Genomic DNA, 67,855 nt, shown 5'->3' on the forward strand with positions numbered 1-67,855 from the left:
ATTGGGGGAATTGCTTGCTTAGAGGAATAATCACTCAGCGATAAAGAAGAAATGGCTATGAATACATTTCAAGGATGACAATCTTTGAGGAGTAATAGTATAATTTGTCACTTGTGACAGTCTATTTGATTGTTCTGGATATTTCAGCTCGGTGGAATATTGGACAGAATCACTCCAGTTTGTGAGATTTGGGCTAAGATGTGTGTGAATTTGTCGAGAGGTGCTTTAATACGGTAATAAGGGAGTCAGAAGAACACGCTTAGACTTCCTAAGGTGGCAGCGGCTTTATCACGCATCGCCTCATAAAGTCCCATCATATCTGTTCGCCACTATTATCAAATGGGTGTTTAGTGTGCTTTTGTGTGCCTGTGTGTGGGTGTGTGAAAGAGAGAACACCAGAATGAGTGAACGGCCTCAATTGTGTCCGCGAGCTGTGGGTGATGACATTAAAACACAAAAGGATCGGCACAAAACGTGAGTTGATCCCAGCTCAAGGCGAAAATACTGTAGGATCACAAAGATTTTTGAGGTTTTGTAAGAAAAATAAGCCCATCCTCCCCACTGAACTGAAACATTTCTCTTTTTGTTCATATTCTCTCCTGCAGCCCAGGCAGCTATGGTCAAACTTGGGTCAATAAAGTGTCTGTCTGTCCATTGAGTTGCCACATCTATCATAAGATGAAAGTTTGTCTTTAAAGGAGAGATAGAATTCAGTGAGGAGAAAGTGGGACCTTTCTGTGAGGCATGCAGGAAATTAATCAAGGAAATGGGGTTTTTGGTGTGCCTATATCAAATCTAATCTATCCTTTGTCCACATGTAGCTAGCTCCAAGCCTCACCAATCAAGAGCGACACGCTGGTTTTATGAAAAGCCACTTGTTCCCTGCATAATTGGGGGGTCTCACTGCTGAGTTAAATGGGCGGTGGAGGTGGAGGGAGAGGCAGTCTTGTTTGCCCATGTAAAGTGTGATCCAGATAATAGCATTCTCATCAAAGGCGGCAATTACATTCATTACAACAGCGCAAGGCGCGCCTGCAAGGAAATTAAGTGGTGAGAGGAAAGAAAAGCTTAATATATACCTCCTTTATCCTATCCCCCACCTCTTAGTTCTTTTTCAAATGCTCCACGTGGAGCGGGAGACCTCAAGAAAGAAACAGTCTCAGTAGAAGAAGAATAAATCTCGTCAAAGTCCCCCTTCACCTTTCTCCCTCCAAGAGGCTCCCGTCTACCGTTACTATGGCTGCACTTGTCTAGGATTAAAAAGCTTTTCCAGAAGGGTGATCTCTAATGCAGCTCTTACACAAGCCCAACAAATGACACCAAGTCTTAAAAAACTGGTCAAGGCCTTCTCTAAATTAAATTCCAATTTCTTTCAGGAGAGGAAGAGCAAATTAATTGTCCCGTGTGGCATTAAACCACAAACAGCCTGTAAATCAAGCGGTTAAGAGGAGAAGGGAACCTTTTCATTCAGGCCTTTTAAATGTGAATCAGAGTAAGTGGATAACACTGTAGCCTTCTCAAAGGCAGGTGTTATCCCGGCGCAAATTTTACATGTGGCAGACTGTGTATATTCAAACTCACTCATATAAATTAGATTAGTCATGTAAAGGCTTTGAGTTCAAGTCAGACCTTTAGAAAATGTTAAGTATATGAGTGATTGTGATTCAAATAGACCAAAATTTTGATGTAGAATCCATGTGTCTGTTTGTACAATGTTTGACAGTAAGCTTCAACACATCCTTTTACATAGGAAAGTCATATAAAATCACATACCATGTGTAAATGTAAGTCCAAATAAACTCTATTAGAGTAGCACCTGCTGTCAGTCTTATAATACATTGCTCACTGTTGAGCATTGCATTAATGCAAAATTAAGTTTGAACCTTAAGTATTTTTAGACTTAATAAATTACACCTTCAAAGTGAAAGGCCTCATTGGTTCTAACTTTAGGAAATGTTTAGCAGGAAGTACAACACAAGATTATTGCTTCACTAATTGATATGGCAGGAATTAAAAACAAAACTACTGAAACAAATGAGAGCACAGAGAAGTGCGCACTTTGTCTTTTGGTGGCGACAAATCATTGTGGCTGCGTGTAAATTATTCAACAGGATCAGGCCCCAGAGGAAACCTGAGCATAATTAAATTGCAATAAAATAACATTAGTGTGGACAGGCTGTTAGAAGGTGATGTAATTGGCTGCTCCGGTGGTCATGGTTCAACTGATGAGGTCGACTGTCATGTCTTCCGCTGGTCCTGTTCGTGCTGTCCCTGGGACTGGGAGCTGACGCACACTGTAGGGTACTGTACACTGAGCTTCCCGTGCCTGGGCACAGCTTTGAGCTGTAATCTGCGTAAACATGGCGAATAAAATGAACTCTGGACTTGTGAAGATTACTGTGTTTGCTTTGTATGTTGCGTCACGTGGAGTACTTTTGTTTAAAAACTGCATGCGGTTAAATGAGAATGGAAAGAACTTAATTCACCACTGAGGCATGTGCACCACCTAGTGTCCAAATTGTTAAACTGTATTTACATGTTTCCAGGCAATAGCACATGCAACCAAATGCACATCAAAAACCATTATATTATCGTGTTTAAATACTCTTACTTCTCTAAAGTGACTCACAGACACACCATACTCCTTATAAAGAATACAGTACTGAGTAACTCATGTTACAAAGGGTTCACCAGCAACAGGTTTACATTACTGCTGCAGTACTAATGGCCTGACAGTAGTTTCAACATGGTAAAAGGATACAGTGGTCTCACTCTACTTTGGTCATTTATTATCTTCTCTTCAGTGGTTCTTCTACAACTTTGACACAAATGGGGGAATGTGATCTTCATTAGGCGCGTACTAGTAAATTATTGATTGTGATGAAACATGAATGAGTTGATAGCTTTTGACAGTATTGCAGTTGCTGTGCCTCATTTGCCTCTTGCGCATAACTGCAAGATGTACATGTGAAAATATGCTTTGACATGGATTTGAATGGACAGGCTATCTTTTAACTTTTTTTTAGCTTATGGCAAGAGATGGGTGATTCATATCAACATGACAGTGTGCTTGAATAACAACTGTACTGGGAAATAACAACACAATTATAGGATTTCTTTTTTTTTTTAAATCCTAAGCATTTTTAAGTAGCTATCAAGATATCTAAAACAAGATTTTATAGTACTGTGCAAAAGCCTTCAGCTACCTCCAGTTTCTTTGTATTTGTCTTCCAAGTTTCCAGACTTGAATGAGTAATACTTTTTTTTTGTTTAAGCCACCTAACTGACCTATGAGTCATTCATAAAAATCCATTTACCTCAAGGGATAATACAGTATTGGGTCTTCACATAACAGACAACTTAGTAATGACCCAGTTTTAAATTTTATCTTTAGGTACTTACTACCAGCACAGTGTTAAAAACATATCATTTGTTTCTATTTTTTTAGTTGAATCAATCAAAATGCCAAAGATAACACAGTTTGAAAAGCATAAGGCCATTTCCTGGCATATCTTAACATGGTGTGTGTCCTTCAAAAGCAAGGGTCTCCAGCCATCTGTAAAATATGCTAGAGGTTCTGTCATGGTTTGGGGCTGCATTTAAGCCAGTGGTCTGGAGCATCTTCTCAAAATTGATGGAATTATGAATACAGTGGCATCAAATTTTAATCCAGCTTTCAATGTAATTTAGAAAAAGTATGATTGGCAATGGATTAATTTCTTGGCATAACAATAATTCAAAACACGCTGATAGTGCAGTAAAAGAATACACTGAGAAGCAACATTTCCAGCTTACTTCGTTTTTCTAAGTTAAATGACTCAAATAAATTGAGTTGATCAGCTTTTTGAATAAAAAGTACTGGTAACTTACTTAAATTGAGTTCTAATAACAAATTGTTAAAATTTGAGTTCAGTCTACTTAATATTTTTAATTAAACTCAATATTAGATTTTACAGTGTATCTACATAGAAAAAACACACACATGCACAAAAGAACACTTTCAGTCATGGTTTGGCCTCCCCAGAGCCTGAACCTCAATATTACTGAAGCAGTGTAGGATGATCTTGATAGAGAATGGAACAAAAGGCAAGCAAGCTCGAAAGAAAGACTTTTAATGTCTTTTAAGAAGTCTGGAGAACTATTCCTGGAGACTACTTAAAGAAACTACAAGAGAGCTGGTCTAAGAAAGTTCAAGCTATGGTGAAGAAAGAAGTTAGTCATACCAAATATTGACTTTCAAGATCGTTAGAATTGTACAAACTCTGTTTTTTCCTTATATACTCAAATTCCGTCTATGTTTGCTCTTAATTCAGTAAATTGCTGAACATATTTCACATTTTCCTAGGAATTCTCAGAGAGCCAGAATCATACTGCCTGCACGTCACGTCAAACCGTAAGCTGTTTTCTCCTAAAAAAAAAAAAAAAAAAAGTACAACTAGCTCGACAAGAAGCTACGGTGGCCTCTTGTATCTGTAACTAACATATCACGCGTTCCTGGGTTTGTTAGAGCTTTATTCGTAGGAACTCTCGTTTTACACCGTAGCTGTGGCAGGAGGGTTTTTGCGGACGAACACAGAGTGAACTTTAACCCTGGTAAAATGGGCTATTGTTTTGATTTAGTAGGCTTCTTTTTCGTGTGAATAATTACTAGTTTGTCGACAGAGGGAAACATTTAATCGCTCCGGTATTATTGAGGATCTAGTTAAGCGTAAATGATGACCAGAAATCCGGGGTAGCTCTTTAACAGAGATGCTTTCTTCAAGATAAGCTAAAGTTAGCTTTTCGGCTAATGTAGCGTAGCGTAGCTTTGGTAACAACATCGCGAAGATGAGGAGCACCGTGTAGGACAGACGGAGCAGACGTCGGAAAGCGGCGATTTCCTGCTTGTCAATCATATTATCCCAGGGTTATCCTGTCTGTGTGTCTGGATTACCACAAAACAGAATTTCAGATCAAACCCATCGAAACATTTAAGTCGTTGTTTTAGCTTTGAAGAGGTGGGTGTGCTTCTTTTAAAATCCGCTAGCTGATGATGGTCATGCTTTGACTTGTTCAAATCCGGTTGTTTTCCTGTAATCTTTTACTTAAACAGTTCAGAAAATTGTTCTTCCGACCTCGCGTGTCTTCGTCTTTGCTGGTCAGTAACACGTGTCTGAACGTCTTTTTAGTGTTGGACCTTTGCATTACTCGCACATTCTTTCGATGGGGGAGGAAAAACCGGACACGCTGGACTTTGTGAAGGATTTTCAGGAGTATCTGAGCCAGCAGACTCAACATGTCAACATGATATCAGGCTCTGTCAGCGGCGTCAAGGAGGCGGATGAGCTGCCAGCAGGTAACAAGAAGCTGTGTTTGTAACGCTCTATTAATTTTGTGTGCTTTGTGGTGAAGTTTGAATCAGGATGAGTCCATCTCAAATCCCCGTAGGCCTTCTGCTCGACCATCTCAGATATGCCTAAAAACCTTATGGTTCAAGGATTGGACATATACAATTATTGCTGTGAAATTTTAGCTTCATTTATTAAATAGTTTTGAAGATTTTTTTTTATATGGCCGACTGACAAGAAAATCACAAAGATTAAAAAAATTAAATTAAATTTTTACTTCTAGTTTGAGCAAATATGACAGGTACTACAAAAGATTTAAAAAAAAATACCAGTAGATGTTTCTGTCCATGTAGAACAAAATCTTTGCATTTCCAGATGGTGCTGTATAACTGACAAGGTAATTTTGTTGAATTATTTTGATATTAATTTTTTTTTTCAAGACCTACCGCACAAGGACAAGTCCTTCCATTCAGGTGAAGTTTAAATTGTATCAACTCAGCAAGTACCAGTGTAAAATCTGTAAAACAACTATGAGGGATTAGTAATTGATTTCACGTAAGTAGTGCAAAGCCAAGATGCTGTTGACACTGGAAGTCCAATACAAGACCCTAACCCCCTACCCCATCCCAAACCCTAAAACTGCCACAACTGCTGCAGGCAAGCAGGGGTCAGGAAGTTATTGTTATTTTGTATGTATGTATTTATTTATTTTTGGTCTATGTAAAAAATCATTTTAATTTTCCTATAAGCAGACTGCAGTCAGAATGGACTGGATCACCCCTCAGTGGACATGTCATTGGAGGACAACTCAGGGATCCTGGTAGATGGTTTCGAGAGGACCTATGATGGCAAGCTCAAGTGCCGCTACTGCAACTATGCTACCAGAGGCACAGCACGGCTCATTGAACACATTCGAATTCACACAGGTAAGATTAAAACGGCTAATCTCCAGGAGGTAACACTGATGAGATTTTGGTGCTCAGCTTGTTTTCTTTTGAACAGGAGAGAAACCTCACCGCTGCCACCTCTGCCCATTTGCTTCGGCCTACGAGCGTCACCTGGAGGCCCACATGAGATCGCACACTGGCGAGAAGCCTTACAAGTGTGAGCTGTGCTCATTCCGCTGCAGCGATCGTAGCAACTTGTCACACCATCGCCGGAGACGTCACAAACTCCTGCCAATGAAAGGCGCCCGCTCACTGTCCCATAAGAAGATGCTGAGTGTTTTACAGAAAAAAGCCAGTTCATTGGGCTATGGCCGCAGGCTCCTTATCAATTTCAGCCCCCCTTCTATGGTGGTGCACAAGGCTGACAATGTGAACGACTTCTCCCATGAGTTGCCCCACTTACGTCAGGAAACCTATGATAATCAAAGTCGAGCAGGCGAGGACGCTCTCTCCGCAAACCAAAATCACCATCACCATGATATGGTCGTGGATAACCCCCTGAACCAGTTGTCTACTCTGGCAGGCCAGTTGGCCAGTCTCCCCTCAGAGTCCCAGCCCCAGACTCAGCCTTCGATGTCTCCAGGAGCAGAGTCTATCATTGATGAGAAGCCATTCCTCATCCAGCAGCCACACCCTGCCACGGCTCCTGTTGCTGTGACAGCCAATATGGCCCATGCTTCTTCCTCATCCCCAATCCCCCCAGAACCCCGGGCTCCTCCCCACAGTAATTGCAGTCCTGGAGCGGGACCGTGCAGCGAGCACAGTGGGCGCACCAGCACCCCTAGTATCTCCAACAGCCAGCCCAGTACGCCAGCTCCCGGCCTGTCCGCCCCACTTCAGGACCCCCACATGCTGCATCACTGCCAGCACTGTGATATCTACTTCCCTGACAACATCCTCTACACCATTCACATGGGCTGCCATGGCTACGAGAACCCATTCCAGTGCAACATCTGCGGCCACAAGTGCAAGAGCAAGTACGACTTTGCCTGCCACTTTGCACGCGGGCAACACAAGTAATGGATGAATGAGGAAAACTTTAAAAGAACTTTTAATGGACCCCTATGTTTTATTATTTCTATAGTAATATTATTTATTTATCTTTCATTTGGCCTTTATGTAGCCTTGTCTTTGAAAGTTGTACTTAAACAGGAAAATAGCAACATTCAGATGAATTTTGTATAGTTAAAGGTGCCCATTCAAGTGTATTACAAAGGGATGGTCAGTGTTTTTAACAGGTTGAGAATTTATTTGTGACAGCAGTTGCAGTGACATTCACCTATTGATCAGGAAAAAGCTTGACTATGTAGTGAAATGTAAGACACTTTATTCAAGGCTACTAAATTTACCATGTTGGTTTCAATCTTCTTTTTCCTTTGGTATAAAAAAGAAAAAGAACTTTGCTCAAAGTGGACCTTTCCCCCACAGGCAAACGGATCAGATTTTTTCTACAAGGTAAAACCAGTGACTGCTGAATGAATAACTTTCAGCTATTTGGCAGTTTCTTGTAGATGATCTTTTAATGTTGCATTTGGAAATGGAACAGGTGAAACGCTGCAAGAATGAGGCAACATAGGATTTTGAAATTGATACCCTGGGTGTATCCTGCAAAAAATCCCAGCTCCCATCCCAGTGACGTTGACCTTAAGTTCAAGGTCAGACGTCAAGTTTCAAAACTTGAAATTGATGCCATAGAGGCATCTTACAGGATGAGGGGTAACACTGACAGCGCCCAGTGTTCAGTGTTGTATTCACTGAAATCTCTGTAAACAGTACTGCATAATATTTGCTTGCTTGCCAAGAGAGTGAAAGAGGGAAGGTCTACTAGAATATCAAATTTGCATTAACAACATGTCCCTTTCCCAAAATTAGAAAGTTGTAAAAAAAAAAAAAAAAAGAAACTCCACACAAATAAATTCTCAATACTCCTGGAGCTTTAACCAAGTATTGCTCTAATATTACTAACTCAGGAGTGACACTGTTGGCCTTGAGGTATCTTTGTTAAGCCGCCTTGTAGAAATTATTTCAGTGCTTGGTGCATTTTTACAATTTCTTTGCAGTGCCTGATATAGTCACTTTCTTGAGTAGATAGAAAGGACTGTTACTTTGAAGATGAATAGATTTATTGTTACACTAGCCTCTTCTTATTGTAACCAACAGACCCAGAACCTTAGGAAAAAAAGTTTGGCCATTGTAGTTTTCTATGGTAGCCATGATTTATTTTTGATTTTTTGCCAAAATTCTGCTACATGAATGCTGCTAACTAACGTAAGAATCAGTGCCAGCTGTACTATAAAGATGGCATTGAGAGTAAAATCTGGCCAAACTGTGTATCACTGGTTTTTGGTCAGCCAGCTAAGTTGTCAACCTAGACCATATTTGAAGTTGTTGTTTTGTAGTTCCTCCAGAGAGTGCCGTTTCCCGAAATCCATCCTAGTAGCTCCACTTACTTTGTCAGAAGGGTTTTGTGGACCCTTTTAACTGCATCATGTCACTTTCTGACCTTTCGATATTGTATGAAGTCACTTTAATATCCAGTATCTCCATGTTTAGGACAGAATTACAAAGTCTTGTGTGTCATGTGAACACATTCAGAATGGCCACGTAGCACTGGGTTGCCACGTTTTAGCCTCTGTGTTTACACACGCTGAGATTTCCAATTCATCATATTGATCCCAGTGATTTTTCTGAATATTTACTGAGTATTGTATTCTGAATGGTTGGATAGATGTTCAGTGTCGAGCAAAACCGTGCCGCAGTTAAGACTGCTCCTTTAGCGAGATTGTCCTGTGTCTTGGGTACTGTTGTCTGTTGCTTAGCAACATGTGTGAAGAACATAGTTATCTGTTTTTAGGACCACCTTGTTACCTTACTTACCAGTAATGGGGGCATCCAGTAATGACTGCCTTATGTTCTCTCATTGTGTCGTAGGTTCGTAGGTAATCGTGAATGTTTAAGCCTTCTGGCGGTGACATCCCTCTGGGATGGTGAATCATTGTGAGATGGATTAATCTAACTAATTTATAAGTAAAGTGTTTTCTAACTGAGTTGTGGTATGTCTTCTTGTTTTTGTTTCGTTTTTTGTTTGTTTTGTTTTCAAGAACAAAAATCAACCACTGTCCTTTTATTACAGGATGATGACAGTTGACATAATGAACAAAAACACATATTGTCTTTTGATGATGCCTTTATTCATGTAATGCAAGAAAAGGGAAAAAAAGAAAGGGTGGATAATATTCAGTGTTAGAGTGAAGGTGTGAAGAAGAGGGAGAGAAGTGGAGAAGATTTAAGTTTCTTTCTGCTCATCATTCGCATCTTCCTTTTTCTCAGGGTCTAGAAATAAAAAAAAAAAAGTAAGTAATAGTCAGATACTTTGTTCACTTTTTGTTCTTCTAGCACAAGAATTCAAAACAAAGTACAAAGTCGCACTTACCTAAAAGGTGAATGGGACCCACAACCAGAGTTTCACTCTCATGTTCAGACCCCACGTCTCTGGCCACTCGTTTGGTGCATCCGCGGCGGCAGCGGGAGTTGTAGTCGGAGGCTGGACATATTAGGACCTTGCACTGGAGGTACACGTCTTCTGTGGCCCGCAAGAACTGGAAGGCCTTAAAAGTGAAACGAGCAAACGGGCTGGTGCCAGTAGTGTAGGCATAGTAGGTGTTATCTATTGGACAACTGAGAATGATAAAGAAAGAGATGTTACTGGAAAATACACGCATTACTGGTTTGTTTTTTGCTTACAAAAAGAGACCATTATTTAGAAAAAGTGGTGGAACAATTAATTTATTATAAAATAATGTCCTTTTATGAGATCATTGTATCTTTTAAATTGTATCTGTGAAATCCTAATATTTAAAGTAACCATAGCTGGAGTATAAGCTACAGATATCTCAAAAGCATACTAAATTATAGTGCTTATTAAATATTGTACTTTTTTTCAGTTATTTTCACTGGGAGTTTTAGTATTTACAACACAAATCCCTTTGTTCTTATTGTGGACAAAAACCAGTGTAGTTAGCGAATTAAACTGACCCGTGGAGGGCACTCATTATCTTACCCATTGCGAACCAAGTAGTAGGGTCTTGACTGGAAATCAAAGGCTGATGGTGATGCTATACAGGTGTCAATAAAGAGGACCACACTGCTGTCACCTCTCCTCATATCGATTTCAATATACAAGTTCTGGTTTAGTGTTATCTCATATGGAAATTGAGTCACCTGAGCGTGAAAGAAAATTATCAGCATCATATAACTATAACGATAGGAGTTTTCTCTCTAGTCAAACCTTCACTGCCCAAACACACCTGATAGTAGAAGCTGCTGGATTGGTAGAAAACCATGCTGGTATTGTATCTGCCTGTGCCCGTTATGGTGGTGTTCTCTAGTTCACGGACCTCGTATAAAATCTGAGATACCGAGTCTTCCTCCATTCGGCAGTTGACGTTTAGCTTAAAGTTAGACTGGCGTGTGATCTCGCCGTAGTTGGAGTTGTAGGCACGAAGACTGTTTGTGTACACAATTTTGCCATTCTCAAACTGTTCAGGGAAGAAGATCAGTTGTTTTGAAAATTATAAAATACTGCTGTTAATGGGGGGTTTTTTTTGTTGTTTTTAGAAAGTTTTGGGGTTCCTACCTCTCTTGTGTTGCCACAAGTGTTGAGAGGAAAACTGAAGACCACATTGTAATAGGAAATCTGGGGTCTGCAGTGTGGGTCGTTCAGGTACAGGCTGTGACCATCATAACCCAAACTGTTCAAGTAAGACTTCTCAATCACGATGTTCATGTTGTCTGAGGAGCAGTCCACTCGACCTGACAGCATGTTGTTAACAAGATTGGTACAGCAGCTTGAATTTTTTTCAGGGTTTGTCGGTCCTACATTTTGGTTCTTATTGAATTATTATTCAGCCATTTTTTACAGTATGAAAAATGGTACAGATATGCATGATGTTTTAAAAAAGAAAAACGATATAATCAAAGAAGCAGAGGCCAAAATAGCCCGACTTTTACTTCCTAATAAGCGTACCTGAGCTTGGTGTCAAAGAGCTCGTGAACTCTGCGTTGAAACCTCGACCAACCATAGAACCGTCAGTCCGGAAGACCACAGTCATATAGTTGGAAGTGGAGAAGAAAGTGCTCAGACTGTTGTTGCAGACTTTGCCCAAAAATGGTGAATAAACATATGGCCCATCATAGATTTCAATGTAGTCGCAGGAACAGCAGTTTTCCAGCCTGTGTTTTTTTTAAACACAATAAAAGCCATAAATTAGAAATTAGCTTAAAAGTTGAAACATAGATCTAGATTTTAAAAAAAGAAGATCTGCATGTAACTTCTGTCTTCACATGATTGATCCATCTGTGCCTCACATAACAATGCTGCTCATTTTTCTATTTACTTACTGTAGGAATGTGAATTGCAGGAAGATTCTTTGGTCGTATGCAGCTCTTAGTTGCCACATGCAGTAGGCATTGTCATGATAGTAGCTGGGATAGTTAGGGCTAGAGAAGGTGCCAGAGCCAAACAGATTGCCTCCACATGACCCTGTTGAATGTTAATAAAATAGCAAAAAGTGTCACTGCAATGACCAAAACTGCTCCAGACTAATTCTGCACATCGAGGACCCTACCTGTTGGCTCCCTAGTTGAGACTAAGCAGTAGGCTGTTTAAAGGGAGAAATGAAGGTTTTAGATACTTTCTTTTTAAGTAATATTGCAATAAATGTATGTTGAGATTGCTTGACCAGATACCCACAGTAGTAGTCGTAACAACAGTTCCCATAGTATTCACATGAGCTTGAGCAGGAACAGCTTCCCATGTAACTGCCACAGTTGTATCGACATGAGGGTTGAGCTGAGGGACACAGAAATCATTTCAGTAAGCTTTCTCGCCAGAGGCATTAACAGTTTCTGGTTTTACTCGAGGTCACTGAGGTTTTCATACCTGTGGTAAAGTCAGGAGACTGGCAGTAATCTAGAAGAAGTGAAGAAAATAATTACAACATTAGATCAAGTTACTTACTGTCAGGAATTTACTTATTTTATGGGCATCATCGTAAGTTGATTTAAATAATACAGCAAATACAGTGAATTTTATAGCCATACACTATACTGTTGAGCAGGAACTGTGATCACCATTTGCAGTGACGTTCTCGTCTGAGCTTTACTTACAGTAGTAGTCATTGCAGCAATTTCCATAGTATTCACAAGAGCTTGAGCAGGAGCAGTTTCCGATGTTCCAGCCACAGTTGTATTGACATGAAGGCTGTTCTGTGGGGAGTAAAAGTGTGTTTGAATAATTGGTGTGTTTAATTTTTTTTTTGTCATTCAGTCTGTTGAGAGATTGTCATACCTGTAACAGGCATGGTAGTGGGCATGTCAGTAGACCATTGGCAGTATGCTACATGACAGAGGAAAGAAAATATTTTGACTTTTTGCCAGTTTAACCTTTTCTTACTTATTTAATGTGCTTGTTTAACAAACCGCTTATTCACATTATGTTAATATGAGCACTAATGAATTCGATGGGCTGAACACTTACAGTAGTAGTCATAACAGCAATTTCCATAGTATTCACAAGAGCTTGAGCAGGAGCAGCTTCCCATGCTCCAGCCACAGTTGTATCGACACGAAGGCTGAGCTAGAAAACACATGGGGACATAAGACTACAGGCAAATCATTAAATATCAAACTATTGATTTTTTTAAAAATTAAGTAAGGGTTTGCACCTGTAACATCAGGCCACGTAGTGGTTGATGAGCAGTAATCTATTTGACAGAAAGAAGAAAAGGTTTTCTAAATAAAACATAGTATTTAAATAATTGGGCATTATTGTGGATGTGGGAATTAGATACATAATTCCCACACTCTCCAAAAAATATAACAAAAATTGTTGCTTTGCAGTCTGATGGGGGCAGCTTTAAAATTACAAACACTAATTTTCCCTCCAGCCTGGAGTGCCATTTATTTATCTGGATTGTTCAGTTTTGGAGACGTCCGCTGTGCAGATGTCTCCCTTCTCTTATACAGTATATAATGGAACTAAATGGTAATTGTGTTGTGGTGTGTAAAGCACTAAAATATTTTTGAAAACTCAACAGGAATGTCTCTGTTCAGAAATCAGGACCAGGTTTGTCAAAGAAATATTGTAAAACCTTGTTTTGAGCAGTTTCATGCAGGGACTTTCTTTTCCCCAACATGTCAAAAGGAGCCTGTTGAGGTGATTCTGATCTGGTTTGGATCACTCCTAGTTGCCTATCTTCAGAGGTGTTCTGGGCACGCTGAACTTGGAGGAGACCCCAGGGAATGTGTTGCAAAGATTACATTTCTAATAAGGCCTGGATTCAGGATCCCCCAGGAGGAATTGGAAATTGAGGCTGGGGAGAAGGATGTCTGGAATATCTTGCATTAGCTGCATTAGCTTGTTGCCACTGCAACCCAAGTTCAGATGAGCACAAACAAGTAAGCAGTTGGTTGTTGTTGTTGTTGGGTTTTTTTGTTTGTTTGTTTGTCTTCTACCAAATTGCAACTACCAAGTATATCATTCTGCAGAAGGAAAAGCAGATCTACCAGGATGCACACACAGACACAAGCAAGTATGGGTCAGTGGATAAAGCTGCTCATAACAAGGTTTGTGCATTATAACCCATTATGCAAGGGTCATAATTTCTGAAAAGAGACATTACGGCTGATCTTTTCCTTTTTTTTTAAACTATGTTTATTACTCATTTATTTGTCTTTCTTAGCATGACAAGGGAGTTTCATTATATTCAAAACATGACAGACATATCTCCAAAACTGAGCAACCTAAACAATCTAGATGCATACAGTATATCCCACTGAAGGCCAAAGAAAATTGTCTCTTTAAACACAAAGTCACAATGTCATGTGTCATTTTCAGAAAACCATTACACTGGAATCTGACAGACTGTTTGCTCCTGCAAGAGATGGCTGCAGAGACGGTTAACAACGTTGATCTGTAAGACTTGCCACTTACCATAGTAGTCATAGCAACAGTCACCATTGTATTGACAAGAGCTTCTGCATGAACAGCTTCCCAGGTGCATGCCACAGTTGTAACGACATGATGGCTGATCTTGAAAACAGAGAGAGATACAGTATTTAAAAAAATCTATGAGATGGCTTTTACTGAGCTGCTGCTTTAAAAATGTTTCCCCATACAGACTTTTATACCTGTGACTGGATCTCCTGTGCTTGGGCAGTAAGCTGAAACAAAGGAGCAAACCATACAGATTAAAACTCAACAGTTTATCTTTGGCTCCCCCCCACCCCACCCCTTTGTTTTTGAATAAACGTGACTGTTTAATAGGCTGGGTAAGTGTGAGACCGTTGGAAGTGTGGCAGCACACCTGTAGTGCAAGAAAAAATTATTTTCATTGTAAAGTGTGATCATAGTGAGCAGGGCCTCCTTCTGCTGAGCTTTGAAGGACAGAATACTTACAGTAGTAGTCATGACAACAGTTGCCGTAGTATTCACAAGAGCTAGTACAGGAACAGCTTCCCAGGTGTGAGCCACAGTTGTAAAGACATGAGTACAGATCTGGAAGACAACATTTACTTTATAGCTTTTAATCTAATTTTTTTTTAAACAGCATCTTTACTTAATTCTTTTTATTTACCTGTTGTTGCATCTGTTTCTGGCATATCTGTTACTGTTGTGGATCCGCAGTGATCTGTGGGATAAAGATTTTAAGATCTAGTTTCTTTTATGTTTGTGTGTATCATAACAGGCACGTTGGGTCAGGAAAGAAGAAAAAGAAACATACTCTGATCATGCTGTTTTCAAATATTTGGGTACTATATTTTCTTATTCATGAATTATTTATCGTATTTTGTTTGTATACCTCGTTCCACAAAATAAAGTACAAGTTGCGCAAATTGTCATTAAATACAGGCCCTGAATAAATGCGTTTTGGCACTTTTCAGCATTGCTTACCTTCGTAGTCATAACAACAGTCCCCTCTGTATACACAGCTCGAAGAGCAAGAGCAATATCCAACCTGGTAACCACAGTTGTGAATGCAGGAACCTCCAGCTTCAAGGAGGATAGACAAAAAAGACAAAAAAAATTCCCATTAATTAAAATCTCAAGATTATGATTTTTACTTCTTTTTTGCTTGTTTGTTTTCTTTCACTGACAATAAAATCCACAAATAAACTGTAGACATGGTACCTAACTTTATTTATAAAGGTATCATAACAGGTGTGACTTACACACAACTCTGTAAGAAGCATGAAATCCTGTGTTTCTTACACTGCCATCACTCCTGAAGCGCACAGTCAAATAATAACTGGTGGAATAGAAAGTGTTGTTTTTGGTGTTGTTACATGTCTTTCCCAGAAGCCGGTTTCCAGTACTGGAGCCATCATAGACGTAAACATCATCATATCCACACTCAGTGCTGTGATTAACACAAACCAAGAACACAACTTTGAATTAAAAGTCACCATAATACAACCAAAGTAAAGAGTGATCACACTCATCCTAGGTATGGAAAAATACTTGCTTACTTTACATCTGACAGCTCCAGCTGAATAATTTGATTGCCTGGTCTGATGTACCATATACAGTCAGAATTGTCTGGGTACAGGTTTGGATAGTTGGGGCTGTAAAAACTGCCACTGCTGCCATACAGGTAACCACCACATCCTGAAATAACACAGAGTCATTAAAAAAAATCTATTAAATAAATGTTAAAAAGCTAATCAATTAACAATAAGTTTTGTGGACAGTGAGTTTAACATTTTAGTTGTTTGAATGTATAAGATTGTAACTGCTACAGCATAAACAGATATCCAGAACTATAATATTATTTATAAACTTTATATGCATGTGTCATATATATAAATTCTAAAGAAAACAAATTGGCCCAGAATCATGAATGTATTGCACAATTTGCATTTGTTGCATCAGCAACGGGTGCATTGAAAAAAAAATTGTATGTAGGTGTTGTCTCATTACCTTTAGCAGTAAGTGGCTCTTAGCTGTTTAGCTAGCTGCTCTGACACAGGGAAATCTAGCTGTTAGCCGTAATGTTCGGGTTTCTAAAGCACTTCATAAAAGAGACCAGTGTGGAGGAGAACCTGTTTGAGTCAGGTGACAGGTGGTTCACTGGACCTACTAGCTGGAGTCAGAATCAGCCGATGCCATCAGTGGTTTTTATTCAATAAAATAATCTTTCTCTTCCCAAGTACATCCAACCAGTTTACAACAAAAGAGATTTTTAGCTGGTTCTGTTATTAGTTAGCTATATGAACTAATGTAAGTCAGTTGATTGCAACCAACCAACTCAGGTTCTGTACTGAAAAAGATGGCGCTAAACATGTTTTAAAAACTTTAACTTGTAGCACTTATTTCTTAATTCCAGCTACATTGTTACATTTATGTCAGTTTGTGTAAATTAACTGTTTCAGTGTGTAAATTAGCCTTTATACATTTAGCTTTCATGTCCATTTTAAAAAATCTCTCTAATACTCTGTTTTGTTCATGACTGTTATTTGATGTAAACTGTTGACCACAGCGATTAAATGAACAATATTAAGATAGACAAAGACAGTACCATATATCTTTCCTTTTACCTGAATAACCTGGTGTAGTTTCCCAATAATCTCCTGAAGTTTCCCAATAATCTGCTGTAGTCCACCAATAACGAGCAGCGTCGCCACGATCTACACCTGATGGATAATGACATAAAGATAACATCAATTTCAGACTACAAATGCAGCACCGACAAGCCATCAACTTGCAAATGTTGTTGAAAATATCAAATGACAAAATAACAAATTTGCTTGAAAATCCAAAAAGAAAAAAAGCATGATAAGAAACGAATGGAAAGTACCTTGCACCTGATGTGTGATGAGCACACCACAAAGGAACAAGAGAGTCCACATGTTTGTATTCGTTCACCTTCCAATTTGTCAGAGGTACTGAGCATTGCAGCTTATATACTCAGCAGCCGACTCAGACACTTTGTTTTAGCACCTACAAAATTACTGATATCACCAAATGTTTAGTGAGATTACCCATTAATCCTTTCCATGAGAACCACACACTTGTTTAATTATAATAAAAGGTGTGCAAATATTTTTCAGTCTAGTTTTAGGATATGTTTTAATGTATTTGCTTAAGATATACATGAGAGTTTCAGGAACTTGATAATAAAGCTGAGTTTTTTTCTAATATCAACTTCAATAACATCAGTGTTTGCTGAATAACTGTTATAAAGGTGTAACTATTTTCAAATTTGGATTCTAGGGAAGGAGCTGAGTAAATCTGGAGGGGTTTTCACTGAGAATTTTAAAATGAATTGAAAAATGAGAATTTTAAACAGGGTTTAAGAGATTAAAGTTAAATTGCATTTTTTTTTTTTTTTTGGTTCTTTTGCCATCAGAATTCTTGTCTAAAGGCAAAGAAAGATGCCCAACAAATTTACTTTACCGAATGGACCATCCCGGCCTTGCCATATTGGTCTATTTGATTCACCTTTGTTGTTATTGTTGTTGTTTTATTTTATTTTCACTTACTACACATGGGATAGACATGACTGGGGGAAAGAAAAGGGAGAAAGAAAGAGGTAGGGAAAAAAACAGCAGGGAAGAGGAACAGTGATAAAGGGCAAAAAACAAAAACTAACAAAACAAACAGACAAAAAATACACAGGGAGTGCAGAATTATTAGGCAAGTTGTATTTTTGAGGAATAATTTTATTATTGAACAACAACCATGTTCTCAATGAACCCAAAAAACTCATTAATATCAAAGCTGAATGTTTTTGGAAGTAGTTTTTAGTTTGTTTTTAGTTTTAGCTATTTTAGGGGGATATCTGTGTGTGCAGGTGACTATTACTGTGCATAATTATTAGGCAACTTAACAAAAGACAAATATATACCCATTACAATTATTTATTTTTACCAGTGAAACCAATATAACATCTCCACATTCACAAATATACATTTCTGACATTCAAAAACAAAACAAAAACAAATCAGCGACCAATATAGCCACCTTTCTTTGCAAGGACACTCAAAAGCCTGCCATCCATGGATTCTGTCGGTGTTTTGATCTGTTCACCATCAACATTGCGTGCAGCAGCAACCACAGCCTCCCAGACACTGTTCAGAGAGGTGTACTGTTTTCCCTCCTTGTAAATCTCACATTTGATGATGGACCACAGGTTCTCAATGGGGTCCAGATCAGGTGAACAAGGTGGCCATGTCATTAGTTTTTCTTCTTTTATACCCTTTCTTGCCAGCCACGCTGTGGAGTACTTGGACGCGTGTGATGGAGCATTGTCCTGCATGGAAATCATGTTTTTCTTGAAGGATGCAGACTTCTTCCTGTACCACTGCTTGAAGAAGATGTCTTCCAGAAACTGGCAGTAGGACTGGGAGTTGAGCTTGACTCCATCCTCAACCCGAAAAGGCCCCACAAGCTCATCTTTGATGATAGCAGCCCAAACCAGTACTCCACCTCCACCTTGCTGGCGTCTGAGTCGGACTGGAGCTCTCTGACCTTTACCAATCCAGCCACGGGCCCATCCATCAGCTTGTGTATCTTGTTCAGTGGTGGTCGTCTTTCAGCCTTTCTTACCTTGGCCATGTCTCTGAGTATTGCACACCTTGTGCTTTTGGGCACTCCAGTGATGTTGCAGCTCTGAAATATGGCCAAACTGGTGGCAAGTGGCATCTTGGCAGCTGCACACTTGACTTTTCTCAGTTCATGGGCAGTTATTTTGCGCCTTGGTTTTTCCACACGCTTCTTGCGACCCTGTTGACTATTTTAAATGAAACGCTTGATTGTTCGAAGATCACGCTTCAGAAGCTTTGCAATTTTGAGACTGCTGCATCCCTCTGCAAGATATCTCACTATTTTTGACTTTTCTGAGCCTGTCAAGTCCTTCTTTTGACCCATTTTGCCAAAGGAAAGGACGTTGCCTAATAATTATGCACACCTGACATAGGGTGTTGATGTCATTAGACGACACCCCTTCACATTACAGAGATGCACATCACCTAATATGCTTAATTGGTAGGAGGGCCTGAGATGACCCTAGAGAGGTGGCGTCTGATACCCGACCTGACATATAGACACAAACAAACAGGCGCACACAGATACAAACATCCATTCCCACCCTCATGCTCTCATATGCAAATAGTCAGCACTCACCCAACGTGGAGACAGACATAAATAGACACTGCACATCGCAATCACACTCCCCAAGCGTACTCTATAGCCCAGGTCTGGGTACCCTTGCCCCTAGAGGGGGAAACTGCACCCAGACCCAGGTGGTGTTACCCTCTTCCCTGAGGTGGAGAGAAGCAGACCGCCCTGACTCCGCAGCAGCAGGGAGGCCCCACATTCCAGAACCCAATCGGACGGCCAACTCCTCCTCCCAGCCCCCCGCCCCAACAGGCAACAGAGAACGGGGGGGGGGGGGGGGGTGAAGACTCCAAACCTACTTCCGCCCACTCATGTGTAGTGTTGATGCATGTCTGTTGTAAGGTGCATTTAAAAGTTAAGTTAAATTGCATTTGAAGATTCAAATAAAAAACACATCACATATATACAGTAAGTGTGTGCACACTGACAGGGACTAGAAAGAGAGCTCAAATTTCTAGCTTACTGGCTTCTTTTCATTGGCTCCAAGTTAAATTCAGAATTAAATTTAATATCCTCCCTCTCATATACAAAGTCTTCAATAATCAAGACACATCATATCTTATTACCATATTATCCTCACAGAGCATTTTGCTCCCAGACTGCTGGCTTACTCGTGGATCTAGAGTTTCAGCTTTCAGGCCCCTCGGCTGCGGAACCAGCTTCCAGTTCAGATTCAGGAGGCAGACACCCTCTCTACCATAAGATTAGAGTCCAAACTTTCCTTTACAATAAAGCTTATTGTTAGACCATCCATAGTTATGTCACAATAGGCCTAGGCTGCCATGATGCACTGAGCATTTCTTCTCTACTCCCTTTTCACTCTCCATGTGTCATTATTTAGCTCTGGCTTTGTCTCCCATTGCGTGTCCAGTCTCTCTTGAGTCTCTTCTCTTTCTCCTCACCCCCAACTGGTTGCAGCAGATGGCTGCACTTCCTTGAGTCTGTTTCTGCCTGTTAGAAAGACGTTTTTCGTTCCTACTGTTGCCAAGCGCTTGCTCACAGAGGTTCATCTGATTATTGGGATTTTCTTTCTATTGTTGTAGCTTAAAGCATCTTGAGGCACTATTTAAAAAAATATCTGAATGGAACTGAAAGTTATTATATATTTTAAAGGACAATTGCAGAGACTGTGATATTAGAAAAGACATACTGTATTAGTCTGAGATCAGTGACAAATAAAAGAACAATCCTTCGCACTGTTATAAACATTACATGAAGTGAAAGGTCAAATAAAATTTCTTATCCCATTAACGTTGTAACAGTGTTTGTTAAAGATAAAAGCAGGAGTGTAAAACACTTGACCTGATGATGGTTCTCTCCGGTGAGAAAATCTAGTGTGCCCTGTCCTGTTGAATCAGGTGTGAGTGTGACGGATTTTCTGTACTGTAGTCACAGATAATAATTTTAAGATAAAAAAAATATGATATGCATTGTCTCATAAAGAGCTATTTGAACATTTGAAAAGTGTTTGCTCTTTTCCCAGAACAGGTGGGGTTATTTTATAGTTCTTGTTCCAATGATAACACCCTCAAGACTCATGAAAATCTTACACAGATGTCCGCAGAGTTTCTCTGTTAACCTGGCTTAGTGAGTGTTATTTTAAAAGTACACTAAAAAAGAAATTTGCATTATATGGAATGAATAATGTGAGACATATGATCCATTATGATAAAAAGAAAAAGCAAGAAAATCTTAAAAGGGTTGAATGAAACTTGTTTCCTCAATTCCTCTTTGACGTCTAGGTTGAGCAAAAACTCCAAAGAACATACGTAATCAATACAGAACACAATATCCCCCCATACAAATAAATACATGTGCAATATGGTGACTTTTCAGTGAATCACCCTGGAAAGGTGACAAACTGAAACAAGACTGTTTATCCCTCCTTTTCCCAATTCTTTATAGAAGTTGAGCTCTCCTTTTCACCCCATTCAGGATTTTCTTGCACCATTCTCCTAAAGTCATTATATAAAAGGGCACTGGGTGGTCTCCCAAACCTACTCTCAAACCTATTTATCTATATCTCAAGCGCTGTCTGTACAAAGCAGGATATGAGTCATGACAGGAGAGCCCCTGACTGACTCAATGGTACTTTGGTTAATCAGTAACTAGAGTGGGAGCACACAGCTGGCCGGGTGGGTTAAAGTAAGAGTGCAGAGGAGTCAGGACCTCACTTAGCACCTCATTCACCAGCGACAACGGCAGACCCATCTGGTAAGAGAATTTTTTTTTCTTTATTTCAGTAATTGCTTTTTGATTGTGTGGTAGTTTGAACTGTTAAAGATGAGGAGGGATTTTTTTTTTCCAGAGTGCTTTGCTGAATTAAAAACTAAATGTGTTGAAAAGCAAGAATGTTTGAAATTGAAATTAAATTGAAATTTGTTTCTGAAAATTTCTATATACAGAAAGAGATTTTATGAAAAATAGATTTTCAAGAAAACTATTCACATATCTGAACCTCATAACATAAGTCGTGAAGTAGCCCATATTTTCACCACGTCTGTAATAAGGTAAGCAGGTACACAATAGGTTAGTTGTGTATAGGAACATCGAATGCACTGGTTTTATTGATCAGGGACCAAGGCCATGTCCTGTGTTACATGTCCTAATAGATGAAAATCTAGTGTTTACTTACCGCTTCTAAGAGTTCATCAGTCCACACTTATGCATGTTCAAGTCAAAGGATAAAGTCCTATTTTTGCATAAGAGAGCACTTACCAAAGTCACTCTGCTTCACAGCTTTTTAGACTAATCCTTGAAAGAATTAATGAAAATTGTCACTTGACTTGAAAGCTGTCCAGTAAAATTGGACCTATAAAATAAATTATGCATTTATACAGCTGTGAAAGTTTGTTTTGTACTTCTATTGATTCTTTCATTCTATGTGTTTTGGGTTTTTTTATATGGTTTTTTTAATAGACTTGTTATGTAAACACACAAATAAGTTAGTAACAACATATAAATAAGTTGTTTTATTTATTTTAAGCACACTAAGTTTGTACCTGTCGTTGCAAGATAAATTTTTATAGGATACAAAGTTTCCCATCTTATTTGGGTCAGTGAACATATGCAAATACACACACACACACACACACACACACACACACACAAACACGTCTTCATTATCTACGCGACCTCTGTTGCCGAGGGTAATGTCTGCTCTCACTCACTGACCAGCAGGAGAGAAAGCGCACAAAGAATTCAATCAATCTCTGACATCCAGTGTTCCTGCCAGCCAATCATATACAAGCTGAAAACCAGATTGAGCCTGATTTGTGATGAAAGCTGTTGAAAAAGTCACGTAACATTCCCAGAAGACGTCAAACTCAGCGCTCTCCTAACCAGGCTGATACAGAAAATGGTCAGTTATACTTGAGGTGATTGAGGTTGAACTAACTAAATATGTGTCTCCCCCACCAACAGAGACAACTATTTTAGGGTAACTTCCAACCAAAGGTAAAATGCAGAGACTCTGGTCACCTCTTCTGGTCCTCCTACTATACTGCTGCCTCTCAGGAAGCCAAGCCAACCGAGTCTACGTTCACCCCTTCTATCTTTTTGCTGCCGAGAACGTCAGCTGTGAGTCCCTGCAGGCCCCCACGGTTAAGCCTCTGGAGACACTTCCTGTGGCTCCCCTTGACAATGAAGTCTTGACACCAGACCACAGGGATCCATCAAAAGTTGATGTACAGAGGCAAAACATCACAGAGAGGACAGCAGTTTTGGCAGCGCTATTAAATGCTCTAGGCTTGAGGATGTACCAGGCTCTCAGCAGCAAGCAGCACAGCACTAACACGCTCTTATCTCCAGTCAACACCTTTGGATCCCTGGTCACCTTCTACCTGGGAGCCTCCAAGAAGACAGCCGGTTCATTCCAGGTATTTATTTACTTTTGTTGTCACTGTTGAAGTAGAACCTGCTGAGCCTAGGCTATCTGTCTGACCATCCATCTGATTATTTGATTATGTCTTGTACTTTCACTCTACAAAGAAGTAAACAACCTCAATTCATTTCTTTCTATCCAGCTTCTACTAGGCCTGAGTAGGGATACTGATGGAAAGGACTGCGTGTCCTTAATGGATGGACACAAAGTTCTTAAGACCCTGCAGGGCATTAATTCTCTAGTGGACGATGGACCCAGAGATGAAATCACTACCCAGGTTTGGGCCTTCACTCGTCAGGATGCTCAGCTGTCCGAGGACTTTATTCAAGGCACACAGGACTTGTCAGACACGTCGTTTATCCGAGGTGTGGACTTCTCCAAACCTCAGGAAGCAGAGCAGCTGGTCAACAGCTTTGTGGAGATGACGTCAGATAGGAAGGTGAAGGACATCTTCAAAGATCTGAATGCCACCAGTAACCTTCTGTTCATCACCTCCTTCAACTTCCAAGGTCTGTCTCTGTTAAGTTGATTATACAAAGTACGTAGATTAGAATTCACAATTAAAAGTTCAAACTAGCTTTCTGCAGCCTACACCAGCTTGTCAACCCTGGTACATTATGTATGGCACTAATCTATAAATATATAACTTTTTGCAGTTCTATTAATCGTGACTCTAATTACCAGCTTTATGTGCATTGATCCAGATGCCAAACTTCACAAATAACAATGCTGATTGTACCATAGAGATATCGATGGGCCACAGTCTCAGCCTTTTCATCATGGAGCATTTCCTTTCCTCAGACTTTTGCTTAAATCTCTCACATTAAAAATGTCTTTATCGTATATAGAAAATTCGAATCTGTGTTTGGTTTCGTCTCTTTAGGAAACTGGAAGAAAGCTTTCCAACCAGAGGAAACGACCTTGAAGGAGTTTCATGTGGATCAAACAACTACAGTAATGGCTCCACTGATGACCCACACGGGTCAGTATCACTACTTCAACGATAAGGTAAATCTTTGTATTTAAGAAACAAAGATTAATAACAAGTTGGTGGATTTAGCTTGTTAAAGTCATAGCGACCTGACTCTAATATTTTTGTTCTTTTATTTTGAAGGCGCGGCAATGCACCATTGTGAAGCTGTCTCTGAGCAAACGCTCCTACATGTTGTTGGTCTTGCCTCATGAGGGGGTTAAACTCGGTGATGTGGAGTCAAAGCTGCGCACAGACATAATTTCTGACTGGCACCAAAACCTTCAGGAAGGGTGATTATTGAACTTTACTAGTACTAGACTTAGAATAAACTTTGACCTTGAACGGTTGTTGTTTTTTTGAACAGAAACGTAGTGCCTATATGCTGTTTTTAACTCAAAAGATCAAAATAGGAGAAAAAAAAAAGCTATGGATTTTTAGGTTCAGGTCCAATACTGTTAAAATTTAAAAAACAAAAAACAAAAACAACAACAAAACAAAAAACACACTCATTATAAACTCTGTCTCCCTCTTCCAGTCTCCTGGAGCTGTCACTCCCCAAGTTCTCTATGTCCTCTGTGACTGATTTGCGTGACCTGCTGACTACCGTGAATCCTGAAATCGAGGCCAAACTGTTCGGCTCCGAGGCAGATTTCGGCCAACTCAGCAACACCAAACCCTTCACCATAGATAAGGTCAGCCTGAGTAGTCAGCTTGTCATAATATAAAAATCACTCTCTGTATATTTATGAGACATTAATAGACCTTCATGTCTCCTCTTAGGCCATCAACAAAGTGCTGTTTGAGATGTCAGAGGAAGGAGCAGAACCTCAGGACCAGACACAGGAAGAGGGTGTCCCTCTGAAGCTGTCCATTAACAGGCCTTTCTTTTTTTCTGTTGTAGAAGGAAATTCTAACTCCATCCTTATGCTGGGCAAGATCATAAATCCTCTGGTCTAATGATATATAGTGCTTTAAGTGAACAAACCCCCCTGACATGAAAAATTTCCCACATACCAGGACTATTTCTTTACAACGTACTTTATCATCTACAGCTTTCATTTCTGCAGGAAATCTCTCATGCTGCAGACATTGTGTTTAAAATCATAGATTTGTTTTCCTTCTGAAATAATTCTCACATACAGTGCATGAGGAATTAAGTGTACTCACACAGAATAAGGATCTAACAGTGTTACTGATGGCTCTGATTTGCAGTATTTATGAAAACATGTTACTTTAAGTTGTTTTCAAGCATAATGTGAAAATCCTAATTAGTTTTTTTTGTAAAATTTATTATAGCAGAGTTCTGTACAGTATTTTTCAGCAGAGTACAGGAAGTACAGTAACCACGACTGTCTGTGATGCACGGCTAGCATGTTGTATATTGTAACTAAGAGTCTATTTTTGTTTTGTTATGATTTGGTTTTGCTGAAATAAAGCATCTGTTTCCAAATGCAAACAAAGTTCACTGGTTTTTAATCAGCATTTCAATTGACCTACTTAATCTGTGAGACTTGTGGGAAGTCATTTAAACAGGTAAGGAAAGTCCAGACTATCATATTTATTCTCATACATTCTGTGCGTAAAACGATTATAGTATTAGGAATAAGCCTCTCGTACCATCACCATACCATGTAACTAAAAGTAATGAACAGGTTGTGGATTTAATAGAAAAGCAGTTACAGAGTGAGAAAATCTACTGAAAATAATCCCAAAAATAATTTTAATGTAGATCTCAGCAAATTTGTAACTAAGATGTTATAAGGCATGGCTTAAAATAAGGTTACTGTACTAGCAATTATTTATCACCTTTTACACATAATTATATACGTTAGTTAATGAGTGAAAATAATGCACATGCATGTCAGCATTACTGAAGGCTGGCTGTGATTTATAGGGTTTGAATAACTTGCTTCAGCATTCACAAAAACAAATGTTATTCTCCCGTTTAGCTTTCCTGTGCATGTAATAATGTTTCGGTTTATTAAAGGTTCATGGTCCTGCAGCGTTATTGGTAGCACTGAGTATAAGCATGCATGCGGTGAAAACAATGACTCGTATACACTCACCGGACACTACATTAGTTACACCAAGCTAGTATGTGGTTGGACCCCCTTTTAGCTTTCAGAACTGCCTAATTTCTTCATGGCATAGATTCAACAAGGTGCTATTGTGTCAAAATGGACCATGGAAATATTACTCTGAGGAATGTTTCCATTGTCCATACTGGTGCAGATTTGTCTCGGAATTTCTGAACATCCCATTCCACCATTCAAAGGTGCTCTGTTAAGACTGAGCGATTGAGATCTGGTGACTGTGGAGGCCATTTGAGTTTAGTGTTTTCATGTTCATGAAACCATTTTCTATTTCATTTTGCAAATGTGATTTTTTTCAGCAGAAAATGAGACTCATTAGACCAGAGAATGCTTTTCCAGTATATCATTGTCCAGTTTTGTGAGCCTATGTGAATTTTAGCATCAGTTTTCTGTTCTTAGCTCACGGAAGTGAGACTTCAGGTGGTCACCTCCTTCAAGATTGAACATGTTGTGCATTCAGAGATGCTCTTCTGCTCATCTTGGTTGCAACGAATGACTATTTGAATTACTCTTGCCTTCCTGTCTGGGCATTCTCCTCTGATCTCTGGGATCATTTTCACCCAGAGACCTGCCACTCACTGGATACTTCCTCTTTTTTGGAACATTTTTTTCTATAAACTCTCAAAATGGCTATGTGGGGAAAATCCCAATAGATCAGCAGTTTTTGAAATCACTTTTGTTCTCATTCGCATGCTTGGTTTGAACCTCAGCAGGTTAACTGCATTTTGATTGGCTGATTAGATATTTGCATGAATGAGCAGTTGAACAGGTTTACATAATAAAGTGGCCATTAAGTATAACTTGCTAATGTGTCTTTGTAATAAAACCACACACAGTATAACATTCTGTACAAAGTTCTTCATTACCTTCATGTTAAACATATTATATTATACAACTGTTTTGCACACGTGACAAATTAACAGACTTCTCTTAGATTAATCCATCACCAAATAATGATCAATGTACTCCCTTTGTAACTTATTTTGAGCCTCTTGCTATGCAACTTTCTGGCCCAGTGAAAGTACAATACAGTAGTTACATAAAATTACATAATCATAGTACCATCCAGTCCCTTTTCTCCATTTTGCCTACACCAGAACTGCTGATGCTCCAGCAGTAGTTTCTATGCTGTGTCAGCCAACAATTTACAGCCTAGTTCCAAAGTTTACATTGAACTAAGTGATTTGGTACAAATGTTTGAAAATGATTACAGTAGCGTTAATTCTTCCCATTATTTTCCACCTCTTACCAGCCCATGACTCGGACAAGTTTTATCCTCCACAAGTCTCAAGGAAATGTGAAGATGTGAAGTGCTGCATATCAGTGTTTCAGTCATTGCAGAGTCTGTTTTATTGGTTTTGTTCAGCAAGCTCTCTGGCTTCCTTCACAAGATCCATCAGAGTGGAGAACATAGAGATGTCAGTTGGCTGAAGACCCATCTTCTGAATCTGAGGCACACAACAGTATAAAGTTATGACATGAGTTTCTAAAAACATATTTTTGTTGACTGATAAATGTGCACTGCTTGTCACATGTTCATATATGTGTCTTCATACTTGGACTACATGTGGTTGTGCACTCATGGAATAGCACCCACCTGTTCCCCCAAGTATTCCACATCTAGTGCCAGCTGAAGACGAATCTTGCCATCATCTGTTAGTCCACCATTTGCTCCTGCTGTTGTAGTCGCGGCTGCACCCTTCCTGGCTTGTTTCAAGCGTTTCAAACTCTCTTCCATCTTTCTGACTGAGCTCAGCACCTCTGAGATGGTCTCATAGTACCTGAACACAACACGAGATGGGAAAGCAGAAACAAATTTAATTCGCTGGCTGAGGCTGGAAAAATCTTTATAAAATGTAAACAATCCAGCTTTTAGAAAGAAATATTCTCCCTGTTGCAATAAAGAAACATTATTGTAACATCATCACAGGCCATATTTCTAAGTCATCAAATCTATTATTGTATCAGGGTTTAGTGGTGGATATGTGTAATGCTTACTTCTGTGTGCACTCAGACAGTGAAACTCGCAGCCACTCTTGTGCTGTGTGAGGGGTGACCAGCCCTGTCGAATCAGTCAGTAACTGATGTAACGGGCGTAAGGCATTATCCATGTACGCTGATGCACGCACCGGTATATCCTACATGGAGAGGAGGTACAAAGTATGATATTATATACTATAAATCAATATACAAGCTTTATATTAAGCATTTTAATACTGTTTTGACCAAATGTAAAAAATAAATTAATATAAACTGAATTATTTTTCTTGGCCTCTTATTGTGAACCACTTGCTTTGTTGTGCGAGTATTGCAGTGTAAGTTGGTACATAGTTACAAGTATAGTGGATCAAATATCAGACAAAAAAACAACCAGTCACAGGTGCAACATGTCTAAAAACCTTTAATTAGAGATATTTAATGAGTTTCTTTTTAATATATTTTAACCAACTCAGATTAGCATTGTTTTGCCTTATATATTGACCGAGTTTACAAAGTGGAACTCATTTTGCAATGATTTGGATCAAATTGATTATAAAGACTTGGCAGATATTGTTCTGATATTCACTCTACAATTATCAATCACTAATAATAAAGGAGTCTGCCAACATTGCCACAGAAATGACTGATTAATCAGAATAACAGACTATTTCAGATGTATGTAGTTATGCAAAGTCCAGCAGCACTGCAGTGATGTGCTGAAAGGGCTTGCAGCAAATTACCATGCAAGTTGGTGAATGAATGCAAGAACACACATGTTCAATAGAAAAATAAAGTCAAAGCATTTAAAAGTCCAGTAAATTTCTCTTGCTTTTTTTTTTGATGAAACTGCAATCATAATGAAACTTTATGCTCAGTGACTACACGACTTTACACACAATCAATAAATCAAATCAGCCCCATACTGAAGCGTTATTCATTTCAATAAAAGCCTTCTGGGATTTGAATATCAAACAGAAAATCTACCCATGGTTGTTAATTCAGCTTAATTTTGAGTTGAATATGTTGTGCATTTCCAAGATAAGATTTTGAATTTTACATATGGTGTTTCCTGCATAAACAACCATTTGAACGCAACGGCATCTAAGATATGATATGTGAGAGTGCACCTTATGAAAACATTGGATAAAGACATTTGTATACATAATTGCAACTTCTCTTACTTTATTAGTTCTGCGGTAGAGTCGTGGAACCTCTGAGGCACTCTTCAGGAATCGACAGCTGCGTTCGGTCAGATGCTGGGTCATCCTAGTGTTCAGAGAGGGAATGCTGCTTGACAGGGAAGCCTTGGAGTCTGCTAGAGCATCTGACATAGAGGAGAGCACTCGTTAATGCACATACAGTCAACTTGAGCTAACATCAGGAAGTGGAAAAACCTGAGATTTAAGAAATGATAGGAAATACTGCATAAGAAGTGAACCTAAACTGTAAGTCACCTTCCACAAGAGAAAAGTTTTTGAATCCAATGGCTTCAAACCGCTTTCTGACCATCTCTGACAACTCTGGGATCTAAAGAAAGACAAGCCAATTGTGAGATGAAAAAAAGGAAACTAAAGAGGAAAATCCTTTAAGAAACTGCAAATCAGGCTAAACAGTAATATATTAAATGTAAACAAGTTGGAACTACACAGATAAAAATGTAATTAGTTTGTTTGTGAGCACCTGCTCCTGCAGTTTTTGGATGTCTGCTGCAATGTAAACCAGCTGTTTGGTGGACAGGGAGGCAGGACTCCCACTCTCACTGCCGCCTTCCTCCAGTGATGTTCTGCTAGATGTAGAAGAAGCTGAGCTCGGCAGAGGCCTGGTTGGCTCCTTAGTCACCTCAGAGGGCGGAGACTTAGTCAGCACCTGCACAAGACAACAATCAAGATGAGAAACAGGTTATAACAACTGGCTTTTAATTTGGCTTCTTTGGCATTTTTTTTAAATCTCATAAATAAATAAAATAATCAATAAATAAATAATCACATAAATAAATAATCATTCATATATTTTAAGTTTACCTCATCAAGAAACTTGGCATATCTTGAGTACAGCTGCAGCGTAAGCTTCCAGAAGCGATGTGCCAGAGGTGACAGATAGACATTGTCTGACCAACATCTCACTAAGCAGGACCACACCACCTCAGATACCTGCAGGTGGTATGCACTGCCAGCTGAACGTAAGCAGATACATAGTTACTCTAAGTACTGTATAAGGAACAGATAAAATTCAAATACAATTTAAAAAAATACAATAAATCCACCTGGTGCTGCCACCAATCCATCACTAATAGCATTCTCTAGACGTCCTGCAATTTCCTTGTATCTGGAAAAACAAAATTAGCAACACAGAGAGGGAAGGAAGAAGACAATCAATCTGTTATCAGCTTCTTTCTTGCATCAGCTCTGATGTGTACGTGCTCATAGCGTGAAACAACAACACGTGTAATGGAAACTTTCAACTTTCCAGAAAAGGTTAACCGTGGTGGTTGTGAAATAAAGACATGAACCCTAATCTTTCTCTTGACGTGCAATGATGAATGTGTGTGTGTATTTGTGTTGTATGCTTTACAGTGTGCGAGTCTGTGGGGGTGGGAAGAGGTTGAAAAACAACTTCTCTATTTTTCCACAGAGATCAATCACCTTTCAGCCAAGGTCCAGCAGCATGTTTATGGACTATGTTTAGTAACTTCCTGACCATTTGCCAACTTGTATTATCCCCCAAAATTGCTGACAGGTTGCCATTTTAATCCAAACATTTCTCTTAAGTTCTTGAAGAAAGACTCAATTTTTTTTTTCAAAAGTACATGCTGTACACATCTTTATTTATATAATATCAATATTGTTAGAAAAATGTATAACTAAAAGTTGTGTATGATTTTTATTCTACATTAAAAAAAAAATGTTACTTCAACCAATTCCCTAAAAAGTTTTTGGATTTTCAGCTTATGGGTAACAAACATACAATATACAAACATACTTAAAGTAACACTGTGAACATGACTGAACAGTTAAGGCCCTTTATGTTTATAAAAATGACAAACTTCTTCTGGAAAATAGACACAGAGTGTTTGAGTGTATTATGGTAATACTCACCGTAACTGAAAGTAGACAGGCAGGTTCCATTTGTTCTGGAAGCTTGTATATGAAGGGTGTATTCTCAGTCTCTTCACACTGGCCTGTGAGCTACACTGTCGTTCAAACCTCTGCACAAACTCCATAGTTACACTGTAACGCTAAAAAGATGATAAAACGAAAAGGAAACGCAAGAAAAAATTATACAATCAAACCTTGCATTATGTGACCATACACATGCATACACAGTCTAATTGTGTCACTGCAGCTTTACCTCGTAGAATATGTCGGGGTTTCCAGGGTTAAAGATGTAGGCCAACCTTTCCTCTATGCCTTTGACCATCTCTGGCCAAACAGAGTTCACCAGGAAATCATAACCTGGCACTATGTCAGCTCTGTCACTGAGAATAAAGGGTACATTTAAAATATGCTTTGAAACTTTATTCAGTAGTCACTATTATAGCCACTGACTTACTTTGTGTTCGTAATACTAGTAGAAATTATCAGTTTTGTACAAAAATTGAAAGCCACTACTCAGTGAAACTATTAGAATATATTGTTTTTTGGCTTTTCAAAATTGTTCTCCCAAATTTTCAGAATTAGGACAAAAATATCCTATTTGACACAAATCTTAAACTTTAAATTTATCCCAAAATGTCCTTTTATTTGTCCCCAAGCATATGGCCAAGAAATGACATCACTTAACTAAAAAAAATAGCTACCAAAATGGTGTAAAGATAATCACATAACCTGGTTCATATATTAAATGCAGTGACACTGAATGTGCTTTGGATGAATACGCCCGTAACATTAATACCTGGATATGGCTCCTCCAGTCACCTCTCTGAGCAGTCTACAGTGGTGTGGAACAAACTCCAAAAGTCTAGAGTACATCATCTGAAGACCACTTGGACTGGACTTTACCACTTCTTCAACTATCACCTAAAGAAAGAACATGACAGGGGATTAAATTAATTTTGTATCTCTTTTTCAGTATTTCATCGAAATCTGTCTTTTTAAAAAGTCAGAATTTTCTCTGCCATATTTATTATAAACTAATAATGCTCCCATTCATGTTAGATAATATCTAAAACATATTTACGCAAAAAGCTGAGGTATGTGTGTCATATTTACCTGGTCCATATATGGTTTGACGAGCACCTGTCCTACCAGGGCCTCAGCATCTCGAGTCTTGTCTACGGTGGCGTAAGTCCTCAAGCAGTGACGTACCATGTCCACATTCGATGTCTGCAAGCCCTCAATCAGCAGACCCTCCAGAGACTGCTGCAGCATAGACGTGATCCCTGCAATACGCTGGCAGAAGACATTCCCACTTGGTGCGGTTCGTTTTGTGCAGGTGTGAACACAGTAGTCATACTCAGGTGCAGACATAACAACCCCCCCCCCCCCCCCCCCCCCCCCCAAAAAAAAAAAACACTGAGACCCTTTGAAAAGAGTTAGTCTCAGTATGTTCCAAACAAACCCCAGTGCAGTTTGTTTTGGGGGTAAATGTGATCTAACCCCGATCCAGACCAACTACTAGGTGTGTGCTACAAGTTTGAGCTAAAGAATGAACAGATAGCCACGCATGCTTTGTATTCTTGATGTGGAAAGTTACTATAGATGTGCAAACCTCTGCACGAGCTAGCAACTAGCTGTGAAATGAATGTAAATTTTCCATTTTCTCACACAACACTTTCTTCCTGTCTTTACTTTTATGCTCCCACCCCAGACACATCTGGCCAATGAGCAGACTGAACTTTTTCACATGAGTTGTAGTGACACATTTGGGAGTTCACTTTGATTTTTCTCTGTGGGAACATATCCAAACCACAGAATAAAGCTACATGTTTACAAACTCATCAACTGATTCAGACCAGAGTAAATGAATTATAGGTCCGCAAACACCCTAAGTGATTGGTTCATTAATACTTACAGGTCTGACTTTGTCCAGCAGGGGCATGCCTTTGCTCTGTACAGCGTGGAACTGCAGCTGGTTGAACTCTGTTGCAATCCTTTCTAGGATCTGTCCTGCTAACAAGGGGCTGTGAATAAAGAAAAATAAAAACCCTCACAATAAAAAAAATAATAATAAAAAAAGAGGATCTATGGAAAATGGTCTGACTCGCAAGATAGCATTATGTCCCTGCAAAGACCAAGCTCAACAAAACATAACTCCTGATGTGATGCCTGGGATCTGGTTTGAATTTTTCTTAATCATTTCAGATATAATTTAACAATCTACCAAGTAATACACAGATTGACTAGATTAGCATGTCAGCTCTCTACCTGCTGATCTCCAGAGAGCTGGATTCCTTGGAACTCTGTGAGTGAAGGATTTTCTCAATCTTCTCCACTGATCGTACAACCTGAATCAGCCTCATCACACACACCTGATTGATGGTGACAATGAAAGGGAGAACTGAGCTTGCTATGGGCTTAACATAAAATTAACACAAAATACAGTTTGGTCAAAGCATAAAGTCTGACCGTAAAAAGAGGAGCCAAACCTTTTTTTTCTGCAGGTCCTCGTGCTTCAACAGCTGGTTATCTATCGCCTGTATCACCTCACTAACACAGGACCGCAGACTCTGCAACAAATAGCAACCAGAGAAAAGTACTCAGTGGCAGGAAGTAATTACAGTCGGAAGTATATTTATTCAGAGAAGAACGTACCATAACCTCCTCACGTAACTGTCCTAATGGCACAGAAAGCTGATTGAGTGCTTTGTCCATCCCAACCTAAGATGAAGGAGCAGATGTCAGATTAGGCCCAGGCTTTATTTAAGAATATTAAAACTGTAGGATTTGTTTAACTGTTCAGAAGCATATTAACAGACCAAATACTAGATTCATAACTGTTAATAACAGTAAGTCACAGATATTTTGCGGAATACATTGCTCTGGAAAAAAAAAAAAAAAAAAAAAAAGTGGAAAAGATGGAAATTCCTGTTATGATTTCTTGCCACAAGCTGACAATTTATAGTCAAACTTTGTCCAAAACAAATTTGTGATTCAGCATGGGAAAAGCCAGCGAAGGACACAAGAGCCCCAGCTGCACTCAAAAATGGCCAAATGCAATCAAGAACAACCAATATTTGTAATGTTTATTATTATAATCTTAAACTCTGCAAAGATCTCCCAAAACTATCCAAATAATAATTCTTACTGAACAGTAACAATTATTTTTTACTGAACAGTAACAATTATTTGGGTGCAAAAACTGCAAATAAACAGTGCACTGGCCTTATCTGGTAAACCTCTCAACTATAAGTGGAAAACCCCATGTTTGGCTCTGCCAAAATTTGCCAACTTTGTGACGCAGCAGACTTTTGCGCACTTAGCCTGTGACGATAACGCTGTGTGGACTGTGACTGATCAATGGTGGCTTGAATACCTTTTGGCATTTTTAAACCACAAGTGTAATAATTTATGAACATACTACAAATGAGTATTCATCTTTCTGGATAAGTTCTGCACCACAGAAATTCAAAGGATGGATACAGTTTGACATTTTCCAGTTAAAAATAATCATTAAAAGATACACCAAGAAAGATTTGTTTTACAGTTTCATCTCAAAGTTTTGAAGTCTAGTAAGCATGAAAAGTTAAAAACTTGAATGCAAGTTCAATAAGTAAGATCCGTAATCACTCATCTGCCTGCTTTCTTGGGTGTTCAGGCTGATACGCTGTCAAACTCAGTACAGCCATCATTACTTTAATCCAATCATTTTCTTGCCTGCTATCTCCACACCAATCAATCCCCATTCAATGTGCTTTAAACCTCACTGCTCTTCTATCTTTCTGCCTTTCAGGCAGCCGCCTTCTCCCCATTGCCATCTCACACTGATCACTTACAGCCCAATCCAAGCCTCCATCTTCATCTTCTCCTCTAGTTAGGGTCCTGTACACTGCTAGGATTTTGTTCTGCTATGATGGGCTAGAGTCTAAACGCCAATTCAATTCTCTTTCTTACTAAATCATTGTTCCCAACGGCCTCTCCTTATTGAAACAGAAAAGTATGAAGTGCTCACATTTTCGAAGTTGAACCAGCAAAGGTTTGCTTGATTAGTTCTACAGATTTGGCCATTTTTCCCATCACTTAATTTACAAATTAAATCATTGAGTAGATCTAATAACTGACAAGACATACATTCTGTTTATTTACATAAATAAAACAATACCTACCAATAATAATGACTGATTTATTAGCTACATTTCATCAAGGCAGTTTACAATTATGTTAAATTTTAAATTACACCAAGGGACATCCTCCTGTTGGCTACTGTTTCTAAACTTTACACATTTAAAATTACAGTTACTGCCATTAGATAACATGAATAACAACTGACCAGGTTGGTAGAGAGGTTAACAAAGTCTGCATAGTCCTTGTTGATGAGCTCCACCATGGCTGTTTTCAACAGCTTGTAGTAGAGCTCCAGGTCCTCTCTCAGTTCTTCCAGCTGGACCTGTTTCCGACACTCAGCCACAAACTGGTCAACGTCAAAGTCATCCTGCAGACACAAAGGGAAGAAGGCAGCATGCATTCAACGACACATTAACTCTGGTCACTTTGATAGGTACATCTTGGCCCTCCTTTTGGTTTGAGAACTGCCTTAATTGACTGGTGATAGACTGAACATAGATTCGGAAAGATCGGTGCCTTTCCTGTTCTTGCTATGCCACTCATTTCAAGAACAGGAAAGGCACCGGTGTGTGTGGTGCATTCAGAGATGCTCTTCTGCATAGTTTGGTTGTAACATCTGGTTATTTTAGTTACTTTTGCAGCTCTATCAGCCATTCTCCTGTGACATCGACGAGGAATTTTCACCCAGAGATCAGCTGTTCACTGCATATTTTCTCTATTTTTACACCATTCTCTCTGAACCGTATAGAGGGTCGTGTAGGGAAATGCCACGTTTAAAGCCACTTTGATCAGTCTCATCCCTCCTTTTGATGGTCGGTTTGAACTTCAACAAGCCAAGTCTAAACCTCGTCCACACGAGCAAACGCTTTGGATTACTGCCATGTGATTGGCTAATTACATATTTACATTTCTGAGTTAACAAGCACTTGGACAGGTGTACCTAACAAAGTGTCAGGTAAGTGCTCAAACTGCAATCCTCAGGCGTCGACTGTTTCACGCAGAAACGCCTGCATGTTGCCAGTTATTTAAGGTTACTCTGCTGGCTCGGTAAAAACATTCATATCTACTGACTGGTAAACCTTTACTGACACAGGAGCATCAGAATGAACGTCCACTATCGACATTTAGCTAGCCTAATGCTAGCTAGTTTGACAACGTAACGCTTTAACCAGCATTTACACACTCTTACCTTCATAAAAACATCCTTATCGAAGCACAGAGAATCCGGTCCCTTTGGTAGATTCATTTTTATAAGAAAACACAACTTGAAGCTACAGTCAAAGAAATGACAACCAGCCTTGAGCTAGCTGCAGTCAAGCTTCCGCAAACATGGCAAGCGCACCGACGAAGAAGACAATGATTAAGATAATACTCCTGCGCCCCCTAGAGGCCCCATGCAATGTGACCACAGTGCATTGAGACCGCAGGGGTCGCTGTTGAATATAACCTAAATATTTTAATATTTAAATAAATAAAATGGTTTGTTACTAATAATTTTGGATTTCAGAGTAGTCACATAAAATTGCTCAAAACTTTTAGGTGCTCAATTTTTTATTTCCAAATGCCATTTTGTTAATTTGCAGTATATAGAAAAAAAAATAATTAAAACTAAATCCGCATTCACTGTGACAGTCCTTTCCAGCATCAACAGCGTTTCTCTTTTCTTTGCAGTAGATATGAAAAGAAAAATCTATTTTAATCCATATATTGAGGTCTTGTTTAATTAATAATTCGCGATGGCCAAAATATGAGTCTGTTTTCGCTAAAAATGCTTCTAAATATCAAAATAAATTAATAAATAATAGTTGTAATTTTATTATATCTATAATCTAATAAAATAATTTTGAATTTTAATTTTCCTCGTTGTCATTTTCTGCGTCCATCATTATTATTCTAGCACTGTATTATCGTTAGTCATCATAATCTTCCTTCACCTCAGCTTTAGCAGCTGCCATCAGCCGCACCGCTCCTGTCCGAGTTTGCTTTAGAAAGTGAAATCTTATTGGCTGGCGGTGCAGCGCTACGGCGTCAGGTGATTCAGTGCCAGCCACTACTCTCGCTATTCCTCGGAGTGGATAAATAACTCGCTGGTCTCTCAACCCGGATGCTGAGCCAAAACTATTGATGATTTTGCCCAGTGAGCAGCGCTGTGGGCAGAGCAAGGGGGCGGAAATATTCCAGTACCCTTGAAGCGGACAGCTGCCACCGGATCTACACTCTGCTGACCACCGGGCTCCGCATCCGAGCCGGGACGGCAGGTGGATCATAATTCATACCAAACACAGGGGAGGGTGTGATCGCCACACTGAAGGCAAACACGTCTCCTGCTCCTGCAAGATCGTGACCACTTGCACGCCACTGAGGAGGTAGTGAAAGGGTGAGAAAGAGAGTGGAAGAAAGAGAAAGGGGGGGAGGAGAGAGGAGCATCACTACAGAGAGAGAGATGGCGGAGTGCGGGCGAAAGGCGCTGTCTCTCCTGGAAGCGGCCCGCTCCCGGTACGAGAGCCTGCAGATATCCGACGACGTGTTCGGCGAGTCCGGGGACGACAGCAGCGACAATCCCTTCTACAGCACCTCCGGAGACTCCGACTCTGATAACTACATAGCCGAGGTAGGTGAGGAGGATCAGCAGCAGCAGCAGCAACAGACACCGCAGCAGCACCACCACCACCATCACCACCAGAAACGAGGCGATAAGGAGAGTGGACACAGCGGGGGGACAGGAGGTGGCAGCGCAGCAGGACCTCCCGGCTCCCTATCCCGTAGTCAGGCAGAGGAGGAGGGCTGGACGGAGACTCTGCAGGATGTCACGGTCCCGCCGTACAATGATACATACGGTGAGGCACGATGGATGGGCTAATTTTTGCACTGGTGGGGAGCAAATGCTCACGGCTGTGTAGTGATTGGATAGACACAGACAGGAGTGCCGTCCGTGTTCACATTTTTCAGGTCAGGCAGGCCATTTCTGTTTGTCACAACAGCCACAAAGCAACTACTGCTTTTTTTTTTTTTTTAAACAACTGAATACTGCTCTCGTTTTTATCTCTCTCCCTCTCTCTGTGTATGTGTGCGCTTCTTGCTTGTGTGTAGTGACACATGCATCGTTAATTGCTTTATTAAGTTAATGGCAAAGGCTTAACCTTTGATGCATCACCCCTTGGTGCTGTTGTAGACATGCTGTCTTATGTGTATGTGCTCATGTTTCAGAGCTGTTTCGTTTAGAGAAACGGCATGAAGCCTCTCCTGGCTCCATGCACATGTATTATGTGCAAATTTTAGAATAAAATAAATAAATAAATGGCACATTTTGTTGCATATAAACTCAATGTGCATAACAAGAAATATCTATGCACTTTGTAGAGCCACAACTTAACCTAGCATGCATGCCTTCTGATGCTATGTAGGTGTGTGCATTCATGCAGAACTAACGCACAAATGCCAGCCTTTGTCCACTGGTACCAACAGCTTAAATGTGAGACACAAGCTCAGAGAATCCTGATTTATTCATTCGGTTATTTTCCTTTTTAACTGCACACTTCTGCAGGTCTGTTTGTGTGTGTGTGTGTGCTCAAAGGAGAGACATTTGTGTGCATGAATCGTGACAGTTAAACAGCAGTGTGTGCACCCACACTGCTCCTTCCTCTCTACCACACCATTAGACTGTCAGTCTTAAGAACAGTATTTATTTATTTAGTCCATTATAGATCAGAGAGTGGGGTTTGGGGTTTATAGTGCAGCTCTTTCAGTCAAGCTATGTTTGGATTGGTTCTCCTTGTCCATCTTTCCTGCCTCTGCTGAAGCCAAAACGATTTGTGAGAATGCCATCCTGTTTCCACCGTGACAGGATGCACTGTTGCAGACTTGGAGGGGAATCGGCATATGGCTGTAGTAGATACGGACCAAGCCCCAGTGTGCTGGCACACTACCTAGTAGGAACACACTTATTCAAATGAATAAAAAGCCCTGGCTGTAGATAACCTGCCAAGATGCCACTGCAAAGTAAGTGAACAGCACTCGCTGTTTGCAAAGAATTGTTCCCAAGCTGTTCCAGTGCAGCAAACACCGAAATGTACTACATGATCATTAAAAAAAACCCCCACATATGAACAAATGAGATAAAGCTTTTAAATGTTGTTTTGGAGCTATTTGGTTCAAGAAACAGCCTGTTCCAATAAACAGAAAACTAAAAAAAAAGACACATACTAAATAACATTTATTTCTGGATTTTTTTATTTTTTTTATTTTTCAGATCCAGCTAACTTTAGTAATCCTGCTCTGGGATAATCTGAGCCTGGATATAAAGTGGTGTCTGTTTTAAGCACCCAAAATAGTCTGAACCAAGCTGCACTGAGCTGGGGTACCATAAGAGGTTCTTGCTGTGCCACAAATGTTAGAGGATGTTCAGTACTTCTACATCCTGGACTGTCTGACTCTATTTAGCTGTTGTGACTTTGTTGACTTAAGCTAGGGTGGCAGCAGGTGTGTTTGTATGGTCTGGTCTGATTTGTTAAAAATGCAGTCAGTGTCTGTTTGCACAAGCCACTGCAACTCTAGGCCTGCCATCCTGTATCAGGGTAGGTATGATTAAAAGCGTGGATGTAGTACTGCCAGAGCGCATAATCACACTTCAGACCTCAAGTAGCCAAGACCTTACTCTGACTTAATCAGCCCGAACAGATAAGAATGACTCCATCCTGAGCAGCATGTCTGCATAAATGTGCGTCTCCGCAGATTTTAATGGCACGAATGACGTTTCGGCAAAGTCGGTCAGTGCCCGTCTGTCTGCCTGCCCATTTCTATGTCAGTCAGTGCGTGCTGACACAGGATGTTCATATGTAATATGCTGTCTTCAAATGAGTTTGTGATGGTTGCCCCTGCAGTGCGAGGCGGGTGGCAAATGACTAGACCAAAGATTATGAACTGTAGCTCTTAGATTATATAAGCACTTTATCATGATGTCGAAGGGAATTAAAGAACTATTTATTGCTTCACTTTGCTGAAGCTGACTGAAAGATTACTGCTCCTGTCCATATGTCAGTTCATCTGCCTGACTGTGTATTGCTACCTTGTCTGCATGAGATCTCTCAGCCATTAAAAACACTTAGACAAAGATGCATTTTATTATATTTATACATAATATTCTCTATCAATCACATAAAGGTAGAACGCTGAAGTAATTGGACTAAACAACACAAATGAAAACGTTTTTGCTTAAAGACAGTAGATATTGTTTTATTTGTAAGTCCAAAAAAAATGTAATCAATAGTCGCGGTGGTGAGAAATTGCACTTAGGTGCTGTCTCTTTAATTTCCACTAAAAACTGAACTCGGAACACATTTAGTCTATGTAAGGGTTGATGCACTTCAAATACACAGTAATCTCTCCTACTAAATCCATGGCTATAAAAGCTCTATGAGACAGATGTTTGTCCTGGGACAATGGAAATGCCACAACAGCTGATAATCGCGAGGGATTATACCTGTCTGTGTGTGCACTGTAGGTGGATTTTTCTTTTGAGCAATGTGGGAAATCGATATTTATAAGACTGCCACATAGACTAGCATCAGCTGAAAGAAGAGTTATGTAAATGATTAATCCTGTTTCATCTGATTGATGCAGGCTGGACTGACGATGAGCTGGCAGGGCTACTCAAAGAGGAAGGTTGTGTTTGCTCAGCAGCAGCAGATGAGACAATTCTATTATCCAGGAAAATGACGAGTCCTTCCTCACACTGTATTCGTACCTCCCTTCTGAGATGAGTCGTGTTAAATCATTTTGCCTCAGTAGATCTTCAGTCTGAACGTCTGATGTTTTTATTCAGGGGTGGACTGGAAGTCATGTTGAATATTACCTTCAGCTTTCAAGTCTAATTGGATGTGAATGAGTTGATCTTTGAGCTGTGCCCTGGCTATTTCTGTGTCTTGTCTGCAAGCATCAACTGAGTGGGAGTGCTTGTATCCCACTCTGTCTTTTCTACACTTCATGTCTTGTCCTCCTGCACACTTTTAACAGTGTACTATATAGGTTGAAGTCGTGTGTGTTATCGTTAAATCCGCAAAGAAAAGAGCCTTCATTATTTTAGTTGCAGCCAGCTACACAGGGCCTGAGAAGGGAGAGTAAAAGCCTTTTTTTTTATGTTGTTCTGAGATAATGAGATTGTGCTGTTCAATCGAGCCAAAAGATGTTCTGCTCAAAGTCCAAATTACCTCTCATGGATCCAACAACCTGAGAGTGAACCAAAGCCAGTTAACTGCACTGAGTATTGACTGTGTGGCTCCAAAGCTACATCCAAAGGCAGACGGACGGAGAGCTTTTTAAATGGGAGATAAATGTTATCTCGTCCTTAACCAGCGAGGGAGAATAATTAGGTCAGGCAGAAAAGTCCCGACTACGCTTCACTGTTGCTGCCATTAGCACATTTTAGAAAACAGCTCTGATTCTTTGTTGATTAATTTTAGTTAAATTACCTATTTATCCATTGCCTTTAGCTAGTTTTGCTGCTAATTCATTAATTATGCCATTTCAAACATTTATACCGCAGCTGATGAACCTTTTTTTTTCATATTTGAGCATTTATCTATTGCTTTTAACAATTCTTTGATGTTAATGTTTGTAAATACAGTTATTTTAATTGTGTCAGGGCTTCTTTACTTTAAGCCAACAATTTAAGTTTTCGTTCAGTACTTTAAAGGATGGATCAGTCCCATCTCCATATTTTACAGTTTAACCGCATCCTTATTTATCTTATGTTGGGCTAACTCTCTTCAGATTGGCAGCACCTGACAAACAGAAGGTTTGAACAGCATGTGTCTAGAGCTGTGGGTTGTGAACACCATATTAAGAGTATTCCCTGTATTTGACAATGTCTAAAAGTAGCGGGAAAAAACGACTCAAACAGTGTTGTTATTTGAAATTTTGGCCACGTGAGTGTTATTTTGAATGTTTATTCTTTAAGCTGTTAGCCACAGTCACACATAGGCCACAGTCTGGCATAGAGACCAGTTGGCGACTTCTTAGCAACCACCGCTTCCTAGGGAAAATTGTGCATGCCTCAACCAGTTAGTGAGTGGTTGCTGGCAGTGACTAGGTGAAACTGATCTAAAAGGGATATACGGTGCTGCACAGACAAGTTTCTTGTGAGCGGTTTGATCATCAGCACAATTAGCATGGTTCATGTCACTGTCACTTCACAGCCACCTGTTCTCTCTGCCTATGTGACCAAGGCCTACACTTTTAGACATCTCTTTAAGTTGTTCTTATGCTGCAGTTTCCAAAAAGAAGCTTCTTGCTTGATAACATAGACTTTCAATAGATTTAAGTAGTACATTATAAGGACTAAACACTGTACACTGATCACACAAACTTTACAACCACACACAGATGAAGTGAAGCTTCTGTGTTATTCCACAGGTTTAGATACATTCAAATTTCATTAATAAAAAGGCAAATCATTCTGTATAAACAAAACCATCAGTCAAATTAATTGAAATAGTGCAGATGTTTTTTAATGGCTCATGGCTCGCAAACATTAAAGCGTGATTTTGACTTATTGCCTGCCGTAACACAAAAGCAACAAGACACTGAAGCCTTCCGCAAGCATAGAAATGCCACACTTTGACTGGCACCACAGTGTGGTGGCTGTCAGGTCATGTAAACTTTCTAACTGCTGCCCTGGGCTTATGACATTCATACCCAAAAGCTGCTGATGCACGAAGTGTACTGCGTTCCTCTGATGTTTTGTTTTTTGGGGGTGTTTTTTGCTACAATGTAACACCTAAAATTAATTGATGCTTTACGTTACTGTTCTCAAGATTCTTTTGAGATGTCACTGGAGTTTATATAAGCAAGAATGAGCCTGTGTGCATCCCACACAGCTTTGAAGATGACAGCTCAACAAAATGATATTTTATTGTGTCAAAAAAAACCCTTCTACTCAGCAAAGTCAATCAAATTGAAGGCTTCGTACCAAAGTTAAAAAGCTGGGCGTAAGTGACAGTGCTGTGTGCGACTTATCCCATGTGCGATTCTCTGTCTGTCAATCAGCATAATTTTTTTTGTCATAACATTTCACTTTTGTCCTTTTTCCCAACACAGGACCTGCTCAAAAGATGCCGGCCACCGCTACAGCCTTGGACTTTTTCCAGCTCTTTGTCCCGGACAACTGCATCCAAAACATGGTCACTCAGACTAACATGTATGCCAAGAAGTTTCAGGAGCGGTTCGGCTCAGACGAAGGCTGGCGTCCCGTCACGGCCCAGGAAATGAAAGCGTTCCTGGGCTTTGTCACCTCCACCAGTGTGCACCGCTGTGAGTCAGTGCTCAGCATCTGGAGCTCGGGCTTTTTCAGCAACCAAAGCATCGCCTTGAAGATGAGTCAGTCGCGTTTTGAGAAGATCCTCAAGTACTTCCACATTGTGGCTTTCCGGCCATCACAAGGAAGCAACCAGGGCCTTTACAAGATCCAGCCCTTCCTGGACTCGCTGCAGCAGTCCTTCAGCTGCACTTTCAGACCATCACAAACACAGGTGTGTGCGTTGCGACAGGTGGCGTTTTCTTCAAGCCTCTCTTGATATTTTTAGATGCTTTCTTTCAGCTGGCAACAGATTCTTCTTGCCTTTAGGAGCACCACATTTTAACAGCACAGCTACATTTTATTATGCCTCATGAATTGCGTAGTATAAAAAGAAACGACCAAAGTTCCAGAAGTCATTTACAGGTGATGATGTTGAGGAAATCACTTTTTAGTCATCCACATCCAAAGTTTTGCTGTGTCAGCATGTTTATGTGTTCCAGTGCAATATTAACTTTCTGACCTGGAGCCATAACACATTTACACAGATGCAGAATGAGAAGGAAGAGGACAGTAATCAGTAGGTGGGGTATGAGTTGCATGTAGGTGTAGTTGCAAGGGGTATGCCAAGAGATTGTCTTATACATAGTTGTAATTTAATTAGTTTATCTCTTCTCTGACAAAATCATTTGAGCTATTTAGTTTTAGATGTAAAGCAAAAGAGAAATTTGTTGAATGACTGTTTTCAATTCAATTTGTATTTATACAGCACCAAATCACAAGGCCAGCCATATAGCTGAGAAAGCTATATGCAGTGCTGCAGTTTCACTGGAGGATATGTTTAAATATGGTAAATGGACTGGTTCTTATGTAGCACTTTTCTACTCTCACTGAGCACTGAAAGCGCTTTATACAACTCGTGCATTCACACAAGCACTTTATCTAAGGCTTTTTTTAGTGCTTCTATCTAACATTCACTCGCATTCACACTCCGATGTGCATCGGCGAGTAAATTTTTTAACAATGCTTCAAGTATTGCAAACCAGCTCATAGCTCCAGCAATGAGTCTCTGTTTGAAAAGCCATCTACACGATGACTATATATATATATATATATATATATATATATATATATATATATATATATATATATATATATATATATATATATATATATATATATATATATATATATATATATATATATATATATATATATATATATATATATATATATATATATATATGGGGGCGCACTCTGTTTTACACAGGCTTCCCCTGCAGAGGAATCTTAACTTGTGTATCCTATCCACATTTATGCAACTAGGCCAGTGGAGCGCCAGCCTTGTTTCTCTATTTTGGGTGGGCTGGACTTTTTTTCAACTTTCCTACTTTACATTCTTCTCTGGATGAATTCATCACTCTGCATCACTGGAGATTTAAAAGTACCCCAAATAACCAGCCTGCCTAAAATCAGACTGATCTTTCACCACTGTGCCCTTTTTAACTTAATTTTTTTTGTATTATTTTGACATGACAGCAAAAAGAGGAAGCTTTTGAATCAGTTTTCTCTTTAGGTGTGTTCTTCTTGAGCAAAAAGGCACAACAGAATTTACCACGACCTTGTTTACGTAAATCTGATGAAAATGTAACATTAAAAATGTGTCTGATTGCTCCCAGAGTTCAAGCAAAAAACAAAGATCTTACATAAGATGCAGTTTACTCTTAAAGTATTTGTTAGTAGAGGATACGGCATTGCATACAGTTCCTATAAGGGCTTTTCTTTCTTTCATAATTATAGCTAAAATATTGCAACTTAATATTCTCAGTCTTTTGCGCAGGACACTGGGGTTGCTTTCAAAAATAAGTGAACAAGTTGATTTATTTGCTGTTGTCTTTCTACTGTATGAGTGCTACAACATCATCTTCATTATGAAAGATGATGCCAGTTCTGTGATGGGAGCATTTGGGAACACAGGCACTTAAAAGCAATGCCCTCCTCATATATCATCCACATCTAATTCATCTGTGCAAATAGTTTAAATATCAATATTTTACTCTTTATTTCATTGCAGCATAGTCACTGGTTGGGTGAAGTGTGTTAACTTAAATCTAAAAATGACAAAACTGAGCCAGTGAGGTCAGCAAGTGAGTGTCGTTGGCAGTGACGGGGTTTATGTGAATCTAGGCCAGTTTGTTTTATCAGTTCATTTTCTGTATTTTCTGCTCCTGATAGTCTCTCAGAGTGGACTAGAAAATACAGACAGTCTGAAACTGTAGCTCCACTGGCAAGGAAAAAGCAATCTTCTCAATAAATGACTGCCTTCTGAGAAAGAGGGAAAGAAACAAGTGTAGTTGTTGAACTCTGAATGGCAGATAATAATGGTTTTAAATGGGATGTATTTAAGTATTTGATTTTTTTAGTCATGTTGCTGCTAGCCTGGTAGCTCGATCCTTTCAGTTCAGTTTTATTTCAGCAGTACCTTCAAGGGGCTGTATATTGCAAGGTAAAAACCCTACAAAATATTCAAGAGAAATTTCCAACAATCAGACGATCCCAGTGGGTGACAGTAGGAAGGAAGAACTCCCTTTTGACAGGAAGAGGCCTCAGCAGAACCAGGCTCTCAACCAGGGGTTAAGAAGACGCCTACAGATTGGCATTGGCAGCATTGGCAGCTGTCCACTTCCTGCTGTGACAAAACAAATTTCCCACGTTTGGGACTAATAAAGCTTATCTTATCTTATCTTATTGTTGCTGTTGTTGGGCTCCACGCAGTCCTTGAGCTGCCTCTCCAGTGAGTATGGAGTAAGGCCCTGAAGGTGACAGCTGTTGTGAACTGCTGCTGCATGAATAAAATTGAACTAGACTAAATTGAATATAGTGCAACTCCAACAGTGGGGAAATAGTCATTGTTCAGCTCTCCAGGAGAACAAATCAAGAGACCCATTTCAGAGGTCACTAATATACATGGGTAACAGCTAGGTGGTCAGCTCCCAGACAGGTAAATGTAGGAGTAGGGGGGGCTTAGCAATGCAATATTGAAAATAGACATAGTTTGCATCTAACAGTTAATCATGTAGAGAAGAATTATGGGGGAAAAAATGCGCTCTGTTTTTTTTTTCTCTAACAAACTCTAGCATGTTCCTCGAGATACTCCTAACAGTGATGCGTCACATATTCTATGTCCATTAGATCTGTGCTGGGGTTAGTTTTGCATTCGCTCAGATCATGTCTGGACTGCTTTATTGCTGCTGTATTGATTTGCAAGTGTAAAATAATTATTCAGAAAGCCATTAGAAGACATCCACTCGAAGACGGTGAACAAATGAATGGTTTTATTTTCTCAGACAAATGATTTACTTCAAACATTTTGAAATGTAATCACTTTGGTTTCAGCTGTAATAAGATGAGAGAAGACGTCACTGTGCAGCTGTGCCGCAGCTACAACATGAATTATTTCTTAGGCTGTTGTGGTCTGGGTGACATCATCCATCCGAAGTCTAGATGGCCTCATTTATTTTTAACTTTTATGACTCCGTGATTCCATATTTGACTGGAAAATGACTTGTTGCTAGAGCAGCACGGAAGTGCTGGTCGCCACTCGGTTAGTCAAATCATGATGGGCTGGGCGGGAAGAAGAGGCAGGGAAAACACCGGAGGAAGGGAGAGCCCTGAGAAATTTAAAATGCAAATATTTGCCGAGTATCAAAACCAATGTGTATCTTTGGATTTATGACTGTTGGCTTTTAAAATACTTTCTTTGTTTCTCGTTCACCATTTGGAAATTCCTCTTCAGTATCTGATATGACTCATTAGGAAAATAAGGGGGGGAGACTTGCACATTCATCCTAGTATTTAATGACTGTGGGCTTAGGGGAAATAATATAGAACATACAAATAAAAATCAGTTTGTAACAACTGTACATTTCATATCAAACCCAATTCTGACAGCTGTCCAGAATGCAAATATATTCAGCTTAGTGTCATAGAAAGCAAAGAAAATCAGTTTTAGTTAAAGAACTTATGAGTAATGAGTAATTTAACTCTTTTTTTTGTGTGTGTGTGTGTGTGTGTGTGTGTGTGTGTGTGTGTGTGTGTGTGTGTGTGTTAAATTGATTGTCTTAAAGAATGAGAATCATAAAATCGTGTGTTTCTAAGGGCACCCTGAATTTTCTTCTTATACAAATGAACACCTTTTTTTTTCTCTCTCTCTATTTTTGCCACTCCGAGAAAAAGTTAGTCACACCTTATTTATTTGGGGATTTTATTTTGTTTTTTATATATTTTTGTCTATTTTCATTTGAATGGAGAATCATCCATGCTAAAAAGAAAACTAAATATAAAAAGGCTTCCACTGTTTGGATGAATCCAGGCAGAGAAGGAAGTTATAATGCATAAATGTAAAAGGTATGGACAACGTGAAGATGAAACATCAAAATGAAGTGAAAGTGACAAGGCAGAAGTTATTTTTCGGAGGGGTTTGCAAACAGAGCTGCACGAGTGAGAACATGTTTCTGCTGACAAAGTGTTTTTTGTTTTTTTACTATCACGCTCAAACACATACAGGACTTGCGAGAATCTTCAGTTGGCCGCCTTCTCTCTTTAAACTCTTGGTGTGGTATTAAATCATACACAATCTCATTCTTATCTCTCACACAGGAAGCCTCACAAGGGAAAACTAGTTATGTTCATTAGCACCTTTTTGCTTTTGATGAGGCTATGCAATGTATGTATGTAAAAATTCACTTAGACCCATGTTTCAGGTTCTTCATGAGCCCTTGATAGATGAGGACCCAGTGTTCATCGCCACTTGTACAGAAAGAGAGCTGAGGAAGAGAAAGAAGAGGAAGTTCAGCCTCTGGGTCCGACAGTGCACCTCCACCGGTTTTATCTGTCAGGTATCTGCACACAATACTCGATGTGTTTGTATGTGATTTGGAGACACGGAGGTGGGAAACTTTCTTCAGAATCACAATTGTTTCAGGTGTGATTTGAGAGTGAAAAATTACATTAGAGGAGATGAAAAAGAAATGATTGCATGTCTTTGTCTGCTTTAATTCTATTTTGATTTGCTGCTTTGCAACTTCATGGCAGAAATATAAAATTTGTTTTATTAAATATGGCATACAGAAGTCTCGAGCGTGCCTGAAGTCAAGTAAGAAAGGCTTTCATGAAAATATCAGAGGCTTTGATCTTCGCTAGATTTCAAATCTTATTCTTTGAATGTTGCATCATTTAGCATTCAATCTATTACTTTTCACAGAAAATTATTATATTTTTTTTTTATACTGGTAAATTTATGTGCAACAAACTGCACGGTTTGAGTTTAAAATGGATCACATGAAAAGCCTTCTGGGTAAAAAATATTGTCTTTTGATGTTGGTTTTGAGTGGAAGCGCTACTAGCTCAAGCAGGCACATCTCAGGCAGGCAGAGCTGCTCTGACTAACAACCTTGTCCTTACTGCAACCTTCCACTCCTACGCCGGTTGGTTATGTAATACACCCATTTAACTGAGACCCTGCATGGAAGGACTAACAGACCTGTCCAACTCTGAGCATTACAGAGCTCATTATACAGTGGGAAAACAAATTCAAATTCAAATTTTATTTGTCACACACACACACACAACCATACACAGTATGACATGGGGGGAAACAAGAGAGAACATGCCCCAAAAGATTTTGTTCGTGCAGTTTTTTTTGCTAAACTTGATGCACTTTTTATGCATCAGCCTTCCTCAGTGTTAATCATAGTGTGCATGTTGTGCAGGTCACCCACATTCAGCCACCCACACACATGCAAGCTCACGCAAGCAAACACACAAACATTTGCATTGGTATACTTGACAGGAGGCCATGTTTTTAATACCAGTGATACCCAGCTACAGTTTATTAGTTAAAGGCTTCTGCTCCCTCAGTGGAGATGAATGGAATTTCACTTGTGCTCACAGCAATGAAAAACGACATTAGAAATTCAACATCAACACATATTTCCAGAAAGACTGCCCTACTTACTCAGACATATCACTTATGTTAGAGGAAGAGTTTTATAGGGTGAAACTTGTTTGTTTGTTTTTTCGTTTATTTGGTCAACAATCACCACAGCTATGTCATCAAGTAAATAGGAACCCCAACCGTTACCTTAACCTAAATCTTATTCTGACCACCAACAATGAAGGCTGAGAACTCGTTTTTAAAGTCTTCTGGGTTTTAAAGTTAAAAATAAAAGAGATCAAACACAAATGCAGTATGTATTTTATTTTCCCTTAAACAAGAAAGTCTTGTTCCTGCTCAATTTAGAGGTCGCCACAGCGGGTCATCTACCCCTTATACCCAACATCCTTCTCTTTCACACCGTCCTCTGTATTTCCTCCTTCACTACATCCATGATTTTTTTCTTTGGTCTTCCTCTTTTCTTCCTGCCTGACAGCTCCATATTCAATATCCCCTGTCCAGTATATCTGTTATCCCTCCTCTTCATATGTTCAAACCATCTCAGCCTTGCCTCTCTAACTTCGTCTCCAAGCTCCTCGATGCTCTGATATACATACACTGAACAAAAATATAAACGCAACACCTTTGTTACTGCTCCCATTCCCCATGGGATGGACGTAGAGACCTAAAATTCATTCCAGATACACAATATAACCATCCCTCCCAAACAGTGGTCACAAATCAGTCCAAATGTGTGGTAATGGGCACATCTGCTATATTGAGATAATCCATCCCACCTCACAGGTGTGCCACATCAGGATGCTGATCTGACATCATGAGTAGTGCACAGGTGTACCTCAGACTGCCCACAACAAAAGGCCACCCTGGAATGTGCAGTTTTTTGCGCTATTGGGGGTCTGGGGACCCAGAACCGGTCAGTATCTGGTGTGACCACCATTTGCCTCATGCAGTGCAACACATCGTCGCATGGAGTCTATCAGATTGTCAATTGTGGCCTGTGGAATGTTGGTCCACTCCACTTCAATGGCTGTGCGAGGTTGTTGGATATTCATGGGAACTGGTACACGCTGTCGTATACGCCGGTCAAGCACATCCCGAACATGCTCAATGGGTGACATGTCCGGTGAGTATGCTGGCCATGCAAGAACTGGGACATTCTCAGCTGCCATCTGCCCTGAACAATGTGAACCATGATTCATCCGTGAAGCGCACACCTCTCCAACGTGCCAGACGCCATCGAATGTGAGCATTTGCCCACACAAGTCTGTTACGGCGACGAGCTGGAGTCAGGTCAAGACCCCGATGAGGACGACGGGCATGCAGTTGAGCGTCCCTGAGACGGTTTCTGACAGTTTGTGCAGAAATTGTTTGGTTGTGCAAACCAATTGTTCCAGCAGCTGTCTGGGTGGCTGGTCTCAGACGATCTTGGAGGTGAACCTGCTGGATGTGGAGGTCCTGGGCTGGTGTGGTTACATGAGGTCTGCGGTTGTGAGGCCGGTTGGATGTGCTGCCATATTCTCTGAAACGCCTGTGGAGACGGCTTATGGTTGAGAAATGAACATTCAATGCACGGGCGACAGATCTGGTTGACATTCCTGCTGTCAGCATGCCAATTTCACGCTCCCTCATTGCTTGTGGCATCTGTGGCATTTTGCTGTGAGACAAAACTGCACATTCCAGGGTGGCCTTTTGTTGTGGGCAGTCTGAGGTACACCTGTGCACTACTCATGATGTCAGATCAGCATCCTGATGTGGCACACCTGTGAGGTGGGATGGATTATCTCAATATAGCAGATGTGCCCACTACCACACATTTGGACTGATTTGTGACCACTGTCTGGGAGGGATGGTTATATTGTGTATCTGGAATGAATTTTAGGTCTCTACGTCCATCCCATGGGGAATGGGAGCAAAAACAAAAGTGTTGCGTTTATATTTTTGTTCAGTGTATATTATGGTCACTTAGAATTAAATGAGCACCTGCAACTCTGGCATCTCCGGTTCAGTTCTTTGTCTCTTTGTCAGCATCCTTTTGTCTCTAAACCATGAATCATAGCAAATGTCACTGCCGTCCTGTAAACCTTTCACACTTGGTGTCACAAATCACTCCTGACACCCAAAATTCAAATTCCTTATCCACACTAATGCGTTTTTGTTCAAAAATGCATCGTTTTCTCTCAGTTTTGGCTTCCCGTCCACACTGAAACTACGTTTTTCCCGAAGGAAAACGCATCATTCTCAAAACGCTCTCGAAAATGCATACATTTGATTTTCGAGACTTTCGAAAACGAAGACGCATGTTAGTCATGTGATGCAGTCATGTGACCAATTAAACAAAGATAGCGGAGGGCATTATACAGCAGTTTTGTTTGCCCTGTTAAAGATTAATATCAGTTTGTACATGCTCCAGATAGCTTTTCTTCAAATTCTTTAACTCTCACTCGCTTTTGCAACTTTGTACTTTTGTGTTACTCGCAACAACAACTCCACCTCATTGTTAGTCCATTTAAAAAACTCGGTGCTTTTCCTCGACATTTTGCAGCGACGTTTCAAAGAGCCGGAAAGTAAATAAACGGCAGACAGAAATGAAGCAGGCCGAATCTTCTTGCGTTTCACGCATGCGCAGGACTGGAACCTTAAGCGTTTTCGGCTGTTTCAGGCGCAACTGTGAAAACGACTGAAAACGCCAGTGTGGACACGGAGCGTTTTCAGACGAAAACGCCGTTTTCAAATCTACCTGGGCTGGTGTGGACGTAGCCTAAGTTTGAGAACCTCCATCACTTGATTTTGTTAGAGAAAAAATGCTGCAATGGAAAAAATCGACAAAATATCAGAACAACTTTCAAGGGCTGGATGTTCATGAGTACAGCTGTTTAAGGAGAGAAAAGCAAGATGATTAAAGAATGTAAACACATGATCTGGAGTAGGATCAAACGACCTATTGAATAAAACTCAGTTGCATAATTCACACTTTCAATAGAGGGGAAAAATATACAGAAGCAGAGAGAACAACATAAAGACTCTTTAGAGAGACAAGACAAGATTGGACCAATACTTGTGCAACTTCAGAAACAGAATGCACAGAGATTAGCAGTAGAGCATGCCAACATTTTTCTGCTCATGCACAAATTGACCCAGACTTTTTGGACAGTTGGGTTGTAAGAACAAGAAGACAATAATACAACTTTGAGAGTCAGATACTTTTTATGATGAGATCAACATTTGGCATACAACTGTGTACACTAAAGGGTAAGTGTTTCCTTCTTTAGCCTGGAAGTAGGCCAGAATAGCATTAGTGGAGTGAGGAGTATCCTACACAGAATGTTAATTTCCCTTCTTTTTTTTTCTTTTTCATTTAGTTAAATTGCTTTACATAAAATAAAATAATCAAACCATTCATTATTTTTCTTGTAATCTGACCGTTTAAAACAAGTTGTGTGCAAGAAGCATCGCAGAGCCTGTCATTTAAAGCCGTATTCCATTATCCCATCCATTTAACAAATAAGCATTAGCATTCACGGTGACTGCAGGCGTTTGGCAGTCACTCAGTGTTCACCAGTCCTCTGTACACTGACGTGTGTCTCCATTGAATTCTGTGTCTAAATGAATTGCGTCGAGGGAGAGGGGGGAAAAAAAAATCAAAGAAATAAAATGAGTTAATGGAGCGAATCAATGAGATTCCATTAGCCAGTGTACCACACAGGGATCCACAAAACACACACACACAAACGCATGGACAGGCCACTTAGTTTAATAGCTATGGGTCTTGCGTAGATGCCGGCTAATCGGGCTAATGCCAATCAGCTCCCAAACGATAGTAGAAAGTTCAAAAGGCACACAGAGCCATCTATGGGTGTACATTTCTGTTTGTTCAGTCTTGATAATAGCTTTCTTTGGGCCCTAAGGACTGCATCATGTTCCGGGAATCATATCTACAAATGCTTCATGTATGTTAAACTAGGAGGTAAAGCTCAGCTTGCATTGATCTATAGTTTGTACAAAAGTCTTGAGCCGCCCCTCGTTTCATGGCTTGAAGTGGCTTGAAGTGGGTGATCATGAAAATAAATTCAGAAACTGAGATATTTAAGGAAATTTTGATCCACAAAAATAAAATTTTTCTGCCAATCATTTTATGGTTCAGGCTTTAAAGGGGTAATTCTCATCTTGGAAAAACAAGCCTCCTCAAATCTCCACTGTAGAGTCAGGTGTGACAGTAGCTTGACTCACAGATCAAACCAGCTACATTTGGTTTGAAATTTCACAGAATATCCTAAGAAGCACCAAAATATTATTTCATGCCACTGGCATTACCTTTAGTGTTGTACTTATACCCCTGATATTTCATGCTGGAGTCTCCATCTTAATGTAACCCGATGTTTTATGAGTCCAAATACATTTTTATTTCAGTTCCACAGTATTTTCTCCCTCAGGATACACTTTAATTCAAAGTCTCTACTGCAATTTTGTAAATTGAACATTACAGTTTCTCTAGGGTTTAGACAGCAGCCTCTGTAAGCTAGAAAAGTAAAAATGTTTGCATCCACACGTCCTGACTTGATCCCCCCCCCTCTTCTGCAGATCGCAGTCCATCTGAAAGATGGCCAGGGTACAGATGGTCTGGCCACCTTGAAGAACAAACCTCAGCTCCACAGCCTTGTGGCTAAGCAGCTCTGCCAGAACATTTCCGGAAAAAACGCCATCATCTTCACTGGGCCATCCATCACGAGCCTCAGCCTCTTCACAGAATTCAGCAAACAAGGTATGCAAAGAAGTTTCTGCAGCAGATTATGTCTGCTGCTTGTTCTTTGCTTGGTCTGCTTCTTTTCCCTTCCCTAATTGTTACTTTGTTGTGCACTTTGTAATCTATCTCCATCTCTCCATACCTCCCCTTTTTGCACTTTAAAAAAATGTGGTTATTCATTTTTAATGATGGTGTGATTATACCATCCCCAGGCGAAACAGCACGCACAGGACAGCAGTATTCTCTATTCTATTCTAAGATAAAACTACAAAGCCAGACAGTATGCATGTCGAATAATTTATTTTTTCATCTCTTATCCGTATACTGAGGGTGAACTTGCTAAATTACACAGATGCCTTTGTTACTCTCCCAACAGTGCTTTCACCAAACTTGTCAGTCCCCCAAATTATCTATTTTTTTAAAGCTAACTGGCATTTAAGCTAACTAATCTGAGTTAAAGGAACTTTGAGTGTGGAACATTATAAGGCGATTGCATCGTCTCCAAATAGCCAATCTGTCTGAGAGTGTCTGCAATTTCACTCAGTCAGATTGATTAATGTTTGCAAATAATTGCCATCTATTTTATAAAAGCAGGCAACACATTGCAGTCAATCAGAGTCACAAAGAAGAATCCACGCACACCCTCGTCATCCTGTTGGGCAGGTGCTGAGTCAAAAAAAAATGTGAGAGAAGAAGAAATAACAGTTCACACACTGAAGAACTCCAGATTCCTTATTTATTGCATCTAGTGACGTTGGTCATCAGACCATCATCTGATTAAGAGCAGGTGTGCTCGAAACATCACTAGATGTCAACTCAAATAGTTGCTGGTTGTATTTGCTAGATAAAAACAAGTTTGGTGAGCGACTTTGCAGTTCAATTGCTGTCTAGCAGCAACTGCGTCCAGCCAGGTTCGGCCTGGACTTTGTATGTAAGCAACTAATGAGTTTGTGTGAATTTCTGTGTAGGTAGATATGCAACATATTTGTGATTTTTGGCAATTTGACACAGTTGATCCCTGTATTATCATAAAAAGATTGCATGTATTTGCCAACTTGATGCAGTTCTGTCACAAACCAATAGCAGACTGAAGCAGACACAGCAAAGTCTCTTTGAAAGTGGCAAATGACTACGAGTGGCCAAGTTTGATAGTACCAGTCTCCAACTGGTTTTCCTAATGTGAGTGTAGCATTAAAAAATTGAACGAATTGTCATGACTGTTAGGATGGATGTGTTTTTTACTAGTGCTCGACATCGATCCTTACAGGTTTGCAATGCACTGCAAAAGATTGTTTATTGCCTTTTGACTTACATAGTAAATCATGAAAGATTAAGCGTTTTGCCTTGTTGGAGCTTGAAAAATCAATAGACAGGTAAAGTAGACACTTTACCGGACACTTCATTCAAACACCTGACAATGAAAATCTGAATCAAAAGTGTTTGAGTCACTCTCAGTATGTTTTATTCATAATCTGTGGCGGGAGTCATAAAACCGATGCTTTTGTTTCGGAGATATTGGGATTTAAATGTTTTAATGCTGTCAATCCAGCTGTGATACTCTGATATTTGTGCTCATTATACATTTTTATTTTAATATGAAAATATACATTTACTTTGTTTGCTTCTTTTACATTAATACTGAAAGTGGGATAATGTGAACATGCTATAAAAGCTAAACACAATCAATGCAAGCAGAGAATAAACATTCAGCTCAACAGCTCCTCTGATAAGTTTTCATTTTTACATTTTTTTTTTTTTTGTTGTATTTTTGCTGAAGAATAATTGGCAATTTTAAACTCAACCAAGCGGAGCTTCATTATGTCAAGAAAATGAAGCCTGCAGATATAATCATCATTTTCTTTTTCTAATTAGTTGAATCAGCCCAAAAAAGCCCAGTTCTGAGCCTGTGAATGCATCGTCTGACATCTTTCCTTCAAATTTATCTTGCTGGATTAATTAGCTGAGGTAATTACTCCATATTACTCCGCAGTACTTACTGTGGACATGCGTGCATGTACTACACAGATAGAAATCAGTTTGCAAATGGAGACCAAATCAGCGGCAGTCAGCCAGATGATTGTTTTGTGTTTGCTGGATGGAAGAAAAAAAATAGAAAGTTTCAGGAAAGAAAGGGATACACAAAAATCACTGCAACTAACAATCACTCCTGACTTTAATTGTTGACTCATTTTTTCCCTTAAAGAATCACTCAATAATTTAGTGTAGTGTATAAAATGACTAATGCCCATAGCAATTTCCCAAAAGCCCTAGCTGACAGATTTGATTAGTCCAGTCAAGACTGCAAAAAAGCATTCATTTCACACAACAGAAGTCTTTTGAGAAACTGTCTATTAGTACAATTCTCTGCTCAGAAGCCAGTTTGTCGGATAATTGTGTCCAAAATGCATCAAAAGGCAAGAATATCACAAGCACAATGAAGACGTCCAGTAAAAATAAATTGAGGCAGCACGAAGCAGATAGCTGCCAGCTGTGCCTGCAGCAACATGTCATCCCAAGGTGGTTTGCCCTTAATTATGAGTCATTTTAAGCCTTAGTACAATATATACGAGTGGGTTATACAAAAATTCACCTCCAGACGTTGGCTATGAATGGGGGAAATTATCCATAGAGAATGTAAAGATGTTTATTTCTACTGCAACATTGTCCATTTTATCATGACAGTATATTCTCCTTGTCGAAAACCAAAAAGAGCCTACAAACTGAAAGTTCTCCAGGAGTCAGAAAGCAGGTGGAACTGCCATTAGAGACCTTTGCAGTTTGGAAAACAACCCTTCCTCAAATAACCATGGAAACGGCTCAAAAGTGGAGAAATGATGACTGCAAAATTCCCTAAGCTGTTTTGCGGAAAGCTCTGGCACCTGTATCGCCGGAGATAACCTTAGAGCAACCCTAATTTACAGATTCTTAGTAATCAAATGTCCAGGAAAGGACAGTTTCAAAGACTTTGCATACTTATTGTGGAAGGATGATCGCACCTACACCTTTAAGACCACCCATGAGTACTATTTCCAGATGGTTTGACAGATGGGGGGGTCACTGGTATGAAATGGTGTGATTATCTTTGTCAGGTGTAAACAGGACTGTTGCCTGGAGCACATCTGCTTCAACCCTGAAGAATGGGAGAACATAAAATCCAAACTTGACTCTTTTTCTTTTTTTATGCATGTCCTCCCTGCCTTGTACAGCCCAGTTATAGGAAAAAGACAATGAATCATATCTACTGCATTTTCAAATTAAAATGTATTTGTTTTTTGCAGCACAGTTCTGCAAATGTTTCTGGGTTAACGCCTCGTTAATAGTTGATGACGTGGTTTTACCCTCAAGTGGCCATTTTAGGAACTGCAGTTTTTGCTATTTGCCACGATCATCCTAATTGTCTCTCTGTCCCTCTCCAGATATCTATTGCTGTGGTTTGCTTAGCACCAGGAAGAGCGACTGTACAGGCTTACCGCAAAGCATGCTGGTCTGTGGCTCCACGCCTGCTCAGCGTGGCCAGTCTCGCATAATGATGAAAGGCAGCATGTCGCTGATCAGCTGGTACAACAAAGGACACTTCAGGTTCCTTGCCAATGCCTATTCCCCAACAAAAAAAGGTAAGAAGATCATTTCCCAAAGCATTTCCCCACTACAGGAAACTTCGTTTTTCCTGGAATTAAATAAAAGGAGCTTACTATTAGAAATTATTAATATTTCAGTGCACAAAATCCATTAATTTTAGTAGAAAAACACAAAAGCAAAGACTTTCGGTTGTCGTTATTAAGAATTAGGAGTTTTTTGGGGGAAACTTTGGCTAACTGTACTGTCATTTGTGGATGCAAGTCACCATCTAGAGAAACTGGCACATCATTAAGCATTTATGTCACAGAGAATCAGTGCGAGCTTCTAATCCGTGGTAATCCATTTCCAGGAGGCGCCAAAAATCATGATATTCCCTTCCTCTTATAGAATAATCCACTCTTCATTGTCCAGTTTTGTTAGGTTTTAACTCTAAATGAAGGTTGCAGTCTGCGTTTGTGCTCTTTGAGTGAAGAGTGCTGCAGTGAAGCAGGAAAAGTTAGGCTGTTATCATCCGGCATTGATTTTCCTTTCCCCTCTGCGTGTATATGTGTGTGACTGTTTTTCACTTTGTGCTTGTAGTACTTAATTGATGGAGTTTACTTTTGTACTGCCAATAATTATACGGTAATTAGTTTAAATGGGTCTAGTTTTTGCCTCTCACTGTGTTTGCGTCAGGGCTGATCATTAAGAGGAAAAGTGGGGAGATCCCGTGTCCTTTGGCTGTTGAGGCCTTTGCGGCACACCTCAGCTACATCTGCAAATACGACGACAAGTATAGCAAGTATGTGCACCGTTTTACACAACATTACTTGTTACCAAGAATATTTTACACCACAATGGATTTTAAATCAAACAATCAAGATGTTTTCAAACTTTCAACTTTAATTCAGGGGCTTTGACTAAAGTGTTACATTAGATTTGGGGGTTTTACACACATTTTTATACGTAGTGCTCGATTTTCCGAGGCTCAAAGTAATTAAACAGACCGAAATTATTTCAAATGTGGTGATTGTTTTTATTATTTGGATGAAAATCCTCTGTAGTCAATGACTGCCTGACGTCTACATCCCATGGAGATCATCAAATGCTGAGTTTCTTGCCATGAGATGCTCTGCCAGGCTTTAACTGCAGCCACCTTCAGGTCTTTCTACCTTCACTTTTGAATTTAATAAGTAAAAAGCGTGCTCTATTGGATTGAGATCAGGTAGCTGACTTGGCCATTGAAGAATATCCTTCTTCTCTGCTTTGCGCTTGCAGTATGCTCTGGGCCATTATTCCTTTTCACTGTGAAGCACTGTCCGATCAATTTTTCACCATTTGTCTGAATTTGAATCTGATCTCATCTCACTAGTGACCTGGTTTCACTGGCAGCCATACATGACCCTACTTCCACTATATTTGACAGATGATGTTGGATCATGAACTGTTCTGTCTTGCTCAATACTTTTCTCTTGGTTTAATTTGTCCAAATATATTTTTTCAGAGCTTTGCAAACTTTTTTTAGATGTTTTCCTGTATAGTCTTATTTGGCCTTCTTGTTCTTGATTGTAACCAGTGGTTTGCACCTTGTTGTGAACACTGTATTTTCATTCATTAAGTTATCTGTTGATTGTAGACTTTTACAACGATACATCCACCTTCTCAAGAGTGTTCTTGACTTGGTTAGATGTTGTGAAGTTGTTGTTTTTTTTTTTTTCCACTACAGAAATAATTCTATGATTGTGTCCTTTTTTAGTTTTCTTCTGTGGTCTTTTTTGGGTGTTACTGAGCCATCCAGGTCATTTCTTCTTTTTAAACCTGCTGATTTGGCCCTTGTTTGCACTGAAATTGCTTTGGATCTCATATTTAAAAAAGAAAACAACGCGCAAGTTCAACACTTGGAATAAACGTGTTCACCCGTTCATAAAACTATATCCGTCAATTGTCCAATTAATTTTAAGCCTCTAAAAAAATGGAGGACTATGTATGACTGTAAAAAAAGTTAACATTAATTAATTAAAGCTAAAAGTCTGCACTTCGATCACATCTTGATTGTTTGATTTAAAAACCCAGAGACAAAATTGAAAAATCTGTTGGGCCTATATGTTTTTGGACAATAACTATAGATAGTCAAACGAAATCATATTATTTACATCTTTGCAAAGAGATTCAGCAGTAACCGGCTCATTTCTCCACACAGGTACTTCATCTTCCACAAGCCTAACAAGACATGGCAGCAGGTGTTCTGGTTGAGCATCAGTATTGCCATCAACAACGCGTACATCCTATACAAGATGTCTGACGCCTACACAGTCAAACGCTACAGTCGAGCGCAGTTTGGAGAGAGACTGGTCAGAGAGCTGCTTGATCTAGACGACTGCTCCCCCACACAGTGAGGAAGAGAAGGAGGAGGTTGATGAAGACAGAAGGAGCTCACAACAAAAACACTTAACACAACCCCCCCCCCCCCCCCCACACACACACACACACACACACACACACACACACACACACACACACACACACACACATTCACGCTCAACCTTACAGACTTTGCACTCTGTGTCTATGTGATAATACTGAAGCAGTGCCAAGCCTATTTCTCTCTTCCTATAGTGGTTTTTGTGGCTCTGTAAATATTCATTAACACACAACTGCATATTACACAATAATCGTGAGCCATGAGACTCGACTGCAATCATTAACCCCGCAGATTTACTAAGGATTTGTCAACAGGAGCTTTTTCACAAGCAGAGCTGAATGATGGAACAGGAAAAGCAAGAAGATTTCACTCCTAAATGATGTCAGCTTCAAGTTTTAACGAGTTAAATTATTTATACAAGCCTGAATGAAACTTCTGCACAAAGTGTCCAAACCCCATAACCGTCAGGCTGAAAGGCTACATGTAGCTCAATATTTACACTCTGCAAAAACACCTGTAACAAAGTCTTAGTAAACCAGGAATAAGGTGTGTTCACACGCTGCATGCGTTAAGAATCTCGATTGTGATGTTTACTTGTTCGGTGTGAAAATGATTTCTGCTCCAGGTGAGTTTTGAAAATTTGTACGTGTGTATTTAGTAAGTGGAAACTGCCGTTTGTGTGTGCGACATTGAGCCAGAGGATGTAAATGTATGGCTTTTGTGACCCAGATGTGTTGTGTTGCTGCATATTGTACCTATGAGAGAAAGTCAGTCGCTATAAAGCCACACCCAGCAGTGTGCCACAGCTCCACAGCCTCCCAGAAAAGACCAAAAAGAGTCTATAAAAAGTTCCTTCTTCCAGTTTTTTTTTTAATTGTAATAAGTAATATGAAATAAACGGCAATAAAGTTAAAGCTAGGAAAACATTCCTAGGTTTTGTTTTGTTTATCAAAGAGTTTGCTTCTTGAACTCAGGTTAGCTGTGTGTGTAGGTGTTGATTTTATTTGACCACAGAAATTAACAACTCCACAACTGTTACCAAATATTACCCAATCTTGATTGGTACACATATATGTGACTTTTTCTGTAGGATTGAAAGGCCTATACAAAGGAAGCAATTAATAGACTAGTTAATAAACAGGCATTCAGGGTCTTTAACAACAACTCTAACAACAAATGCTGTCACATCTGCGTCCCGTTTTTGTACCAAGAACACTTTTTTTTGGCAGGAAACTCGTCATAATCATGTGATTCATTACACTTTAGTGTACTTAGCTTTGCAAGGAAGAACATGTTCAAATCTCCTCGATTAAATGAGCCAGTGTTGCTAGGCAATGAGTATAATCTTGGCCAATGGACAGGGATTTGGGTAATATTCCTTGGCAGCGTTTAGGTCCAGAAAGTAAAAACTAAATCACTGGTGGCTTATAAAACGTCTTAACAAAACAAATGTTTGAACAAATTATATATTATTATATTTTCTCAGTTGTTTTTGGCACATTTCACCAAACATTATTTCTCAGCACATTTTTGAAAAATGCACGTCCCAAAATTTTACTCGGTCAGTGAATAACTCTCTGTCCTCACAAATCACACAACAGTAAACCGAGCTGCTGAAAACGAATTTTTCATCAGAATGACCGACTAGACGTGTGTTCCTAATCTTTGTCATTTCCAAAATGTTTTTCCCAACTTTACATAGCACAATACAGACCAAAAAAATGTCTCCCTTTGCAGGTTTTGCCTGTTTCTAACAACCTGCTGTCACACTGTAGCTCTATGAATGTGTTTTATAGCACTCTTACACCTGAATTACACCTTTTATGCTAACCTGATCGTGTATCCCATCGGTTGATCTGAGAGGAATGTGTTAAACCAAACACCATGAAGCTTCTTACTTTGGAGCGGAAAACTAAATATAAAGAAAGCTGACCTGCCTCGAACAAAAAGACACATACAGTTAATAACTGTTAAAAATTCGAGACAATAGTGATTAGTCATCAGGCTAAATGTGCTAAATGATTTGCAGTACAACATCCCACGCTAAAGAGTTTAGACACGACAGAAAGAAACTTTCTTAAAGCCCCTGAAAACTTTGTTTCAAAGTTGATTTCATGTTGTTTCAATATGTTCAACTGTCAATCAGTAAATGAGCCAAAAACACCCCCCCAGGCTATAACACTGCTGTCTGTAGCTTTAACAAGGACAAGGTCAACACTTTATTGTTGTGCTGAACCGTGTCATGAAGACTGTAAGTGAAAGGTGTCGGTGCGTGCTTGCCCCATCAGCATGGTTCAAAGTGTGTATTCATATACTGGTATGATGACAGTCTTTATGCTGGTAAAGCAGAGTTGCTGAGCGAATTGGTCCCACCCCCGTCACACTCTTGCACTTTGAGGAGAGCTATAAAGTCAGCAACACACATATTAAATAATAATTTTATTTTGATTTCAAATTGAAAAAATAAACGACTCTCTGCTCTCACAGATGAATTTTGTAAATATTAGTAGATACATGAAATAGATTGTATTAAAAGAAAATACACCAATGATATATGAATGAAATTTAATGACTGTAACCAAAACAGAGAATTCTACTTCCACTGTAGATTTAGAGAAAGTGCAGTACTGTACGTCTGTGTATATTTTGTTTACAAATTACTGTGAGTGTATGTCCATAATCACACTCTTACTGACACTCGAGATTGTGATTTCTTATTAATCTTTTTCACTAATCCAAAGCATTGTTGTCGCCGTTACTCTTGCCTGTGTGTGTGTGTGTGAGAAAAAGCCACTGAATGTTGTAGCATTGTTCACCCCGAAGTAACACTCTGAATCTTAGCCGGCTCTTCTATCGTGTCAAATGTTTGTCAACTCCTCCTTCGATTACAATATTTGATATCCACAGATTTGTTGCGTAGTTTGCCATTCACTTGAAGTGTATCATAATGTCGACGTGAAATACAGACGTAGACATTTTAGAAGCCGTCTGCCACTGTGCTGCATTCACTGGCAACACTCTCCGAGCTGAAACAATGAAAGTAAATTGGACCATTAGATGGATTTTGTTTTAATAACACAAATTGTGCATTCTGCATCATTTACACAGGAAATGCAAAGCAACTCTTGCTACTGATGAGCACTTGTGTTTCATAGAGGGTTTTTTTCTATTATGCAAGGGTAAGGACAGATTTTTTCACTTTAACTCTGTAGGGAATGAAGAATTAATTTCTATACAGATGAATTAAAAATCTCCATTTCCATTTTATGCACATTTTAAAAATGATAAGATTCAATCATTTGAGGTTTGACTGGAGCTCTTAATTGTGTCAGCCTGCTCCTATTTAAATAATCAATTACTGCAGAGATGTTAATGCTAAAAAGTCCAGCTCTCTATCATTATCCCTGTGCAGTAACTATCTAAGTGATTGTTATGGGTCACTGTGTATCAACACTACATCTATTAGTGTGAGTTTCTGAACACGTTTCAAGGCCATTAATAGATGGACAATAGACTTTTTTCTAATATATTCGACTTATCCAGTTCACGGTTGTAGCGTGGAGTCTGTCTCAGATGTCAGAGGGTAAAAAGGAGGTATATCCTGGGCAGGTTACCAGTCTATTGCAAGGGGTTAATTTTATCTGTTAATAAATAATAATAAAACATCCCAGTCACTGTCGATAGATTGCTATTTTGGAGAAAAAAGTATGGCTAAGCCCCTTAAAACCAGAAATCTTGACATCTGATTGGCATTTAAAGCCTTAAATAACTATAAACTACAAACATGTGAGTGTTTTGTGTCTTTTTACTTTTGAATTAAGTCTGATATCTTCCATTAATGCTCATACATCTAGACATAATATGTAGACGTGAGAAAACAAGATGTTAATGATAAAGAAGGGAATTCTGTGGAGCCATTAGGTCAGAAATATTTGACTTTCATTTGAATTCGTCAGGAAGAAAAAATGTTGCCCAAACGTTAACTGCATGTAAATTATTACAAAAAGATAACGTGAAATTAGTCAGACTCATTTCATGTGTGTTTGTGCGTTATGTACCGGTTTATCATCTCCACACAGTGTCTCACAGATGTCTGTCGCTATCTGTGAGACGGATGTAATACTGAAGCATTTTGATGAGCGATAGCTTTGGACATGTTAAAGATTTCAAGTGACTGACCTCAGGGCTTCATGACTAATTGCTGTACTATATATTCACTCACACAAATAGCATATATACCCTTATCAGGTGCTTTCAAACCACTGTAGATTTATTGCTCTAATCAGGAGCTTTTTTGCAAGAGTTGTACTGCTATTATTTCCAGATAAAATGTCAGAAATAACAATATTACTAAACACCAAAATGTGGTAAAAATGTTCCGCTTCCCATGATTCTGGATTGAAATGGTGGCTGCAGGATGTGGCATAAGCGATTACTGTGGGCTAAGTGTTATCTAGCTTCACAGAAGTGCCAGAAGGATGTGTGTATGTGCATGTAATGTTAAAGCTGGCTGTGTTTGAAAAAAAAATGTAATAACCGGTGTATGCTGGACCAAATAACTTTCTAAAATGTGTGTGGTGATGAGCTGTACAACGTTGTCGTGTAAATGTGTTTTCATTAAAACACCACTCATAAGTGCCACATTAAAGAGTTGGAGAGACTTATTATTCGTCAGGTAACTGTAAATCACAAGGAATGCTGAGACTTTGTGTCAAATGTGCGTCAGAGCCTGACTTGTATCTCATTTTTCCACAAAGTTTCACTTGGATCTAATGCAATCCATTTATAAAGAAATTTCAAATCAGAAGTCATTCTCACTGCGCTTAATGCAATTCTCAAATCAGTAACGCATTATCCTTTCTCATTGTTTTTATACATCCTGCTATGGTTTCTGTGCATACTTCACTGCTAAAGATATTTGTTATTGTGTTGTTGCACTTTTCACTTGTATCTCACAACTCATCAAGAGCATTGAATTAGTGTTTTCAATCAAATCAGCACAAGGTGGTGAAAACATTCCTTAAGAGATTTGGTCTACTGGGATTTTCTTGGACAACCATCTGTAGGCTTTACGGTGAACAGTCTGAAAAGGAGAAAATAAATCCAGTTTTGTTGGTGAAAATACCTTTTTGATGTCAGAGGAGAACGACAAGACTACTTTGAGCTGAGGCAACAGTAACTCAGTCAGCCGCTCGTTATAAATGAGGTATGCAGAAGAGCATCTGTGAACACACAACACACTGGCCCTTGATGTAGATGGGCAGCAGCGGAAGACTACACCGGGGGCCACTCCTATCACCTACCAACAGGAAATTGAGGCTACATTTCCCACTGACTCAACAAACTGCACAACAGAAGATTGGAAAAACACTACACTACAGTGGCCTCCACAGAGCTCAGTCCAGTAGAGCACCTTTGGAATAAATAGATAACAAAAACTGCAGCAACTATGGGATGCTATGATGTCAATAAGGAACTAATTATCTGAGGAATGTTTCCAGCACCTCCCTGCACCACTGAAGAAAAAGGGGGTCTAACCTTGCAATACCCAGGATAATGTAATAATGTAATAACATATACATATATATAAATGGCCTGCATTTGTATAGCGCTTTTCTAGTCACACTACATTCAGTCATTCACCCATTCACACACACATTCACACACTGGTGATGGCAAGCTACATTGTAGCCACAGCTGCCCTGGGGCGCACTGACAGAGGCGCACACACACACACACACACACACACACACACACACACACACACGTAACACCTGTTTTGATGAGTTGTGAGATTCAAATGAGAAGTGTGTCAACACAATAACAAATATCTTTAATGCTAAAGCAGAAACCACAACAGCATGCACAAAAAACACTGTGATAATGCTAACATGAGAACTGCATTAAGACTAGAGAGCATGACGTTTGCAATGTGAGAACTGCAAGCTACACAGCCAGCTCACTACACTTTTTTTTTTGGTTTCGATGGGATGCATATTCATGCCATTTCTCACTTTGTCTGATCTCCTGTTTGAATTGTAAAATACAGACTCACCCATGCATTGCTCCCTTTGTCGCTTTGTGGATTTACTCAGCTCCTACTGTTCTTGCCAAGTACTCGTTCATATACACACTGTCAGCCTCACCATGAGTATCTTTCTTTCAGTTTGAAAAGCTGCCAACGCTTCAAGCAGCCAAAAGAACAAAACAAATTATGTGCAACACTTAGCAACATTTCACCTGTTTATTGTTCTGTCTCATCGTATCCGCATAAATATAAATACCCCCCATTTAATCCGCATGCCATCTTCATTTTTGCTTTATTTAAATCTTGTACAGAACAGTGGACACTGAATATATATTAGCTGACTATATCTGCGCAGAGTCACATTAAAGGAATTATACATTCAAGTGCATTATGACTGTTTTGAGAGAATTGTATCCATCATGTACCTCATTATGTCTATTTGTTTCAGTCTTTGTGTCAACTGGATTAGTGTTCCTCCAACTAACAGTTGTGATTTTCTTGGCAATCAGTTTTATTATACAGAGTACAGACCGCAACTATTTTGCTGAGGAAGAACTCCAAGTGCAAACACTATAGGATCCACAGGAATAACATTCAACATTTCTTCAATCTCTTCTTTTATATCCTTCCAATACCTCTGGAGCACTGTTCCACAAGACATGCATAAAGATCACCTATGAGTCGGCAGTTTTTCCAAAACAAGGGCGATGGAGAAGCTTTACAAAATGTTCAGATTTTTAAAAAACACACATTTTGATCCTTCAATTAAATTCCTTCCATATATTGCTACTAATGGGTTTGTGATTATTCATACATGTGTCCTCAGAGTCCAAATTTAATTAAAGTTCCCACTATTTTTTTGTTGTTGTTGTTGAGAGTGTTTTCTGCAATCTTATTTACTAGCATCCTCTATATGTGCGAGAATATGGTTCTTAGCAGATATTTTCCAGTTCCAGTAATAAAACATTGTTCAATACCCACTGCTCTCTTCAGCCTTGGGATATAGTGCCTTAGTTGTAGGTAGCAAAAGAAAGTAATTTGGGGAAAGTGCAAATTGGTTTTGTAATTGAACAAATGATTTTATTCCCCTACTGTCAAAGAACTGGTTTATTATACTATTATGCTTCCTTTAGAGTGCCACTGTTTGAATCCAATTATCCCACAATGATGGTAGGAGATCTATACTACGAGCAGTAGGCATCACTCGTGATAAACATATCCTTTATTCCAAAGTTTTAATTCAAGAAGGGCAGGGCTGAA

The 67,855-nt window shown here is 39.5% G+C and overlaps 5 protein-coding genes across 10 annotated transcripts; 3 read left to right on the top strand and 2 right to left on the bottom strand.

The window, feature by feature from the left end:
- Positions 1-4,346: 4,346 nt before the first annotated feature.
- On the top strand, positions 4,347-9,321 carry ikzf5 (IKAROS family zinc finger 5). 4 transcript variants are annotated; one of them, XM_026190539.1, is made up of 4 exons: positions 4,347-4,393; positions 5,169-5,335; positions 6,077-6,253; positions 6,330-9,321. In XM_026190539.1, the coding sequence occupies exons 2-4, from the start codon at positions 5,203-5,205 to the stop codon at positions 7,292-7,294; spliced, it is 1,275 nt and encodes a 424-aa protein (XP_026046324.1). In that variant the 5' UTR covers positions 4,347-4,393; positions 5,169-5,202; the 3' UTR covers positions 7,295-9,321. The 4 variants fall into 4 exon arrangements, with proteins under 4 accessions (XP_026046324.1, XP_026046322.1, XP_026046323.1 ...); XM_026190537.1 differs by lacking the exon at positions 4,347-4,393 and adding an exon at positions 4,450-4,997; XM_026190538.1 differs by lacking the exon at positions 4,347-4,393 and adding an exon at positions 4,450-4,593.
- Positions 9,322-9,362: 41 nt separating this feature from the next.
- Positions 9,363-17,301, bottom strand: cuzd1.1 (CUB and zona pellucida-like domains 1, tandem duplicate 1). Of its 2 annotated transcripts, XM_026190535.1 has the most exons (23): positions 17,131-17,301; positions 16,871-16,966; positions 15,803-15,941; positions 15,506-15,693; positions 15,228-15,326; positions 14,911-14,964; positions 14,733-14,831; positions 14,465-14,497; positions 14,268-14,366; positions 13,000-13,038; positions 12,813-12,911; positions 12,624-12,671; positions 12,443-12,541; positions 12,216-12,245; positions 12,027-12,125; positions 11,902-11,934; positions 11,675-11,816; positions 11,301-11,506; positions 10,911-11,086; positions 10,582-10,812; positions 10,335-10,495; positions 9,708-9,952; positions 9,363-9,607 (listed from the first exon to the last, which is right to left on the bottom strand). In XM_026190535.1, exons 1-23 carry the CDS (start codon positions 17,180-17,182, stop codon positions 9,561-9,563), a joined length of 2,514 nt encoding a protein of 837 aa, XP_026046320.1. In that variant the 5' UTR covers positions 17,183-17,301; the 3' UTR covers positions 9,363-9,560. The 2 variants fall into 2 exon arrangements, with proteins under 2 accessions (XP_026046320.1, XP_026046321.1); XM_026190536.1 differs by lacking the exons at positions 15,506-15,693; positions 15,803-15,941; positions 16,871-16,966; positions 17,131-17,301 and having other exon boundaries at positions 9,366-9,607; positions 14,268-14,497; positions 14,641-14,831; positions 15,228-15,286.
- A 4,286-nt stretch (positions 17,302-21,587) lies between these two features.
- On the top strand, positions 21,588-25,763 carry agt (angiotensinogen). Its single transcript, XM_026191010.1, has 7 exons — positions 21,588-21,665; positions 22,875-23,329; positions 23,477-23,843; positions 24,218-24,342; positions 24,449-24,597; positions 24,843-24,999; positions 25,088-25,763. Exons 2-7 carry the CDS (start codon positions 22,913-22,915, stop codon positions 25,262-25,264), a joined length of 1,392 nt encoding a protein of 463 aa, XP_026046795.1. The 5' UTR covers positions 21,588-21,665; positions 22,875-22,912; the 3' UTR covers positions 25,265-25,763.
- A 1,475-nt stretch (positions 25,764-27,238) lies between these two features.
- cog2 (component of oligomeric golgi complex 2) lies at positions 27,239-37,016 on the bottom strand. 2 transcript variants are annotated; one of them, XM_026189702.1, is made up of 18 exons: positions 36,790-37,016; positions 35,806-35,967; positions 34,131-34,196; positions 33,965-34,045; positions 33,744-33,847; positions 33,391-33,499; positions 32,589-32,768; positions 32,272-32,396; positions 31,729-31,855; positions 31,476-31,615; positions 30,644-30,705; positions 30,402-30,553; positions 30,061-30,246; positions 29,835-29,907; positions 29,562-29,704; positions 28,399-28,538; positions 27,998-28,181; positions 27,239-27,848 (listed from the first exon to the last, which is right to left on the bottom strand). In XM_026189702.1, the coding sequence occupies exons 1-18, from the start codon at positions 36,844-36,846 to the stop codon at positions 27,750-27,752; spliced, it is 2,190 nt and encodes a 729-aa protein (XP_026045487.1). In that variant the 5' UTR covers positions 36,847-37,016; the 3' UTR covers positions 27,239-27,749. The 2 variants fall into 2 exon arrangements, with proteins under 2 accessions (XP_026045487.1, XP_026045488.1); XM_026189703.1 differs by lacking the exon at positions 36,790-37,016 and adding an exon at positions 36,234-36,747.
- Positions 37,017-37,432: 416 nt separating this feature from the next.
- On the top strand, positions 37,433-60,631 carry pgbd5 (piggyBac transposable element derived 5). Its single transcript, XM_026189704.1, has 7 exons — positions 37,433-38,437; positions 43,695-44,125; positions 48,654-48,788; positions 54,425-54,605; positions 58,004-58,201; positions 58,842-58,947; positions 60,346-60,631. Exons 1-7 carry the CDS (start codon positions 38,044-38,046, stop codon positions 60,539-60,541), a joined length of 1,641 nt encoding a protein of 546 aa, XP_026045489.1. The 5' UTR covers positions 37,433-38,043; the 3' UTR covers positions 60,542-60,631.
- Positions 60,632-67,855: the final 7,224 nt, after the last annotated feature.

This window comes from Astatotilapia calliptera, chromosome 13, assembly GCF_900246225.1.
Source record: "Astatotilapia calliptera chromosome 13, fAstCal1.2, whole genome shotgun sequence".
Classification (NCBI taxonomy): Eukaryota; Metazoa; Chordata; class Actinopteri; order Cichliformes; family Cichlidae; genus Astatotilapia; species Astatotilapia calliptera.

Coding starts and splice junctions, on each gene's coding strand:
- ikzf5 (XM_026190539.1), top strand. CDS start 5,203: ATGGGGGAGGAAAAACCGGACACGCTGGACTTTGTGAAGGATTTTCAG. Junction 5,336..6,076: donor GGCGGATGAGCTGCCAGCAG/GTAACAAGAAGC, acceptor TTTTCCTATAAG/CAGACTGCAGTCAGAATGGA. Junction 6,254..6,329: donor ACACATTCGAATTCACACAG/GTAAGATTAAAA, acceptor TCTTTTGAACAG/GAGAGAAACCTCACCGCTGC.
- cuzd1.1 (XM_026190535.1), bottom strand. CDS start 17,182: ATGTGGACTCTCTTGTTCCTTTGTGGTGTGCTCATCACACATCAGGTG. Junction 15,942..16,870: donor AACTACACCAGGTTATTCAG/GTAAAAGGAAAG, acceptor GTGTTATTTCAG/GATGTGGTGGTTACCTGTAT. Junction 11,817..11,901: donor CTCAACTAGGGAGCCAACAG/GTAGGGTCCTCG, acceptor AACATTCAACAG/GGTCATGTGGAGGCAATCTG.
- agt (XM_026191010.1), top strand. CDS start 22,913: ATGCAGAGACTCTGGTCACCTCTTCTGGTCCTCCTACTATACTGCTGC. Junction 24,598..24,842: donor CACCAAAACCTTCAGGAAGG/GTGATTATTGAA, acceptor TCCCTCTTCCAG/TCTCCTGGAGCTGTCACTCC. Junction 25,000..25,087: donor AACCCTTCACCATAGATAAG/GTCAGCCTGAGT, acceptor GTCTCCTCTTAG/GCCATCAACAAAGTGCTGTT.
- cog2 (XM_026189702.1), bottom strand. CDS start 36,846: ATGAATCTACCAAAGGGACCGGATTCTCTGTGCTTCGATAAGGATGTT. Junction 32,769..33,390: donor TGCTGGACAAAGTCAGACCT/GTAAGTATTAAT, acceptor GTCTTCTGCCAG/CGTATTGCAGGGATCACGTC. Junction 30,247..30,401: donor ATGCCAAGTTTCTTGATGAG/GTAAACTTAAAA, acceptor TGTCTTGTGCAG/GTGCTGACTAAGTCTCCGCC.
- pgbd5 (XM_026189704.1), top strand. CDS start 38,044: ATGGCGGAGTGCGGGCGAAAGGCGCTGTCTCTCCTGGAAGCGGCCCGC. Junction 54,606..58,003: donor CACAGAATTCAGCAAACAAG/GTATGCAAAGAA, acceptor GTCCCTCTCCAG/ATATCTATTGCTGTGGTTTG. Junction 58,948..60,345: donor TACGACGACAAGTATAGCAA/GTATGTGCACCG, acceptor TTCTCCACACAG/GTACTTCATCTTCCACAAGC.